This window comes from Erinaceus europaeus, chromosome 2 (assembly GCF_950295315.1).
Source record: "Erinaceus europaeus chromosome 2, mEriEur2.1, whole genome shotgun sequence".
NCBI classification, from domain to species: domain Eukaryota; kingdom Metazoa; phylum Chordata; class Mammalia; order Eulipotyphla; family Erinaceidae; genus Erinaceus; species Erinaceus europaeus.
The window spans coordinates 103,349,638-103,421,726 of NC_080163.1; the positions used below are offsets into that span (position 1 = coordinate 103,349,638).

General features: G+C 36.2%; 2 pseudogenes; both read left to right on the forward strand.

Annotated features, from left to right (window-relative positions):
- Positions 1-10,866: 10,866 nt before the first annotated feature.
- On the forward strand, positions 10,867-11,567 carry LOC103124412 (mediator of RNA polymerase II transcription subunit 7-like; annotated as a pseudogene).
- A 253-nt stretch (positions 11,568-11,820) lies between these two features.
- LOC103124413 (cytochrome b-c1 complex subunit 7-like) lies at positions 11,821-47,299 on the forward strand (annotated as a pseudogene).
- Positions 47,300-72,089: the final 24,790 nt, after the last annotated feature.

A 72,089-nucleotide genomic window follows, 5' to 3' on the forward strand; every position in this document is an offset into this window, starting at 1 on the left:
TAGAACATTTGATTGAATTTAATAAAATGATATCCTGCTGATGGAGACAGTCATTTCCTCAAGTTTTAATTTGGTTACAAAGACAAGAAGTCTTATGAGATATTTTGAATGGAAATTTTCTTTTTGTCTAGAGAGACAAAGAATATATTGAAAGTAGGAAAAGTAAGTATACCATTTTATATTTTAAATAAAGTAGTTGTTAAATTACAGTTACTTATGAAGTTTAGTGGAACTATTTCCTGAAACTGTGTCACTGGGTGCTAACTTATCACTAGTGTAACTATCTATGCAACAAAAAATTCCAGTAGAAAAGTTTTTCCCTTTTTTCCAATTTTGAATCACTTTATCTTGGTGAACACTCTTTCCAAATATATGCAATTATTTTTATTTATTTATTTTTATATTTATTTATTTGATAGAAACAGTCAGAAATCAAGAGGGAAGGAGGTGATAGAGAGAGACAGAGAAACACCTGCAGCACTGCTTCACCACTCTCAAAGCTTTCCCCCAGCAGGTAGAGACCAGAGGCTCGAAGCTGAGTCCTTGAGCATTGTAATACATGAGCTCAACCAGGTGCACCACCTATAAGCTTGACTGCCACTCCTTTTGACATAAATGAATCACTGTATGATAACTGAAATTTAAATGTTTGACTTATCCTCAAGTTTTTATATATGAAAACAAAGTAAAAGGGTTTTATTTTTCCTACTTTCTAACAAAAAAGATCTATGCAAACCAGCAATTATTTTAATAGCTTATTAATTTTGTTATAGTTAATTCTGCTATTTTGGTTAACACATTTTAAATTATTTTCTATTTCAATATGAGATAAATGTCATTTTACTAAAATTAAATATCTTCCTGGAAAATCTTACATATTAACTATTTCATTTGACTAATTTATCGAATATATTTTTAACACTTAACCATAGCAGAACTTTTATGAGATTACTGGGATATTTTCCCAAGAAATATTTGAAAGCTATAGGATAGGTTGGATTTATAATATGGCATTATTATAAATATTGAATGAATACTGAGAAATCCAGAGGCAGGCATGCTGTGGCATACCAAGTTAAAAGAACATGTTAGCATGACCAAGGACCCAGGTTCAAGCCCCTGGTCTCCACCTGCAAGGGGAAACTTCATGAATGATGAAACAGTGCTTCAGTGCTGCAGGTGTCCTATCTAATAAAGGAAAACAATTTTAAAAAAGATTCCATAGTTGCAGATATTGTGCTGACTGAGACTGATAATAAATGGTCTCAGAGCAATTTTTTTTTACCTGAAAGAGTACTTTGTGTTTGTATAGATATTTTCTTTCTCTTTTTAGTTTTTTATTTAGAAGAAGGAAACACTGACACAAACCATAAGATAAGAATGGTACAACTTCACACAATTCCCACCACCAGAACTCTGTATCCCATCCCCTCCCTTGATAGCTTTCCTATTCTTTAACCCTCTGGAAGTATGAACACAGGGTCATTATGGGGTGCAGAAGGTGGAAGGTCTGGCTTCTGTAATTACTTCCCCACTGAACATGGAACTGGCAGGTTGATCCATACTCCCATTCCCAACCTGTCTCTCTGTTCCCCTAATGGGGCAGGGCTCTGGAGTAGCAGGGCTCCAGGATGCATTGGTGGGGTTGTCTGCCCAGAGAATTTCAGTTGGCATCATGTTAGCATCTGGAACCTTCTGGCTGAAAAAAAAAGTTAACATACAAAGCCAAACAAATTGTTGACTAATCCTGCACCTAGAGGTTGTAATATTTCAGATGAAGATTTGGGGGTCTCCGATTTGTAGATAGCTGTTAGGCCTATTTTAGTTATATTCCAAAGGGTTCATGACTATATTAGTTTTATTTTTTACTTTATTTTTTTATAAGCCTGACTTCTGATGTACAGATGGACTCAAGTTATTGTCTGGGAAGATGATGTCATGGCTGTAAAAAGAGCTAGGAAACTGGATCAGGGCAGAGAGTAGCTCCCAAATATGGGAAAGGCTTATGAATATTGTTGACTGTAAACCCCATTGATCTGATTTGATCTGGGGCCCATATTCAACTTAGGACCTCTGAATCCCTGTAGATCTGAGCTTGCATTCTGTGGTCATGAATAGGAAAGCTTCAATTTGCCCCAATTTTAATACCCATCTTGCTCAGGTGTAGTTTCTTAAGTAGTTTCTTCAAAAAGTCTTCAGGGTAAATGCTCAATATGAGTATTACAGTTCCACTCAATTATTGAGGGCTGATTTCTCAGAACTTCTAAAAGCATAATTGAATAATTTATTTAAGGATATTATTTTAGAGAAAAAATATATTTTCATTGTTAATGGCTATGTATTGTTTTTAATGTTTTATAGAAAGTTGCATTAAGCAAAGAATAGATAATGGTTAGATAACAATCGGTGTGAAGATAAAAAATAAGAAAATGAAGTAGATTCAACTGATAGACTTACAGAAAATAAAAAGCAGTTTAGAAACAAAAAAGATGCAAGCAAAAAATAAGTAAGTGATGTAGTACTTGTGATTGGAACCCTCTGTTCTTATATTGAAAGCTATTTGAATGCAAAGATTATAAATACTATTTGAAAAAAGAGAAAATTTAACTTATAATGATAGTCTTATTCTTGAACTTAGATAAAAAGGAAAGCCTGTAATTAGAATAAAAGATTTAAAGACACCACTTCATTTGATGAATCAAATAAGTTTGGAAATGTGTTTTAACTAAGCTTCTAGAGGCGTTTTTATGATAGCCTTTGTGTTTTAAGAGAACCACAGATAAAGAAGGCTGAGAAAACGTTTCATAGTAAAGATACACTGAACACTCAGCAAAATATTTTATTTAGATAGTGCACCTGCTTTTTCAAGTGTGTGATCCAGGTTTGTGCCCAACTCTCACAACACTGGGGGGAGTTTAGTTGCAGTGGGTCTCTCTCTCTCTCTCTCCCTCTCTCTCTCTCTTCCCCCCTCTCTCTCTCTGTCCCTCTCCCTCTCTCCCTCTCCTCTCCATATCTCCCCCTCCCTTTCTCCCTCTCCCTCCCTTGCCTCCCTCTCCCTCACTCTCCCTCTCTCCCTTTCCCCACCCCCCTTTCCTTTTCCCTCTCCCTTTCTCTTCATATCTGAAAGAAATCAACTTAGATCAGTGATGTTTTGGAATAGATAAATGGAGAAACATGTTTATTATTTGGGATGTGAGTCTAGAAAAGATAAATAATCATGACACAACTAGAAACATGATTAGTAGTTAAAATTATTAAAACATGTGAAGTAGACCTTTTTACTTTGAAAGGCAAGTATCCCAGAGCTTCGTATATACTTTGTTAATTTTAAAGTCTGTAGAAAAAAATCTATAGTTGGTGTGTATAGGGTACAGTAAAATTATAATAATAGATCATATTTCACTTTTTAACTAATTAGCTATCCAGTAGTTGGGTATTCATGATTATCTAAACACTTTAGTAGTCTCATTTCATTAACTATTAGAAAGTCTGACAATAGAGAGGCAGGCTGGAAGTATGGATCGACTTGTCAATGCCCATGTTCAGTGGGGAAGCAATTACAGAAGCCAGACCTTCCACCTTCTGCACCCCACAATGACCTTGGGTCCATACTTCCAGAGGGTTAAAGAATAGGAAAGCCATCAGGGGAGGGGATGTGATATGGAGATCTGGTGGTGGGAATTGTGTGGAGTTGTACCCCTCTTATCCTATGGTTTTGTCAGTGTTTCCTTTTTATAAATTAAAAAAAAAAAAGAAGAAAACTTGTAACCGAGAAGCAAAAGATTTTCTGAGATTTTAATTTATAAAACTGAATAATGAAGATGAAAAAGAAACCAGTTATAAAGAAAGTTTGGGTTTCATTTAGTTTTTGAAACTGATTTATTCTGTTTTAATATTTCAGCTTCTGTTTTCTTCTTTTATCATTCAGTGACATTTTCAGTCTTCCTTCAGATAATCAGATTTGCAGGTCAATTTTGAACTTAATATCAATATGCTACTTCGTAACAGTGATACCTGATCATTTAATTTCCACACTAACGAAAAGTAAAGCTCGGGGGCCAGGTGGTAACGCAGTGAGTTAAGCACACATGGCACAAGGACCAGCATAAGAATCCTGGTTTGAGCTCCAGGCTCCCCACTTGCAGGGGGATTGCTTCACAAGCAGTGAAGCAGGTCTACAGGTGTTTATATTTCTCTCCCCCTCTGTCTTCCCCTCCTATCTCGATTTTTCTCTGTCCTATCCAAATAACAATGACAACAATAACCACAATAATAATAATAACAACAAACAACAAGGGCAACAAAAGGGGAAAAATAGCCACCAGGAGCAGTGGATTCATAGTGCAGGCACTGAGCCCCAGCAATAACCTTGGAAGCAAGAAAGAAAGAAAGAAAGAAAGAAAGAAAGAAAGAAAGAAAGAAAGAAAGAAAGAAAGAAAGAAGGGAAGAAAGAAGGGAAGAAAGAAAGACAGAGAGGCAGAAAGAAAGATGAAACTCATACTAGACATGAGATGAATTTTATGCCTAAAAATAATTTAAATGAGAAAAATATTTTTTCTCAAGTAATTTTTAGGTTTAACAGCCACTGTATAATGGATGTTGATCTTAAGGATACTGACAATTTCCTATCACAACTAGTGTTCCCACCACCAGATCTCCGTGTCCCATCCACTCCCCTGATAGCTTTCTTATTCTTTATCTCTCTGGAAGTATGGGACCCAAGGTCATTGTGAGATGCAGAAGGTGGAATTTTGGCTTCTGTAATTGCTTCCCCACTGAACATGGGAGTTGACAGGTCAGTCCATATTCCCATCCTGTCTCTCTCTTTCCCTAATAGGTTGGGGTCTCTGGGGAAGCAGAGCTCCAGGACACATTGGTGGGGTTGTCTGTCCGGGGAAGTCTGGTTGGCATCATGCCAACCTGGTGGCTGAAAAGAGAGTTAATATACAAGGCCAAACAAATTGTTGAACAATTATGGACCTAAAGACTGGAATAGTGCAGATGAAGAGTTGAGGGGTCCTCCATTTTATAGATAGCTGGTAGGCATATTTTAGTTATATTCCAAAGGGCCTGTGGCTATACTAGTTTTTCTTTTTTTCCCCTGAGCCTGAAATCTGATATGCAGGTGGATCCAAGTTATTGTCTGGGGAGATTTTGTCATGGCTGGAAAAGAAACAGAAAGCTGGATCACAGAAGCTCCCTAAAATTGGAGCTACTTATTTGTCTCTTATTTGTTTTATATGCTTCTTTGATCTTATTTGCTTCTTGTCTCCAGACATTCTATATCAGTAGCAAAAGGCCTCTCTCCTCTCCTAACATTTTATTCTAAAATCAGACAATCAAAAAGAAACCACCTTGTTTTATTTTCTTAACTTAAATTTAGTTTCTGCACAGAGGAGATAAAATGAAAAGTTATTAGTGTATTTAATTGTTATTTTTGTATTTTTTTTAAATTTTTTATTTAAGAAAGGATTAACGAACAAAACCATAAGGTAGGAGGGGGACAACTCCACACAATTCCCACCACCCAATCTCCTTAACCCACCCCCTCCCATGATAGCTTTCCCATTCTCTAGCCCTCTGGGAGCATGGACCCAGGGTCATTGAGGGTTGCAGAAGGTGGAAGATCTGGCTTCTGTAATTGCTTCCCCGCTGAACATGGGCGTTGACTGGTCGGTCCATACTCCCAGTCTGCCTCTCTCTTTCCCTAGTAAGGTGTGTCTCTGGGGAAGCAGAGCTCCAAGACACATTGGTAGGATCTTCAATCCAGGGAAGCCTGGCCAGCATCCTGGTGGCATCTGGAACCTGGTGATTGAAAAGAGAGTTAACATACGAAGCCAAACAAATTGTTGAGCAATCATGGATCCCAAGCTTGGAATAGTGGAGAGAAAGTGTTAGGGAGGTACTCACTGCAAACTCTAGTGTACTTCTGCTTTCAGGTATATATTTTGCAGTAGTTTATGGATACGTGTGAACATAAGCTCTCTCTCACAGAAACTGGTGTATATCTAGGTTATGGGACTTTGTTGGAAGGTGAACCACCTGAGATGAAATTAGAGTGTACTATAAAAGGAAAGGTCTCACCCGAGTAATGAAGCTGAAGGGTTGTCATTCCACACGTGAAGTCTCTGGACACAATCTGAGGTGAAGCATGTTGAGGTGGCAATTGTTGCGTTGGTTAGGTTGTGATCGGTGGATGCAATATTATTTGGTATGGATTGGGAGACGCATACGGGAAAGTGGGCCCTATCCAAGGGTTCCAGGACTGGGGGAAGTAGGGGCTCTATAGTGGAGATGTGAGGTTCCTGCTGTCTTAGGGTTCAAAAAGACTATCTCAAAGTTTCTCAAAACACAAACTGAATCTTTTTAATATATAATCTGTGTATTTGATATGCGAACTCTCTCAAAAGCCTAGACCAAGTTATTTTTGTATTTAATAACATAAGCAGTGAATGGCAATAATTCTGAAAACATGAAATACCTGTGTTTGTAGGAACTATATTACTAGTATTGGTGGAAGAAACAGTAATATAAAATATAGACTCAAGATATTTATGAAATAAGAAAAATTATAGCAAATCAAAATAATTTCAAAGAACAAGATCAGAAGAGAAAGCACAAGTAGAACCTGGACTGGAATTGGTGTATTGCACCAAAGTAAAAGACTCTGGGGTGGGTGAGGGGGAAAGTACAGGCCATGGAAAAGGATGACAAAGGACCTAGTAGGGGTTGTATTGTTATGTGGAAAACTGAGAAATGTTATGCATGTACAAACTATTGTATTTACTGTCAAATGTAAAATATTAAACCCCAAATAAAGAAATTAAAAATAATAATAAGAAGAATTTCAAAGACAATTTAGAAATAAAATGTTTGCATACATATTACACATGTAACTACTGTATTTTACTGTCTACTGTAGGATTAATCCTCCAGTAAAGAAAAAAAATTTAAATGTTTACATATTTGCAAATGTAAAGTAGCATTTGAAATAAAAATAATGATAAATCATTCCAAAATGTGGATATGCTTTTTATCCATGTATATACAAATATAGAAATACATTTCTAATTTTGTATTATACTTATTTATTCCCTTTTGTCACCTTTGTTATTTTATTGCAGTTATTATTGTTGTTATTGATGTTTTTGTTGTTGGATAGGACAGAGAGAAATGGAGAGAGGAGGAAAGGCAGAGAGTGTGAAAGAAATACAGACACCTGCAGACCTGCTTCACTGCCTGTGAAGTGACTCCCCTGCAGGTGGGGATCCGGGGGCTCAAACTGGGATCCTTATGCAGGTCCTTGTGCTTTGTGCCACCTGCACTTAACCCACTATTCTACTGCCTGACTCCCTAAATTTCTAATTTTTATATTAAACTTTAATTTTCATTGATTGAAATATGGATGTCGTCTTTCTGACATATACTCAGTCTCCTACCCCCCCAGTGGTTAATAAAAATATAGTGCTAATTATAAGTTTAAGTTTTTCTAGAAGTCATTTTTTTTTACTTTTTTTAAAAAGTCAGAAATATAGTAAGAAATTCCAGTTACAAAGTTTTAATATGAAAGTATTATTGCAAGTTATAAAACATGTTTTGTACATCTTACAAGTAAGTAAATTGAGAGATGAGGAGCTTCTAAGTGGCTTGTAGAAGGTCTGTTTTCAGCCAAAATATAATGATCTTTATTCCCAGTTGATGATTGAACAGTGTAACCATCCCTTTTAATGATTTAATCTCAAGATGTTTATATTTATGAACAGCAATATTCCTTATGTCAGTTTAGGCTGTTATTTTTGTATGGTCAGTTACATAGTGTTGCCATTACTGCTATTACAATCAACTCCCAATTTCATTTGAGTGAAATCAAATTGCATCATATCACAATTTTGGCTAATCAAAAGGATGTAATAGAATATGTAATAAAGGCTGCAGTGATGTTGCTTAACAAGACTTTAAAGTATCATCTGTTGCTTTACAGGAAGAATCATTTAAGATTAAAAGTTTTTGATTAAATGTAGAGGACAATAGTTATGTCTCTCCTTCTGTGGTAGTAGTGGGGAAAGACTAGAGAGTTGCCAAAATTCTGGGAACCACTGTGACTCACTCTAATTCAAAGAGGTAGGGTAGGAAATTGAGTAGTGGGAGTTGGGTGGTAGCACAGCGGGTTAAGCGCACATGGCGCGAAGCACAAGGAGTGGCATAAGGATCCCGGTTTGAGCCCCCGGCTCCCCTCCTGCAGGAAAGTCGCTTCATAGGGGGTGAAGCAGGTCTGCAGGTGTCTATGTTTTTCTCCCCCTCTCTGTCTTCCCCTCCTCTCTCTATTTCTCTCTGTCCTATCCAACAACAATGACATCAATATTAACTACAAAAATACAAACCAAGGGCAACAAAAGGGAATAAATAAATAAATATTAAAAAAAAAAGAAATTGAGTAGTGAGACAGACAGTAGTAGTGTTGAGAAAGCTGGGACATATCAGTCCTTATATATTCCTACAACAAATGGTTGTCCAGGGGAAAGATAGGAAGCATAAGCTAATTTGTAACCTTCCCAACATTGTTCTCAGCTGTGAGAGGAAGGCACCAGTAGTTAAATAATGTGATCTGTGATCTAGACAGAGAACAAAATCCTAGTGTCTTAACCACTATGACCATATCCAACAAGAAATCCCTTTTTGTCCCCTCACTTTCATGCACTCAGGCTATGGAAAATACTCTTTAATCGATCCTTTGGTAAAGCCCATCAGGAAAGGTGACAGTGACAACCAAGGAATGAACTAAATTAGAAAAGCTGCCCACATATAAATTCAGAGTCCAAAACCAAATTAGGGGCATTAAGAAAAATCTTAAACATTAAAATTACTGCAGCATTTAAGCCAATAAATCTAGCAATATATGCTTCAAAGAGAAATGGTGAAGAGAAAGAGTGTGCTATTGACACCTAATTTAGAGAAATGTGAAAATATACCCCTGTGACAAATATTATATGTCAGCATACCCTTAGTAGAATGTTATATGAATAACAGATTAAAAATTATTTATAAACAGTGAAACCATTCAGAGGTAAAATAAAGGAATTTGGAGTACCAGGTGATGGCTCAACTAGTTTAGTATATACTTTGTCATTTATAAGGACCTAGACTTGAGTCCTAGACCACCACATGGGGACATTATGCAAAGAGAAAGATTCATATGCAGAGGGGGGCAGCAGCTGCACACTGAGTTAAGTGCACATAGTACAAAGTGCACAAGGCTCCTAGTTCAAGCCCCTGGATCCTCACCTGCAGGGGTGCGGGGGTTCTCTTCAAAAGTGGTGAAGCAGGTCTGCAGGTGTCTCTCTCCCTCTTGTCTCCCCTCCCCCTCTCAATTTCTCCCTGTCATATATATACAGTAGAATCGTGCTGTGGAACCCATACCCTCCTTTCCCTCCCCCCATCTCAAAAGAAGTCTACAAGGCATGGTGGAATTTGTAGGAGAAAATCCCTGGTGGTAAAAAAAAAAGTCCCCCCTGTGTAATATCTAAAAATGTATTGACAGTTTTTACAGTTATATAATGCTAGAAACTGGAGAAGAAAGCCTAAGAATGAGAGCAAAAATTGACTGGGAGATGACACTCCTCTCCCCATACCCCCAAAAACTATAGATTGCTGTTTGTCAGGAAGGAGTATGGACCCCTGAACAATTACTTTTAAGAGTCTGGAGTGACAGATAAATGTAAAGTGTTTTTAGGACATTTTACTGTCCATCAGAAAATGGATTTTTTTCTGATGTCTCTTCAAGTAAAACCCTGAAACAGTGCATTATATTTTCATGTTTTATTTTGAGGCATCCCTTTTTAAACAAATAAGTTGAGTGAGGTCAAAACTTTACAGGTAACTAACTTCCAGCTTTCTGCTTGAATCTGGAACTTAAAATACACAGTTTAAATAAACTGCTATATAGAACTGACCCTCGCATATATTTTACCCTGACCACCTTTGTTACCATGGAAAAGAGCAGAGTGTTATCCAACAATCCAAGGTGAATCTTAAGATAGCTGTTATAATTAAGAAGGAAATTTGGAAATGGCATTGATATTCAAAGTATAATCTACTTGTTAATCAGTGTAGGATTTTATTTCAAATGGAGAATAAATATGAGAAATATTTCATTACTTATAAAATTGAAAACAGCTTTAAAAACTCCCTCATAATAGCACAGACTATAAAATATTACTTTTAATTCAAACTTCACAAAAACTTAATGTTTTAATAAATTGGACCAGTTTAAGGCATATACTCTCCTCAGTGACCTGATATCAAAACTCCTGAGAACTTTCCAATAATGTCACAAGAGATCAAGCTAACTATGAAATCTCAGATAAATATTAACTTCTAAGAAAAAAATGCAATGAACAAATTTTACAGGGACAGAAAACTGAGTTATTACGTAGCCCATAGGTATTTGACAAAAAGCTGAAAAATGCTGGAGACTGAGAGAATGATGAATCCAGAATTACACAATTTTTGACCAAAGTCATAATGACTTCTCTTTCTCTGGAAGAAGGCCTAATGATCCCAGAGTGCATAGTTGCTTAGAATTTTTCTCCATTTGTTTTTCTTTTTCTCTTCTAATTAAATTGAATGTGCACGTGCCTGCGTGCGTGCACACACACACATGCATGGCAATAGGTGGACTACACATGTAAGTGGTAATTTTTTTTTAGAGAAAGGGGCTTACTGTATTATATAAACAAACAAAATGTACTATAATGTCCTTTTCACTAGCATACTAGGTTATTATTCACCTCTGTTACTAACTTTAAAACGACTAAACTTTTGTGCGACCTGTGTGAACTGAGAGCTGAGTTTTTTGATCTTCCACTTATGGGTGAGCCACAGCAAGTGAGTGTTCTTCCATCACCTCTGATACAAGACATCAAGGAGTATACAGATGAAAATATTCAGGAAGGCTTCGATCCAAAGCCTCCACCTCCAATAAAAAAAACAATTATATGGTGGTTGGCAGCCAGTGTGATGACCTCCTCATTTGGCCTTTAGAAAAATCCGGGCACTGAAATGTTTCATCCTATGCAATTTGATCATAAGGAGGAACAGAAAACTCAGTGTGTCTAGCCTTATCAATTTCTTGGACCTCTTAGATATCTTGATAAGGAGACCTGGAAGTATAAATCAAGTCAATAACTCAGAGGATCTGAAGCTGCTTTTTGTATATATGCAACATCTCATAAATGAATGCTGACCCCACCAAGCAAGAGAGAACTTGAGAGTCATGATGGAGATACAGAAACGGCAACGCCTGGCAGCTAACTACCTGAGAGGTATCAGAAGCATCTAGAATGAGTCATTGAAATGATTCAGAATTGTTTGACGCCTTTGCCTGATGACTTGACCCATTCAGGATCAGGGATGAGAGTGAAAACTGAGCCATGGATGCTGATGAGAGCAACAATTTTACTGGACAGAATGAACAGCAAAGAGAAAATGCAAGCCAGAGAAGAGACTAGATTATAGAGAGAGATGGTGTCTTGTGTGTACTAATTGACAAAATGAATGAAAGACCATGAAGGATATATATACTTTTCTTTTTTTCCTTTCAGTAAACAGCATTATATATTAGTTAATTTGCACTCAGACACTTTTAAAAGAGATGTAGCTATAAGTGACTCAGTTCTTGAACTTTATCAGTTATGAGATGATTTTAGATACCAGTGTTGCTTTATGGCAGGCATAGGCAAAATGAGTATGCCTACTTTAGGAGTGAATCTTTAAAAAGCAAAGTGTGTGCTGCTGTTGTGTAGAATATTTCTGTTTTTGAAGATGCAAATAGACGTTGACAATATTCTCAGTAATAACAAACTTTCATCCTTTGAAAAGTAGATTTGTCATTTGCTTGCAGAATGATACAGTATCGTTATATAAGTATGAAAAAGCACAAATATTTTTAATTTAATTTCTTATTTATTTATTTTATTATTAGGACCACTTTTTAAAAAAATAAACTTTATTTATTATTGGATAGAGATATTTAGAAATCCAGAGGGGAGGGGAGATAGAGAAGGAGAGAGACAGAGAGATATCTGTAACACTGCTTCACCAGTTGCAAATCTTTCCCCTAGAGGTGGGGACCAAGGACTCAAAACTGGTCCTTGTACATTGTAATGTCCACTCAACCAGGTGCACCACTAGCTGGCCCCCAAACACTACAATTCTATAAGTCTCAATTCTACCTACCAAGTTGTATTATAATTATCACCTGGGCACCCAAACCTTAGCCACATTTTTCATTGGAGGAAACGTCTTCATGGCATTAAAAATGTAACTCGAGCATATTTAGTTATGAAAATATTCATATAAATGATTACAGGCTAAAATAACTAGTATTTTATAATACAGCAATAATATCACGTGTCTTTATGTATTGTATGTATTTTGTATCATTTGCTGAAATAATGAAAATAAAGTATTATGTAATTTAAGGTGTGCAGCATAATATCTTGATATATATATGTATATGTATATGTATATGTATATGTATATGTATATGTATATGTATATGTATATGTATACTTAACTACAACAATAAGTTAGTTTTCTTCATCTTACAGATACTAAGGAAAACGAAAGATTTTTTCCTTTTGATAACTACTTATATTTTAACTTTTATCACTTTTTTCTTTTTCAGATAATTTCATAGAGAATTAATGGTTTAAAGTTGACAAGCATACTTTCTAATCTCCCCATGATAATTGTTTGCAAAACACTCTCATCCTTTTCCACAGTCAAGCACCAGAGCCCCAAGTACCCCTCCATGCCCTTCATTCCCTCCTATAACAATTTTTAAATATGCCACACAGCAATATTAACACTATAATAAAAATTTGAGAGGGCCAGGTGGCAGAGAAAATGGTAAAGCACACTCTTTCGCAGGTTCAAAGACCCAAATTCAAGCCTCTGGTCCCTACCTGCAGGAGGGAAGCATCACAAGTACTGAAGCTATACTGTAGGTGTCTGTTTTTTTTTTTTTTTTCTCTTCCTTGCCTTCATAATCTCCCTTCTCAATTTTCTCTGTCCTAGCATATAAACTGAGGGAGGGGGTGGCTGCTTAGAGTATGAGGTTCTTTGTGAAGGTACCAAGCACAAGTGTCAATAAAAATTGTGAACTGCACCCCCAGTACATATTTATATTATAACTGGAATTCTGTACCTTTTGACTACATTCAGTTTCTTCTCCCCCAGTCTGATGTCTTTTAACTTGAGTATTGGGTTTGTTCTTCCGTTTATATTTATATTTGAAATATAAGTTATATTATACAGTATTTGTCTTTCTCTTATTTCAATTAGCATAATGCCATCAATATTCATCCATGCTGTGGTTAGTGAAAGAATTGCCTTCTTTTTGAGGGATGAATAGTCTCGGTTTATACACTACAGTTTCTTTATGTGTTTTCCACTGATAGAAACTTCGGTTTATTTCATTTCACATGATTCCTACAAGTTCCATTCAAGATGTATCAAAGGGGAGGATTTTCATTTTTACAAATGATAGTATTCTATTGTATGTATGTATCACAGTATTCTTATATACTCACCTGTAATTGGCATTTCTATTGTAATTTCACTTTGGAATGGTTACTAAAACTTCACATAGATTAGTTACTGCATAGTCAAAATGTTCAGGTACAGCTGTGATGCACCTGATTTGTTAGTATGTGCAAGAACCAGAGTTCAATTCCGTGGTCCCCACTAGCAAGGGTGAAACTTCATGAGTGGTAGTGCATTGCTGCAGGTTTCTTTCTTTCTCTCTGTCTCTCTATCTTGCCTTCTTTCTCAAATTCTGCCTCTATCGCCAAATTAAAAACATGAAAATGTTCAATATCATCATATCTTCTCCAATTATTTTTGCTTTCCTTACCCTCATTGTGTTGACTAATAATACTCTCCTCTACAGTATATTCAGTGGTAAATACTAGAGGAAAACCCATTTTGTGCTACAGAAATTTCATTGTCCATTTCAGGAATGAGAGTGGGATGCAGTTCCTGATATCACTTACCAGACTATAATAGAGAGCCATAAAGAGAAAAGTAAAATCATGCAACCAACATTAATTAACTAATTAATTAATTGGAGGTGTTAACATATTTATTGAAGGAGATATACATATGAAGAGGAACTATCAAATTACTCAAGTATTAGAAACCAAATTTTCTCATGAAACAATCGTGCCAGAAGCATACTTACAAAGCTGCATCTATCCAATATTTGCTTTGCAGGTACCATTACAGAATAGGGCATTGTCCTTCAAAGAATTTAGCTTTCATAACTTGTTTCCTGTCATTTTTGAGGGGATTTGAAAATGTTAGTGATATACACATATCATACAAAATTATATGATTCAGGAGTATTTTTCATACTATACATAGTGCCTATGGGTTACCATACCCTTACCAAAGTTTTGTGTGGCTGCTTCTCTGTTCATACTGTCCCCTCCCGCCCCCACCAACCACTTTCATTCTCGTGAAGTCCAAGAGATAGTTTGATTATTTTTTAAAATTATTTTGCAAGTTCTTATACTCTAGTTTCACCCATGTGGAATATGGATGTGAGTGGATTTTCAACAGTAATCCACTAATCCATCTTACATAATAGGTTGCAGGTTATGATAGAACACACTCATATCAAGCATAAGTGGTGCCTGGAAATGAATCTGTTTCCGTATATATGTATGTTCTATGCTCTGCCAAAACATTCATTTTAGATAGAAAAGAAAGGAGAGAGAAAAGTACAGACAATTTTCAGATAAAGAGAAACTAGTTTTTCTTGAAATTTATAAGATGAAATCACATGAAAGAGTAATTATGACTAGTAAGATAGCTGATAGGAAAAGTTGGAATGTTGTTTTTGTCTACTTAATATAAGAGACAGTCTTAACCTTAGGCGAACACTTCAGTGTTGTAAAGCATGCAATCAATGATCTCTTTTTAGGGAAGTGATTTCTACCTGAGAGGGCTAGAAATTAGAAAATGAAAAGATGAAAAAGAAAGCAATTTGTGAATATTGTGACAAAATGCATGTATTTAACTCTAATTTAGTAAATTTGACAGAGTTACCATCTGCTCTCTACCATAATGGAAGACTAGTATTATTTTCTAAGAATAAAATTTGGAAAAGAACATTCAAGTATGTAATGCACAATCTTTTTCTTGTTAGGAGGTTGTTTTGACTTAAGCAAATAAAAGAAGTATGTGATATTTTGTAATATGCAAGGTCAATCATGATTAAACCTGGCAGTGACGTAAAGTTGAATCCCTTAAAGACTATAATGTTATTTTACAATTAAGACTATGAATTTATAATATAAACGAAATATTGCACAAAGTTATATAATTGAACATAAATATTTAATCATGTAATAATTGTAAATGTATTTTTGCTTCCAGCTTACCATAATCCTATGACTAGGTAACTGAATTAAAAAAAAATAGCCAGGTGAAAGAAAGTTATGCCACTTAGTTCTCCAAACTTGACCAGAACACATAGGGCACTAAAGTTCTGAAATTGTAACAGTGAAAAGTATAAACTATTTATTTTTCTTTTTATTTAAGTAGATAGCATTTTTGAGGCATTTAAATTACTTTTATCTGATTTTAAGGGACTATTATTATTATTATTATGACACCAGGGTTATCTCTGGGGCTGGGTGTCAGCACTATGAATCTACTATTCCTATAACCTTTTTTTTTTCTTTAAAAGAAAATTTCTAATGTAATTATATAATAGTTTACAATCTTTGTGGATTTTCCTGTTATATTTTACCATTTATTCACATTCTATCATTGACCTCTTTCCATTTCAAGATTACACATAATTGCTTTCTAAGAAATTTTGTCTACTTGGGGAAGACAGATAGCTAGCCTAGGAGCAAACCTGTTTTTATCATGCATGCAACTTAAGTTCAATCTTCTGGCATACCACACATGAAGACTATGGCACTGGTGGGAGCTTCAGTACTGTGGTGACTCTCACTCTGCTTCATGCTATCTGAAAAAAAAAAAAAGAACTTAGGAAGTAAAAACCACCATACAAACAAAAACAGCTGTTACAGGAGACTTTGTTCTCAACAAAAATGTTTCTTTTTCTTTGCTTCTATTATAGACTTATGATGATCTCTTTCTCTTTTAACATTTTTAAAAAGTTTGCTTTTTCCCCCTTTTGTTGCCATTGTTGTCTTATTGTTGTAGTAGTTGCTGTTGTTGATGTCATCGTTGTTGGATAGGACAGAGAGAAATGGAGATAAGAAGGGAAGACAGAGATGGGGAGAGAAAGACACCTGCAGACCTGCTTCACCGCCTGTGAAGTGCCTCCCCTGCAGGTGGGGAGCGAGGCTAGAACTGGGGTCCTTACGCCGGTCCTTGCATCTCAATTTCTGGCTGTCCCTATCCCATAAATAAAAAAATAATAATAAATAGTTGGAGGGCTGGGCATTAGCGCAGCAGCTTAAGTGCACATGGTGCGAAGCTCAAGGACCTGCCTAAGGATTCCAGTTCGATTCCTGGCTCCCCACCTGCAGGAGGAGCTTCACAAGTGGTGAAGCTGGTCTGCAGGTGTCTTTTGCTTACCCTCTCTGTCTTCCCCTCCTCTTTCTATTTCTCTCTGTCCTGTCCAACAACAATAGCAATGGCAACAATAACAATAACAAGGGCAACAAAATGGGAAAAATGGCCTCCAGGAGGAGTGGATTTTTAGTGCAAGCACCGAACCCCAGCAATAACACTAGAGACAATAATAATAATAATAATAATAATAACAATAAGATATTCTTCTGTTTTCATCTTTCACTTTATCAATATATCTCCATGAATCCACTGCTCCGTGAGTGGATTCATTTTTTTCCCATTTTGTTGCCATTGTTGTTGCCCTTGTAGTTATTACAGTTGTTGTTGTTGTTGGATAGAACAGAGAGAAATGCAGAGAGGAGGAGAAGACAGAGAGGGGGAGAGAAAGACAAACACCTGCAGACCTGCTTAACCATTTGTGAAGCGACCCCTCTGCAGGTGGGGAGCTGGGGCCTTGAACCGGGATCCTTATGCTGGTCCTTGGACTTAACGCCATATGCATTTAACCCGCCACACTTCTGCCCAGCCCTCCACTTTTCCAATGTTTCAACAAAGAAGTGCTTGGGATATTCCAAAGAAATTCCAAATATTCTTTGCATTTATCATTTTTTAAAGATTTTTCTTTGCCTCCAGGGTAATCGTTGGGGCTACGTGTCTGCATTACAAATCCACTGCACCTGGAGGTATTTACTTCATTTTATTGGATAGGACACAACGAAATTGAGAGACTAGGGGAAGATTAGAGAGGTAGAGAGAAGGAAACCTGCGGACCTGCCTCACCACTTGTGAAACAACACCCCTGTAGGTAGGTGGGGAGCCAGAGACTTGAACCTGGTCCTTGCGCTTTGTACTGTGTTCACTACTGCCTGGCCCCATATATTTTTATAATTCATGGATAAAACCACTATAATATACCACTTTGAAGACCTTTCCAGAATCTTTACCTTTTCATTATTTTTTCATTATTTTTCATGAATCATTTAAAATGTTTTTTGTAGCTATTTTTTTCATTGTTGTTGTGGTTATTATTGTTGTTGTTACTGATGTCATCATTGTTGTTGGATATGACAGAGATAAATGGAGAGAAGAGGGGAAGACAGTAAGAGGGAGAGAAAGAGAGACACCTGCAGACTTGCTTCACCACCTGTGAAGTGCCTCCCCTGTAGGTGGGGAGCCAGGGGCTTGAACCGGCATCCTTACTCTGGTCCTTGCACTTCATGCCATGTGCGCTTTAGTGTTGCGCTACCGCCTGACTCCCTATTGTAGCTAATTTCACTTATAAAATGCTTTTTTTTGTGGCCTCCAGGATTATTGCTGGGGTTCAGTGTCTGCACTATGAATCCACTGCTCCTGGAGGCCATTTTTCCCATTTTGTTGCCCTTGTTGTTACCCTTATTGTCATTATTGTTGTTGTTGCTGCTGTTTCTGTTGGATAGGACAGAGAGAAATTACGAGAAAAGGGGAGACAGAGGGGGAGAAAAAGATAGACACCTGTAGGCCTACTTCACCACTTGTGAAGAGACTCCCTCTGCAGGTTGGGAGCTAGGGTGTCTAACTGGGGTTTTTATTATGGTCCTTGCACTTTGCGCCATGTGTGCTTAACCCATCTGCACTACCACCCTACTCCCAAAATGATTTTTATAAATAGTGATTATATATATATTCTTTGAGTTTTGTTGCTATTAGGATCCCTTCCTGCTTTTTCACACTGACATTTTACTGGATTTGGACAAAATAATGCCTAAAATCTAATGAAACGAAACCAGCTTTCTAATGAATTGATGCAGGAAATAATTTCAATTAACAATGAGAAGCAAAAGAAAAAATGACCAATTTAAAATAAAGAATTAAGACAAGCATATTCATCAGTTATCATTTGGGCACAGTGGAGAAATTGGCCTAAGGGCTATTCAATTTAAAATGTTCCATAGGTATGATTGAATCCCTGCAGCAAAATATAACAAGGGGTTTGTGTCCCAATTAAAGTATTGGAAATGTCAGCAAGCTGAAGGGAATGGCTTCATATGGGTTGAGAGACAAGTCTGCTGGTAAGGCAGTTTTGGCATGAGTTACTTGGAATATTTTGAGAATAATCATACTGCTTTGTTAATTCCTAAATTTGCTTTCTCTTTATTCCCCTGAAGGTATCTACCTGTCCACTATCCAGAAGCACTTCTTATGAATTGACAGTGGACTAGATCATAGTTAAATTGTACAAAAACTTAAATAAGTGTACATCCAAAGGAAGAGCTGGCTAGGAAGCCCTTTAGCAATTTAAACCCTGAGTTTTCTTTCAAGAGAGATGAAATTAGCATTGATTCATATTTGGAAATTCTTTCTGTACTCATAAAGAGTATAACTTGGCAGATTTTAGGGCTATAGTACATCTATAACCAAATGAATAAATCACAGGTTCCCATTTCATAATTTTATTTAAAATAATTAAAATTAAAGCAGTAGCACTTAAAATACAATAGTTGTAATCTTTATACATTATCTTTATTGTATAACTCAAAATATCCCATGTACTTTTATGTTTAGACACAAAATAGATAGTAAATAATAAATAGATAACAAATACACATATAGTCCAGTAGTTCTGTTGTCTCCAAAAAGGAACTTAAACTTTGTGCTTCAGCTCTCTTTTTTTATTCATGTATAATAACAGCACCCATTTCTTGGGAATTCTATGAGGATTTAATGTTAATACATTTAAGAGCTTACTACCCTATTAATTGTGCTGCTATAAACATAGGTATACACAAATATTTTTGGATGAGTGTATTTGGTTCCTTAAGATATAGCCACAGGAGATGGGTTGCAGGTTCATAGGGTAGGTATATTTATAGCCTTTTGAGAGTTCTCCAGACTGCTCTCCATAGCTTGGACCAATTTCCATTCCCAAGCAGTGCAGGAGGATTCCTTTGTTCCCACAATTTCTCCAGCATTTGTTGCTGCTATCCTTTCTGACATATGACATTCTCACAGGAGTGAAGTGGTGGAAGCAACCCAGATGTCCAACAACAGATAAGTGGCTAGGCAAGTTGTGATATATACACACAATGGAATGCTACTCAACTATAAAAATGGCGATTTCACCTTCTTCACCCCATATTGGATGGAGCTTGAAGAAATCATGATAAGTGAAGTAAGTCAGAAACAGAAAAATTAATATGGGATGATCTCACTCACAGGCAGAAGTTGAAAAACAAGGTCAGAAGAGAAAACACTAAGTAGAGCTTGCACTGGAGTTGATGTGCCCTGCGGGCTAGCTTTGCAGGCGTGAGAGAGATGACCATGGACTCATGGCTGAGTGGGATGCAGTTCAATCTTTATTGAGCGGGAATGCAGTGTGATCTAGCTATCTAGTCACAAACTTGTCCTATATATCTCCTGAGGTGGAAGTGTCAGGTCAGTCAAGAGGATGTAGATAGGATAGGGGGTGGGGAGAAGGAAAAAGAGTGTGAACCAGTGGGGATTAAACCAGTGCAGGCAAAACAGTGATTATATAAATAGACCACATAGGCAAGCAATGCAACAGAAGGGGTCTTAGAAGCAGAATTTAGAAGCAGACCAACATTGATGTATTGCATCAAAGTAAAAGAGTCTGGGTTAGGAGGGAGGGTTCAGGTCCTGGAACATGATGGCAGAGGAGGACCTAGTGGGGGTTGTATTGTTATGTGGAAAACTGGAAAATGTTATGTATGTATAAACAACTGTATTTGCTGTCAACTTGTAAAACAATCCCACAATAAAGAAATAAGAAATAAGAACTTACTACCCAAACTGGCATATGCTGTTCTTATTAGAAATTAAGTATTGAAAACATATACAGTTTTAAAGAGGGAAAGCTAACCAACCAGATAAAAATTATCCTTCGTTATAAATTATGGTAAGTTAACAGTAAAGGCAATCTTTTCAAAGTAAGGAAAAGAAGAAAAGATTCATGCTAGCACAGTTTTTACTTTTTTTTTTTTTTTACTAATGTAACATGGAAAAAGCAAGGAAACTACATTTCAAACAAAGCAAATAGAAAAAACATGAAATCATATTTTTTGCAGCTATCACAAGATATTTAAAACTAAAAATAAATGAAAATTTATTAAGCAAATTAATAATAGATTCTATTACTACTTGTGGCAAATAAGCAAAAACTTATTTTTCCCAAGTGGCACTAATATATATTCAGAAAACTGAAAGTTAAATCATTTATTGGCAAAAGAAGCATATGAAATACTTGAAAATGCTCACAACCTTGACTCTATGGTGTCCCATGGTGGCTAGTTCCTTCCACATACTCTGCTCCATAACTAACTGTGGCAGCCATTCCCTATGATCTCTGCAGGATGAAACAACTTAGAGGCTCCAAGCAGAGCAGTTTGAGCCCACCTATTACTTCCAGGAGTATGCAAAAGCCTGGCAACAATCCCTACACCAAATCTATTCCTCTCCTGCCTCTGTGGGGAAAATTCACATTTCCTTTCCCTGTCTATACTACAAGTTAGCTCCAGCTGATCTGCACCTTGAAGGAGATGTCTGGGATAACCTTGGTTATCTAATCCAATGTTATTAGTTAGATGCACACTGTCAGAAGCAAAACTACACAACTTAATCATCACTATTCCACTTCTACAGAGAGATTAGTAGATCCTCTTAGGCTTCCACCAATGTTTTACTCCAATATCCTGTTTCTGGCCCGAGTCATCACTCTGCTGAGAAAGCAGGTATAATATATAAATTCCATCCTGCTTTCATTGCAGCTTCACCTTTGTGGAGAAAACCTTCTGGTCATTCTTACACTTTTGCAAAAGTTTTGACCCTGATGAACTGCCCCAGCAGGAAAATCTGTAGTGGACAGCTACTCCAGGTATCAGCCATCAGGTCATAGTACCACCTTCTTCTCACTAACAAATGAAACTGAAAGAAAACACGAAGCAAAAAGATCAAGAAAAGGTCAATGAACATAAGCTGGTTCTTGGAAAGTATAAATGAAGTGACAAGCCCTTAGCCAGACTTACTGAGGTAAAAAGAAAGATAGCTCTAATATAGTATCGAAAATGAAAGAGAAATCACAACAGATATCCCAGAAATACTGAAGATGATGAGAGATTACCATGAATAGCTATAAGCCACAAGAATGGAGATTCTAGGAGAATGGATAAATTTTTAGAGGCATAAGCCTTCTGAGAATGAATTAAAGGGAAATAGACAATCTGATTGGAATAGTAGTCAAAAAACTACGAGATGGAAGTCTGGTGGTAGCTCAGTGGGTTAAGCGCACATGGCACAAAGCGCAAGGACTGGCATAAGGATCCCGGTTCAAGCCCCTGGCTCCCCACCTGCAGGGGAGTCTCTTCACAGACGGTGAAGCAGGTTTGCAGGTGTCTATCTTTCTCTCCCCCTCTCTGTCTTCCCCTCCTCTCTCCATTTCTCTCTGTCCTATCCAACAACAACAACATCAATAACAACAATAATAACTATAACAATAAAAAACCAAGGGCAACAAAAGGGAATAAATAAATAAGTAAATATTAAAAAATAAAATACAACTACCAGATAGATTTACTTTTGAGTATTATCCAACATTCATAGGTACCTTGCTATGTATCTGTTTCAAGCCTGTCAAATCAACTGAAGATAAGGGAATGTTATAGACACTTCCTATGAATGAAGCTAGCATTATCATGATATTATAATCTATCAGAAATACTACAAAAAAGGAAAATCTTGGGAAATCTGAAGAAACGTCATGAGTGTACATCATGACCAAGTGGGATATATACTGGGGATGCAAAGATGATTTAATGTATCTAAATTTATTGATGCAATTGAGCACAAAGGTTAAAACGTACACTTAAAACAAGTCACTGCTATGGTGGGAAAAAAAAAAAAGCAAGGAACAGTAAGCCATGATCTTAAACTGGATTAAATTAACCCTATCTAAAGTACCATCCTATCCAAAACCACATATAGATTCAGTGCAGTCCCTATCAAAATCCCAATGAATTTCTTTAAGACGTAGAACAGGCTCTACAGGAATTTGTCTGCCAAAACAATACTTAAAAAAAAAAAGATGGAGGGAATGTGATTCTTGACTTCAAACTTTATTATAAAACTATAATGGATAAAATAGTGTAGAGCTGGGATAAAAATAGCTTATTATCATTTATATATTTTTTCTGTATTTGGGAGCTTCTCTCTGCCCTGATCCAACTTTCTAGACACATACTCCACCCTGACACTATCTTCCCAGACAATATTCCTAGCCTACCTGCATGTTAGCTGTCGGGCTCAGGGAAAAAATAATAAAGCTATGGGCCCCTTTGAATATACCTAAAATAGACTTCCTAGCTTCTTCCAATATGAAGACCCCAAATTTCATCTGCTATATTCTTGCCTTTAGGTTCCTAATTATAAAACAAAATTTTCTGCTTTATAGCTTAATGCTTTTCAGCCATCAAGTTGCAGATGCTACTAGGACATCAACCTGACTTCCCTGGGCAGGACAACCTCACTAATGTGTCCTGGAACCCCACCTCTCCAGGGCTATGCCCCACTAGGGAAAGATAGAAACAGGCTGGGGTTATGGATCCACCTGTCAACGCCCATGTCCAAAGGAGAAGCAATTACAGAAGCCAGACTTTCTACCTTCTACTCCTCATAATGATCTTTGGTTCATTCTCCCAGCAGGATAAAGAATAAGGAAAGTTCCAATAGAGGGGATGGGATCTGGAACTCTAATGGTGGGGATTTTATGGAATTGTGCATTTCTTACACTACAATCTTATCAATCATTATTAAATCACTAACAGAAAAAATTTTAAAAATAGGTTACATGTCAAGGTAATCAACTGAGATCCCAGAAATAAAAAAAAAAAACTCACACATATGGACAGTTAAATATAGCTGAGTCCAAGAAAATAAATTGAAGAAAATATAATCTTCTCAATACACAGTGTTAGGGAAACTGTAAGACTGTATCTCAACCTGCACAAAAGTCAATGCTAAATGATTTTAATTTAGGTAGAAGATGAATTCAGTAGAATAATCTGTGATGCCTGATTTAGAGATGCCTTTGGAGATTCGAGTTCAATAGAAAAACACTGTATCTTCAGCTGGTACCATAGTTGAACTCTCTAAATTTTATTTCTTGAGCACATAAAAATAGAGTATTGGAATTTGGCTCCACAAATTCTAGATACCAGCCTTCTGTTATATATAAAGTAAAGCTCCAATTCCACTTTCCAGGAATTCATTCATATCAAAGTGGAAAATATGCCAAAGTGGGGAGCCAGGTGGTGGTGCATCAGGTTAAGCGCACATGGCATGAAGCGCAAGGCCTGAACTAAGGGGTTTGAGGATCCCAGTTCGAGCCCCTGGCTCCCCATCTGCAGGGGGATCACTTCACAAACAGTGAAGCAGGTCTTCTGGTGTCTGTCTCCCTCTCTCTTTCTTCCCCTCCTTTTTCCATTTCTCTCTGTCCTATCCAACAACAATGACAGTAATAACAACAACAATAATAACAACAACATCAATGATAACAAGGGCAACAAAAGGAAAATAATAAAAAAAAGTTAAGAAAAAAATATAGCAAAGTGGAAAGCAATCTCAAATCATTCATGTATCTAGTAGATAAGGCTGATGTCATTATACACATGTATAGTTACTGAAAGATCAACAGGTAGGACAACTGCTTTGCCATAAACTTAGCCTAAGTTTTTACTTCAGAATGACATGTGAGGAACTAATGGTCCACATACAGGAAAAGATATATGCCCTCATTTTTTACATTTCAGTTGTAACCATTCTTTTGAGATGTATATGATTTGCTTGAACCCAGCTCATTGCACACTGTAATGTGTGTGCTCAGTCAGGTGCACCACCACCTGGCTACCGCCAGCCCCAACCCCACAGGATATTTTTGTATTGAATAGCATTACTTTTATTTTGGTACCTCCGTATACCTTCAGATTTCTGGATCTTATTAAAACTGATTTGTAAACTTTAAGCTCTGTGAAAATGCTTAATCTTCCAAATTATTTGGGTTTTTATGATATATATATATATATATATTTATGAATGTATGTGTATGTAAACACAGATGTATCTCTATACTCAGTGAAAATTCTAAACATTTATCATATAGATTTTAAAGGGATGCATTAATTTAAAGATACTATCCTGTGAGTCGGGCGACAGCGCAGCGGGTTAAGCGCACGTGGCGCAAAGTGCAAGGACCGGCGGAAGGATCCCAGTTCAAGCCCCAGGCACCCCACCTGCAGGGGGTTCGCTTTGGTGAAGCAGGTCTGCAGGTGTTTATCTTTCTCTCTCTGCCTCTCTGTCTTCCCCTCCTCTCTCCGTTTCTCTCTGTCCTATCCAACAATAACAACATCAATAACAACAATAATAACTACAACAACAACAATAAAAAAACAAGGGCAACAAAAGGGAAAATAAATAAATATAAAACATTAAAAGAATAAAGACACTATCCTTTCAAATGTATATCTTTCTAGACTTTTAGATTTTATTTATGAATCTATAGCAGAAGTAGTAATACTATTATTCCTAATTATGTATGGTCTATTAAATACAATAACCAATGAGTACGCATCAATGAGCAGAGCCTTCACCACCTTCCTGAACATTCCTAGAGCCAGGTCACTTTGTTCTCATATCCAGATCAATAGCATAGAATTATAAGACAGTCCAGCTCAACAAATTCTATATGGCATTGACATGCATGCATAATGTCATAAATAAAATCCTATAAAGTCCACCTTATCCAGTGTGACATTGAGACCCTCAAAACCGTTATTCCCTTTCTTGCCTTGACTTTGAACATTCCTCAAAAATACTAGTTCACCTCTAGATAGAGAACATTCACTTCTATTTGCTAGGTAAATTGTATTTCCTCAGTTATTTGTACTTTTCTAAAATAATTTTGCATATAGGTTTGCTCATCCCAGAGGTACTCTGTTATTTTTCTGATAGAGACAGAAAGAAATAAGAGAGGGAGGTTATAGAAGGAGAGAGTAATGAGAGAGATCTACAGCAATACTCCACCATTCATGAAACTTCCTGTCCAGGAAGTGGGTAATGGGGCATTAGACCTGGGTCCCTGTATATGGTAACATGTATACCTAACCATTCATGTTTTAAGACATGGGAGTTGGATGTATAGGAAATTCTCTAAATCATCTAGAAGAAACTCTACTTTCTTCACTGCTCACTTTACATTTACTATCAGTCAGTAGAAATTCACTAGATTATGCCTTAAAATTTAGATCCCATGCATGCCTTTCCCCCAATATAACTAAGAGCTTTGAGGACGAAAGTCTTACAAATTGTGTCATTTATCAACTAAATGTTTCTGAAAGGAAGGCAAAGAAAAAACAAAATTTGTGCAATTAAATTATCAATTAAATGTTCTCTAAGAGTGTGTAGAACTGTCTGTAGTGAATCATGAGCATTTGATAAATTTGATAAAGCTATTTTTATTACATTGCAGCTAAAACCTACTTAGACACATTCTGAGAAACAGACAGTCCTATAATTCTGTTTTTCTTATTAGCTTTAAATTTGTAACTATGCCTGCAAAAGAAAGCATAAGTTTCAGATGTTGATCCACTTTTGCTTTAGCTAAATCATTGTCTAAAGACTGGGTAGAGTTCAAAAGATGCTATCACTATATATTTTTTCACACCATAGTGATTGTTTTCCAGTATATGATGGAAAAATACTAAATAGTGACACCTCACATTTATGTTACTGAACCCTAATTCTAAATGTTCCTTTAAACAGTGCCTTCTTATTTTCTCTTCTACACCAAGCATAAGGGGATTAGGACTTTATTGCCTCCTCAAAAGAGAAGATGTGACAGGTTTTCTATAAGGTATAGACTTTGAGTCAGTGGACACCATGCAAAAGAACTGTTCTGAATTAATTCTCTGGAGGTTAATTTTATTACTTCTGTTGAATTTTCCTGACAGCACTAGAATTTTTTTAGAATTGTTTTTTTCCCTGAATTATGCCAAGCAGTGGCAATGTAGAAGTAGGTATTGAGTATAATACAGTTCAGTGTTTTAAAAATAGTAGATTTTCTAAGCCCTTGAGAAAGTATCTTTAAATTACATTAGGAAAATTGAATAAAAATTTCATTGAAGTATAAAAATTGATTTTTCTAGGTCAGAATGAAGCCAAGTGGATATTATTTGAAAATGTTCCCTCAACCCAATTTTAATTTGCCTTATAGCATCCTCTCACTTCATGAATATGATTTTGCTCTAAGTTGTTATTATATACTGATTTAATAATACAAGTATTTCTGGGCCCTTCACAGACACCTACTAAGATGAAGTTACTGATAAATTTCACATAAGACTATTCTAGTATTGCAATCACAAATATTAAGACTATTAAATTCAATAATGTACTAATTAATTCTTAAACTGAAATAAATTCTTAAAAAAGAAATTGACTTAGATCAGTTCTCCTAGAAATTCTTTAACAGAAATTCCTCCAGAGGGAAAACAGAAACTAGAATGCAAGGCTATTAGAAGCAACAGTACAAGTGTAGTAGTAGGGAATCTCCTGTGCATTAGTCACTGGACTTTTTGGGCATCTCTTCCAAAAGTGGCTGAAAGCCATTCTTTGAAGATGTTTTCAGGCAAAACATCTTTATAGGCATGACTGTGTAAAAAAGAGTTGCACCAGATGTAAATATTTCACACCATCTGACTGAGCATAGCCTTGTTCCTTAGAGTATAAATAAATGAATTCAAGATTACTAGCAAATCTGGACTATCCAGATGGCCCCAGCAGACACTTAATTGATAAGACAAGGACGCAACTATTATTTAGTGTATTTTCATTTTGTTTCCTTTTATTATTTCAGATATATGGTTATTGAATGAGATACAGTTATTGAAAGTAAAGCAGGGAATCTTTTTTTTTTCTTCTACCAGTCTTTGATACACATAGGTAATACCAGGTCTGTCTTTTATGGCTCAACAATATTTGTGGTATATTATGTAGCCTTTATGACTTTTTAAAATATTGAAATCTATTATCTAGGTATTTTAAAATATTGAAATCTATTATCTATGTATTAAAAAGTTCAGTCTTGCTTAAATCAATATGTGAATCTTTCAGTTCATCACTTTTCCTCTCAACACTAAAGTGAACCTAACTCATGTCTAGAAAGTTCCATAAAGAAGGGATGCCTAATCACTTTTTTCTCTTTTCTTTTTCTGAGTTTTTTTCTTTATTAACAATTGTTCTTTCAAACTACTTCTGTAGTCTGATTCAGAGGGAATGTTAATTGAAGATAAAGACAAGTTTGTACCTGACTGGTGTATTTAAAATCTGTAATCAACTCATAATTGTGTCTCTGTATAAATTTTCTTTAAACTTCCCCATGGGTAACTACAATAGGCTTACATGTTAAACAACCAGTTCACCACCTTACCAAGCCTTCCTTTTCTGTTGCTGTCATCTAGAAAGGGCTCTGACAAGGAACTTCAGTAATATGTTGAATAGAAGTGACAAGAATGAATATCTTTATTTTGTTCTTAATTTTAGAGGAAAAACTGCTATTCCTAATTATGATATTAGCTGTGGAATTGTCAGATGGTCTGTATTATGTTCAAAACTCTATGAGGAAAAGTCTTGATAACATAGGGGTTTTGAGTCATGCTCAGCTTTAAAAAAAATAAATAACAAGAGTAGTTATCTACCCATCAAATTTTGTGAAAATAATTTAAATAATTGATGACACAAAATGTCTTGTATATGTTTGATAATTTTTTTATTTTTAATTTAATTTGATTTGTTTTTTTGCCCCCAGGGTTATTGCCGGGTCTCGGTGCCTGCACCATGAATCCACTGCTCCTGGAGACCATTTTTTCCCCTTTTGTTGCCCTGTTGTTCCATCATTGTTGTGGTTATTATTATTACTGTTGCTGCTGTCGTTGGGTAGGACAGAGAGAAATCGAGATAGGAGGGGAAGAAAGAGGGGAGGGGGAAAGAAAAATAGACACCTGCAGACCTGCTTCACAGCCTGTGAAGTGACTCCCTTGCAGGTGGGGAACTGGGGGCTGGAACCAGGATCCTTATGCAGGCCCTTTATTTTATTTATGAAACAGTAATGTCAATTTGTACCTCTCTGTGTAAATACTGAATAATATATTTATTTATTTTTACCTTTTTTCATTTTTATTGGTTATTTAACTTTTTTACATAATTATATGATTCTAAGTATAGATTTTCACACTTGTACTTGGCATGGGAAAGTCATTGCATCTTTTTTTGATTGAGGAGTAACATTCCTTTGAATATAGATTGCATAACTTCTTTATCCTGTCAACTCTTACTGGGTGTTAGGGTTGTGCCTATATTTTGTCCACTGTAAATAGTACAGCTATGAATATAGGTTTATATATATTGAATTGCAATTTGAATTGCAAGGTACAATAGTAGTTTGGTACTCATGATTTATTGGACCCAGGAGGCATGGAAAAAGATGAAAATGAGTATTGGATGAAATTTTCCCTTAAAGATCAATTAAAATTTAAATAATCCATTTTTGTATACCAGAGATTTTGTATTTTATTAAGCAATTTATAAATTCATGGGGTCATTTTGTATTATTTAAAAAACTACTAAACCTGGGAGTCGGGCTGTAGCGCAGCGGGTTAAGCTCAGGTGGCACAAAGCACAAGGACCAGCATAAGGATCCCGGTTCGAACCCCGGCTCCCCACCTGCAGGGGAGTCGCTTCACAGGCAGTGAAGCAAGTCTGCAGGTGTCTTATCTTTCTCTCCCCCTCTGTCTTCCCCTCCTCTCTCCGTTTCTCTCTGTCCTATCCAACAACGACAACAACAATAATAACTACAACAATAAAACAACAAGGGCAACAAAAGGGAATAAATAAATTAAATAAAATATTTTTAAAAAACTACTAAACCTTAACAGGCATAAATAACATAAAATATTTTAAGAAAATAAAATTTAAATTACCACTAAAACTAAGCAGGCATAAATATAGTATTTTAAGAAAATAAAGTTTAACTTAATTTACGTATACTAAGAGGAATCAGTGGGGTAAAGGATGATGGTAAGCTAGGGGGAGGAGAAGAGAGGTTATTGCTTGGAAGATGAGTCCTCTTCCAATAAAACATCAGGCACATACACATGAGTTCATTCTCATATCTGTCTTTTAACATCACTGAACCATGTTGAAGACTCAGATTTAGAGTTTCACTAAAATCCTCTCAAGAGAAACTTGCTTCTGCCTACCTTTCAAAATGCTTGATCACAATCAAGTTAGGGTGATAATTTCTTTATTGCCATCATGGTTATTGCTGGGGCTCAGTGACAGCATTATGAATCCACAGCTCCTGGTGACCGCTTTTTCTTTTCTTTTTTTTTCACCCTTTCTGCTTTGTTTGGTGGGACAGAAAGAAATTGAGGAAAAGCTAGAAAAAATGATAGAAAGACACTTATAGACCTGTTTCACTGCTTGTGAATTGATCCTTCAGCAGGTGGGGAGTAGGAGCTTGAACCCAGGGCCATGTGCTTGGTAATGTGTGCGCTCAACCAGGTACACCACAGCCCAGGCCCCTAGGGTGATGATTTTTTCAAAAATAAAAATGAACTGTACTCCTCTGTAACACATTTCTTTTAGTAGTATTAGAGGCCTTCTCCTTTCCATCCTCCTATTGAACCAAGTTCCTCAGCTACTGTGACTGCTTTCTTTGTAAAGTCTTAGCAGCACCTCCATGTTGAGCTCTTTTCTGTGATCCTCCTCTAACTCTTCAGTGTCTTCCTTGCTGAACTCCTAGTTCCATGCACTCACTCAGAGACACAATGGTCTCCACTACTGGGCTAGGTTTACCCTCAAATCCTTTAAAGTGCCTCAGAATACCAGCTTCTGGCCTCCTTTCCTCCAGGCATATATCATGGTCTTGTGAGAGATTGTATGCCAGACTTTACCTATCAGAATGCCACAGTGGACCACACTGAAATGGTCATTCAAGAACTCTCTCAGAGTTAACTTAGGAACTGAGGCCCTCAAAGTACTTCTCAGAGGAAGATGAGAAGTTGTTTTTATGTTCCACAACTGTACAATAAACCATTGACCCCCTCTCCCACAAAGTGATTTTATAAAACTACCTCTAGAAGATAGTGCTAGTATACAGATTTTTTAAAGTTTGAGATGACCTACTTATCCATGGGCAGGAGCAGAGGAAATGTATTTTGGAGGCAAGAACCTCACAGTTAAATGAAATCTACCAACAAGCAATTCTGCGAGTCTGGAGGTAAACAGGAACATTGCTCATTTTATTTATTTATTTACTTACTTACTTACTTTATTAGAGAGATTGAGGAAGGAGACTGTTGAATGAATTGGTATAGATATATGGAATAATTACTTTATAAATTATCAGAAAGAGAGGGTGACAGAGGAACCTGCAGCACTATTTTGCCACTCATGAAGCTTCCTCTCCTCTCACAGATGGTGAGGGTGGGGTGGGGTCTTAAACCTGAGTCCTTGCTCATGGTACTGAGTGCATTCCACCAGGTGTGCACCACCCAGTATTATCTATTATTAAGAAGACCTTTGGAGGAAGTTCTTTTCCAGCAGAACTGCCTTGTTATCCAGGCTTTGTTTCTGGTCCTCTAATTGAATACTTAACATGATCTTTATTTCATTTTCTTTAATCAAAACTTGGGACTTATCACAGTCATGGAATAGTAATAGCTTAAGTTGTAAATCACCCATAGCATTCCTACACAATGACAGAGTTATGCTGTTCATCATCCACTTGTTCCCCAGTACTGCCCTCTTGTTTTGAATGGTGTAAGTTGTATTGAACATTTTCTCCCAAAATAAGCCAATCTAGCCACAAATGAAGACTTTGTGTGTGTGGGGGGGGAATTACCCCCTGTCTCTACATAGGGTGTACACTCACTGACGAAGGTTTCAGTAACTTGTTTTTTAGTACAGATAGTCACTCCATACTTCCCTATAATATGAATGCCAGTTAACTTTTTAAGTTGACCAAACTATCCATGACTGACTTAAACACTTCACTGTTTTCACCACTTGTTCCAGACTTATTTTATTTGTTTGTTTATTTTTTATTTTCCCTTTTGTTGCCCTTGTTTTTTATTATTGTAGTTGTTATTGATGGCATCGTTGTTAGACAGGACTGAGAGAAATGGAGAGAGGAAGACAGAGAGGGGGAGAGAAAGATTGACACCTGCAGACCTGCTTCACCGCCTGTGAAGTGACTCCACCACAGGTGGGGAGCCAGGGGCTTGAACCAGGATCCTTAAGCTGGCCCTTGTGCTTCATACCACATGCGCTTAACCTGCTGTGCTACCACCTGACTCCCTTCTGGTTTATTTATTTTTTTAACATAATAGGCCTTCAGTTGTTTTTTTGCTTTTTCACAAATCATTGCCTCAGAAATGCTATTACCTGCTGTTTTTCATTAATCCAAATGTATAACAATTCCTCACTTCTTCTAAAGTTTGTGACCTTTGCTTAGTCACAACCTTCACACCTCTCCTCAAGCAGCTCTGGCTTCTTTAAGAACTTCCTTATTTTCACTGTCACAGAAATCATTGTTCTTAGCATTTTGTACTCCTCAGCAAGATCAGATGAGTTACTGTCGATCTTATGCTAAGATAGCTCTTTTCATCTCTTCGGTCACAGTTATCATTAATTTTCTCTTAAAATTTATTTACTAATATATCTGGCAGTGTTTTACAAAGTTACAATATTTCAGGTGTGTGATTTTAAACATACACCAGGTGTGTATAAGTCTCTGCACCTTCTATCACAAATTGTCTTTTTTATTTATTGCAGTTATTGATATCTGAGTACAATTTCATTATGTACCAGGACCCCATAATTCTCTTGCACCCCTCCCTCCTCTTCCTACTCCAAAGTCCCTTGCTTTGATGCAATATACAATGCCCAGTTTGTTTTACATTCTGTGTTCTCCCGCCCTGTCCCTGTTTATTATGTCCAGCTTATAAATTAGATCATTTGGTATTTGTAATATCTAATGTGACAAAAAAGGAGATGAATTCATCTTTTTAATAACTGAGTAGTATTCCACACTGTCGATAAGACACAATTTTTTGCAGCTCATCTGTCTTTGGATATCTAAGTTGTCCAAGTTTGGTCTATAAAAAATTGCTGCTATGAACACAATATAAATAGATCTCTTCTGATAGGTGCTTATTTTTTCTTTTGGGTAAATCCCTAGGTGAGAAATTGTTGGTCACAGGGTAGACCCATATCTAGTGTTCTGAGAAATCTCCAGATTGTTTTTCACAAAGGTTGAACCAATGTACATTTCCACAAGCAGTGCAGAAGTACCCCTATTTTCTCGCATTCTCTCCAACATTTGTTGTTACTGTCTTTACTAATGAATAACATTCTCATAGGTATAAAGTGGTTTTTCATTGTTGTCTTTCTTTGCATTTTTCTGATGATGTGTGTTGTATAAAGATCTTCTCCCACACTGTATGGTGTATTTCTATCATAATGGTGGTATCCTTTGCTGTGCAGAAGCTTTTCAGTTTGATCGAGTCTCGATTTATTTTTTAATTTGTTTTCTTTGCTTTTGGATTTGAATCCCTGAAGGTTTTTTGAATCCTGTTTTCTTCTATGTATTTGATAGTTTCATGTCTACTATCCATGTTTTTGATCCACTTGGAGTTGACTTTTTTTGTATGGTGACATCTGATGATTCAATTTCACTCATTTGCATGTTTCAACCCATTTTTTCCTGACACCAATTGTTGAAAAGAATCTCCTTTCTTCATTTAATGATTTTAGCCCCCTTGTCAAAAATCAGTTGTCTAGATGAGTGGGAGCTTATTTCTGGGATTTTAATTCTGTTCCAATAATCTATGTGTCTATTCTGATTTCAGTACAAGGCAGTTTTGATTACCATAGTTCTGTATTGTAGTTTTAGGTCAGAATGTGTGATGTGTCCAGTCTTGTTCTTTTATTACAAGATTGGTTTGGCAATCCTAGGGACATTTTGTTTCTGCATAAATTTATGTAGCTTTTTGTTCACTTCCTTTTTAAACTTTATTTATTTGTTTTATTTGATAGAACACTGAAAAATGAGAGGGAGGGGAAGTAGAGAGACAGACAGACAGACAGAGAGAGTCATAGATAAATTTGCAGTACTGATTCACTTGTGAAGCTTTCTTCCTATAGATGAGGACTGGGGGCTTGAGCCTGCATCCTTATTCATAGCAATAATAGCAATATGTGCACCTGGCCCTTTTTTTTTTTTTTTTACATCCAGGGTTCTCTCTAGGGCTCAGTGCCTACATTAGGAATCCACTGCTTTGCTCCTGGAGGGCATTTTTCCCCATTGTTGTTCTTATTTGATATTGTTGTTGGATAGGGCAGAGAGAAATCAAGAGAGGAGGGGAAGACAGAGTGGGGGAGAGAAAAATAGACAACTGCAGACCTGCTTCACTGCTTGTGAGGTGACCCCTCCCCCCTGCAGGTGGGGAGTCTGGGACTAGAACTAGACCCTTAATGCCAGTCCTTGCTCTTCGCACCATGTGCTCTTAACCAGGTGCCACCAGCCAGCCCTCATGTTCTATTCTTTTAAAGAAATTTAGTGGTATTTTGATGGTGATGCATTAAATATGTATATGGCTCTGGGTCAGATGATATTTTTTCTCTTTTATAAATGTTTTGCAACTCATCATAATTTATAAAAAAACAACAAAAAGTTTGAAGTTAAAAAGATAAGAAATTAATTACATGGTGAAATATATGGGATTGATGGCAAGTTACATAGTCCTTGCTTCATCAGGGAGATGTAGTTTGGGTACCAGACACTGTTCTAATAACTTTACTAATCAGGATCACTAAAAGTTAATAATTATACTATAAGTCAAGTTTCCTTAGCATCTCATTTTTAGAAATGGCTACAGTTTTAAATAGAAAATTTATATATTACTGAATTTTCAGAGAAGAGTCAGATATATAAACCAGTAACTAGAAAAATGAAATAAAAATGAAATGGGTTTGCTTATTCACATTATACTCTAAAATATTTGCAAGTATAATCACCTTACTTTTTCAAGTACTTATACTAATGGCATACTTTATTTTGAAATTATGTCATAATCCTACCAATAGTTTAAAAAATGGAATCTATTCCTTTAACTTCAACATATATGCTTTTTACTTCCTTTGGGTAAATTCCCAGGGAAGAAAATGTTAGGTCATATAGTAAGTCCATTTCTAGTCCAACCATTGTTCTTACAGTGGTTTTATCTGTGAATGTGAAATAGCAGATTGAAATAATTCTGCATGTAAGTGGAACACTTGCACTTTTTTTTTAACTCACGTTATTTTCAGGTCAAATGTTGAATTTTCAGTGTGAATGAGAGTTTATTATATATATTGTATATATAGTGTATAGTCATTAAGTGAACAAGTGTTAATGCCACTAAGAACATTCATATGTTTATTATTCATTTGACTAGGTTAAATGTAACTTTCCAACTAATATCATCATTGTTGATGTACTTTATAAATAGCTATTTATAAGAAATTAGACAATTGAAAAATAGTAGATCAGAAACATGACAATCTAAATACTAAACCTGATACTTTATCAAGTACTAGGCAAGTGCATATTCATATCCCATATAATATCTAAAGAAACAGTAGTGCTTCTGTCTTCCTCATTATTGAGACCTGAACTTGCTGAAAAGTAGCAGATACTCAATGACTATTTGTTGAATGATTTGCTATATATAAATTGGATACTTACTTACTTCTCATGATCAGAAAATGGAAATAATGTCATCTATTCAGTGTTCATCTTATTAAGTGGCAACTATAAAGTAATATAAATATCATTACCAGTAGGAGGTCAGTGTTTTGGCTATCATTCAAATAGCACTGTAATTCATTTTTAAAATTTAAAGTGGTTTTATCTACCATAATTTTTTTTATCTCTACAGATTAGACTCACTCTATTATAGGGATTATCTTAGAATGTTTTTATTATAAAATACAAACATGCCATTTAGATAAAATTACTATTTAAATATGCTTTTCTGGATTATAGATTGTATTTCTCAAATTATATCACTCTAATATTTTTTTTAAATGTAATCTTCTATTTTGCAAAAACATAGAGTCCAGGATTTGTGTCCCTGTTATTGTACTAGTTCTTTCAGGAAATTCATTGTTATAGGCACATTGTTATTCTTAAAAAATTCCCACTTTTCATTGTCTTGAATTAAGTAGGTTTGTTAAGAGATTGTTAATCATGTTTAAAATCATAATGCAGTTTCTCATCCACTGAATTGTCAGTCTCCAAAGTATTTTTAAATATCACTATTTCAAACAAATGCATTATCTACTAGTGCATTATCTGTTTCTTTTCTGAATAAAGAACACATTTATATATACACTATTAAATTCACTTTTTATATTAAAGAGGAATAATATTCTCAATATCCTATAAATGACATCATCATTTATATTTGTATTTAACTTTCAAGCAAATTGTTACACCCATAAGCCTAGTCCTACAAAGAAATTAACTTAGTGCCAAAGAAAAGATGCCTTGATTAAGTAAAAGAAAAAAGTGTTACTTTTATAGTATTTATCTATATAAATACATTTAATCCGATTTTTCCTGGTAATGAAAGGTAGAAAATTTTAATAAAACTTTCTGTTTATGAGTATTTTAACATTTTATCAACCTTTAGTTATAGTCCTTGGAGTCAGTTATGAACAGTTGCATCCTCTTAAGTATTGTTTTCTAATCTTACAGTCCTATCTTCCCTTTCCTTTCAAAGATTTCTATCCTGCTACACTGAATATTGATTGCAATTATCATAAGCAGACAAATTATAACTTTTTTATCTCCTGAGCTTCACTGCACTGGTATGATTTTTTTTCTAGACAGAAAGGCAGAGATGGCAGGTGAAAGGGGTGAGAACAACAGGCAAGAAGCACAGCACCAGAGCTTCCCACAGTGCCTAGTGGGGAAGGAAGTAATTGGCTCAAACTTGGATCCCAAGCATGATAATGCAGGCACAGTATTAAGGTACACTATTTTGCTGGCCAATTATAACTTTTAAAGTAATGAAACTATCCCAGATAAGTAAATGTGTAAATAAGTGTGTGCAAAATATAAACAGAGTCCATCAGGAGTTGTGAAGATCACTATTGTCAAGGAGCTTCTTTCTTTTTTAAAAAAAATTTTTTAACATTTTACTAGTGACAGTATTGATTTACAAATTATAAGATAACAGGATTGTTCTGCACCATTCCCACTTCCAGAGTTCTGTGTCCCCATTCCCTCCATGGAAGCTGCAGTAGTTTTCCCAAGGTTGAAGATATTGGTTGATTATTTTTGTGCAAATATATTCTCCCAGTTGCTAGGTTTTTCAAGGAATTTCCTTCTATTGTGGAATAGTTTATTGTCCCTCAGATCTTTGATACTGACAATTCATGCATGCAGGTATTGACTATATCACAAATGGAAATATACTACATAGGAAACCATGTAAGAAAATAAATATTAGCAATTAATCTTAATTAAGATATCTTTAAAAATCTAGAAGCATCATCTGAAGACTTGTGTCTGCTGGTTGAATGCAGGCCTTCCATGACTGAGGCGACCCTGTCAAAATAGATACTGGAGTAGTGTTCTGGTTTCTCTCTCTATCTCACTTATATGAGACTTCCTCTAGTATGAAGTGAATAAAGTAAACCTTAAACAATAAAAAAGCAGTGTTATAATCATAATGTCTTATTTCTTACATAAAGCTATACAATTTAGGGGTCATTTCCCCAAGATTATAAAGTTATGTATAACTTTATCTAAAATATGAAAGTAATGTGTACATTTTTCTTTTTTAAAATTTTTAAAATATTTATTTTCCTTTTTGTTGTCCTTATTTTTTTATTGTTGTTGCAGTTATTATTGTAGTTATTGATGTTGTCGTTGTTGAGTAGGACAGAGAGAAATGGAGAGAGGAAGGGAAGACAGAGAGGGGGAGAGAAAGATAGTCACCTGAAGACCTGCTTCACCACTTGTGAAGCGACTCCCCTGCAGGTGGGGAGCCGGGGGCTCGAACCAGGATCCTTATGCAGGTCCTTACACTTTGTGCCATCTGCGTTTAACCCACTACGCTACTGCCCACCTCCCTGTACATTTTTCTTATATAGAAAGAGTTTCAGAGCTAACACACACAAGAACTAGATTCTAAATCCCTTAACCAAAAAAATCGTTAGAGACAATAACTGCTTATTTTTTGTAGTTATTGTTTAAAAGATATTAAGCAACAAGTAAGCCCACCATGTCTACATATGAGATTTTTTTACCTCTATGAACAAAAATTTTACTTCTATGAGCAAATAATTTCAAATTTCCAAAATATAGGATATATTAATTGATTATTGAGTTTGCATTTTATACAAGTTTAGTTATTCACTGATACTGTAAGACATTTTTTCTACTTTAGTGTTACTTCAGATTTACTATTCTTAATGTGAAAAATAATTGTCTTTGTGTTGATATCTAGAGAATCGGATAAAGAAACTAACTGAAAACAGGTGCCAAGATAAGGCCCGGGAAAGAAAAATAAGAAAAGATAAAAGAAATAGAAGACACTCACTAATAGTTTGAAAATTAGACTGTAGCTCTATAGTTTATAAAAAGGATACCATATGGAGATACAACATTTAAAACCATGAGCTATTTTGCATATTCTGTGAAAGAAGTACTCCATTAAACTACTATCATTTTTTTTTCTTTTTTATTTAAGAAAGGATTAATTAACAAAACCATAGGGTAGGAGGGGTACAACTCCACACAATTCCCACCGTCCAATCTCCATATCCCACCCCCTCCCCCGATAGCTTTCCCATTCTCTATCCCTCTGGGAGCATGGACCCAGGGTCATTGAGGGTTGCAGAAGGTAGAAGGTCTGGCTTCTGTAATTGCTTCCTCGCTTTTAACCTATGCATTCATGATATGAAACTTAATACGTTAAGGTAAGGTTTTCACCAAATATCCAAATAGAGTTATCAAAAAATTTGCTAGCCTCTGCCAAAAAATATATCAAAGTAAAACATGAAATATGTGAGGTCCTTGAGTGATAGATTATGAAAATTTTCTTTTTTTAAGTTACTACTGAAGTGAGTTTTCCAGCCCAGGGTCCAAGGATACACCTTTCTTGAAATGGTTTTGATATTACTATCATAAGTGTGAGAGACATGCATAAGATATGTGCTGTGACTCTTATTTTAAAATATATTTAATCAGAAAACTGGATTTAATCAGATGACTGCAATACTATATGCTATGTTCTTTGATGGTGGTTGCCATGGAGTGTCTCTCTCTCTCTCTCTCTCTTTCTTTCTCTCTCCTCTCTCTCTCTCTCTCTCTCTGTGATGTATGTGTGGGGAAATGGTGGTCAGCAAATAATTCTTGATTCAGATGACTTTTGAGAAAATGGTAGGAGGGAGTAATTGGGTCACAAGCATAATGAAGCAGTCTGTGTATATGTGTGAAAGTGAGAGAATATGTGAGTTTCCCAAGTAGAATTAAGTGGTATGGGGAGAAAAGTGAAATATGAAGGCAAAAATATCCCTTAGCTAAGTAACAGTGAATTTTTCTTCAGGGCTATAGATTGTCACAGGGTTGTTTTAAGAAGGTTACAAGTGAACTTTTGATATAACAGAGGGTCAGAGTATAAATAAATAAAAAAATAATTATTGGCTTGGTTGCTTTACTGGATGGTGAGGAGCACTGGAAAGAATTGCATTGTCATGATTAATTAAGGTATCGATTTAAAAGTAGAGTGAAGATTTATAATAGAAAGTTGTATGTCACGGAAGTGGAATATTTCTCACTATTACTACATTCTGTAGCCTACAAAGATCTCACTAGTTCAAGGTTTTTTGTCATTTTCAGTTTGTTATTAACCAAATATTAACTCTTAAGCTCAAATTTTCTTGTCAGTGAATGAGAGATGAATGGTAGGCTACATGTTATATAAATGTGATCTTTCAGTTGTAAATATTGAACATTATTTGTTACTGCTTATAAAATAATTATTAACATTTCCTTGTTAACGTTTGTAAACAATTGTTTCTGTCTGTGTTAAATTAAAGTATATAAAATTTTTGAGACTAAGGATAGGATGAAAGATTCACTGGAAGAAAGATAATTTATTAGAGTGGGTATTATGAATATACCTGTGTGTTGATATGCTTCTGGATTCTGCTTGTGAAGCCTTCTGATTTTATCATCACATTGGGTTCGCTTGTGTTGCTTGCTATGTGTTCTGTTTGCAGGTCCACTATTGGCTGGGCACCCCCTGCCCCCAGATATTGGTTTGGTGCCCCCCCACCCCACCCCCCGCCTCTGGGACATTTGGTTTAGTCATTGCTTTAGTCATTGCTGGTTTGCACTTCTTCCTTCTCCCCACCCCCTATTGTACCTATTTCCTTTGTTCCTGACTCTTCTGCAGGAGGAGAGAGATGCAAGACAGAATTGGGTTGTGATTAGATTAGATTAGTTTGTTGAACCACATCCCTGCTCGTCAATAAAGATCGAACTGTGTTGTGTTCAGCTCAGCCATGATTCTCTGGTCTTCTCTGTCTCCCGCCCGTGAAGCCAGTCCGTGAAAACGACACGTGTGTGTGTGTGTGTGTGTGTGTGTGTGTGTGTGTGTGTGTGTGTGTGTGTGTGTGTGTGTGTGAAAAAGGTGCCAGGCAGTGGTGCACCTGGTTGAGTGCACACATTACAGTGTGCAAGGACCCCTGGTCCCCGTCTGCAGGGGGAAGCTTCACAGTGTTGAAGCAGGGCTGCAGGTCTCTCTCTCTCTCTTTCTCTCTCTCTCTTTCCCCTTCCACTCTCATAATTTCTCTCTGTCTCTGTTGAATAGTAAATAAATAAGTAGAAGTATTTGGAATTCCTATGAGAAAAGGTCTAACTTTCCCTCGTAACAAGAAATGATTAAGGACAGAGAGAGAGGTTGATTTTAATTAAATAAATGTTGATATCATTTGAAGACAGAATCATAACACAACTCCATGGAGTGATGATTCCAGATACATATTGCTGTTCATCAATAATTCCCTAATAATATATGTGCTTATTTTAAATCATACCACTAAGCTATTATAAGCTGAGACTGTGTATCCATGTTGTTACATCATGTCTATTTGGACTTTCTGTGAGGGATTGTTACACAAAAACTTCTTAGTCTTATTTTTTTTCTTTTGCCTCCAGGGTTATTATTGGGCCTCAGTGCCTGCACTAAGAATCCACTACTCCTGGAGTCCATTTTCCCAATTTATTGCCCTTATTGTCATTGCTGTAGTTTTTGGATAGGACAGAGATAAATTGAGGGAGGAGGAAAAGACAGAGAGGAAAAAGAAAAGAAAAATAGATACCTACAGACCTGCTTCACTGCCTGTGAGGCAACCCCCCTTCAGGTGGGGAGCCAGGAGCTAGAACTGGGATCCTTGCACTGGTCAGTCCTTGCGCTTGGCGCCATGTGTGCTTTTAACCCACTGCGCTACCACCTGAACCCCATTACTGTTAAATTTAAGTTTCCATATATCCATTCATTCAAATAGAGGGGATCACTTGAAACTTAATATATTTTCCTGTGAGTGCTGGTTTGTATTAGTATTTAACACTAACGTGAATTTTTCATATTTACAGAAATGTATGTAGATATAACTATGATTGGATATATCAACATATTTGTTTTTAACATTGACATGTGTAAAGATTCATAGAATTTATTTATTTGAAATTATTTCTGGATAAAATAGAAATTATCATTCACTAAAATACATTGTCAGAGACAGTATAAATCACAAATCATATTGTGGAAACAGCATTAAAATATATTAATGCCCATGTATAACCCAAAAACATGTTTACTTTATGACTTAATTAAGATACACATTTGAACTACTGATTTATAGACTAAATGTGCTTTAGAAAGAACAAATTGTATTTTATTTTCTACTTACACAATGAAATAAGCAACTAAGAGCATAATTTAAAATATTTAAATGAAGTTAAAAGTATTGCTTAATAAATGATCACACTGATACATCACACTGATACTTTTCCGTACCAGAAAATCATAATATCCATGTTTTATAAAATCATGCATATTATATATATATATATGAAATATAACACAATTTCCTAAAAGTAGCTTGAACTATCATAATAGCTATTTTCACAGGTGATACTATCATAATAGCTATCATGTATTAAACATTGACTTTTACATTAGCCTTAGGAAGTAATTACTATAATTGCCCTTATTTGAGGAAACATGTCACAGGTAGATAGAATAATTTAGTTAGCAATCCAAATAAAAAATCAAAGCTTGGGAGTCGGGCTGTAGTACAGCGGGCTAAGCGCAGGTGGTACAAAGCACAAAGAACGGCATAAGGATCCCGGTTCGAACCCTGGCTCCCCACCTGCAGGGGAGTCGCTTCACAGGCGGTGAAGCAGGTCTGCAGGTGGTGTCTATCTTTCTCTCCCCCTCTCTGTCTTCCCCTCCCTCTCTCCATTTCTCTCTGTCCTATCCAACAACAACAACAACAATAATAACTACAACAATAAAACAACAAGGGCAACGAAAGGGAAAAAATAAGTAAAATAAATATTTTAAAAAATTATAAAAAAAATCAAAGCTAGTATTACTTGATATATTGCTTTTATATACAGTTAAATAATCTCCCTTCAAATAACCAGAGCATTAGTGTAAACTGAGTTAACATATTTTCTTAGAGGAAATAAATAGGAGGTATAGAATAATAGACATGTCTACCTTTTAGAATATAGTTGAGTGTTTAAATATTTTCATGAAGTCTCTAAAGGAAAAATGCATATCTTGAATGTTATTTTGCTATTAGATTTACATAAGTAGGAGAAAATGACTATAAGGCTAGGGAGAGAGCATGATGGTTATATAAAAGGCTTTTATGCTTGAAACTCTGATGCTCCAGGTTCAATCTCCAAAATCACCATAAGCCCTAGCTGAGCTGTGCTCAAATATGGAGGAGAAGAAGGATGAGGAGGAAATAATGTGATATCATAAATGTTTGAAAAAGCAAACATTTTTACAAAGCATTACACAATCACCAAATAATACAAAAATTATATAGGAAATATTGTATTTTATGAATATGAAGTTATTTAAATGCAGAAAACTGGTGCCTAAGAAAGTAACATTAATATCTAATATTTACTATTATTAATTATAATCTGGAAATTATGCTTATTTCCTTGTTTGAAACAAAAATATAGTGGTATACTGAAGAATTGCTAGGAACCTGATATTGAAAATTCCCATATAATGTACTTGTCTATATCACAGTTTAGCAAAGATAGCTTTGGTTATATTGAATGAGCTGATAATTTAATTTTTATATAAATTGATTTGAATAAGGCTTAAATAATTTAAAATACAGATTTCAGAGTAAAACCCTTTGTGGTAGATATTTGATGCCAATACAACAGTTTTTTTTTTTTCATAAATTCTTCACTCACAGATTATATCAGTTGTTATTTTATGACTTTTTAAAAACATGTGCATTTGTTTTCCTGTTTTGTGTTACACTGTTTTGTGCAACATTTTACCATGCATCCAAGATTTTCAGAGAGAAATGTGGGTATCATTTTGAATTTATGGATCAATTGCTAGTCATAAGCCAAGTGAAAGAAAATTGAGTCATAGATAATTATAGAGTGATTTATGTTATGATTATTAAGAAAAACAGAATGTGTTTCTAATTATTTGAAAAAATGTCTCATGTAAAATCAAGTCATGTCAGTTTGGAAAATATTTTGGTTCAAAAAAAGATGTTATTAGTATTATCTTAGTTACAAATTTGCCTCGTTTCCTAGGCAACTCTGAATGTCTTGAATCAATAGAAAAAGGTTTGCTAACATGAGTTCTATGTAGTCATGATGGGAGGCTCCATGGAAGAAGGGATGGACCAAACCAGTGGAGGCTCTGGAATTTCCAGCAAGCTTTAAAGAAAAACCACCCTTAGTCATCTTTGCTAATAAAACCTGGCTATTTTTCCCCCCTAGTTTGAAAATTCTCAAAAGACTTTCAGCTCTAAAGCCTATTTCACTTTCTTTAACCCAGTGTTTTCCAGATATATATGTTGCTGGAAATATCTTTCAAATTAATAGATATTTTGGAAAGAGTTGTAGTTACTAGCTCTGCAACAGATAGTCCAAATTAACTCACCATACTAGTTATTTTCTCTCATATTACAAGTCATTAATTTCCAAATTTAACTTTATTTTTGTTTTAAGAGATACTCATTTACTGACTTTGCTAGATCTTCAACAGATTGAGTTATGTTAGTTTTCTGAATACCACTTTTTTTTTTCTTTTCTTTTCTTTCTTTTTTTTGCCTCCAGGGTTATCACTGGGGCTGGTTGTCTGCACTAGGAAGCCATTCCTCCTAAAGGCTTTTTTTTTTCTCTTTCGCTCTTTTGTTGCCCTTGTTTATCATTGTTGTTACTGTTGTTGTTGGCTAAGACAGAAAGAAATCAAGAGAGAATGGGAAGACAGAGAGGGAGAGAGACAGATAGCCACCTGCAGACCTGCTTCACCGCTTGTGAAGCGACCCCCCTGCAGGTGGGGAGCCTAGAGCTGGAACCAGAATCCTTATGCTGGTCCTTCATCTTTGCTTTGCGCCATGTACTCTTAACCCGCTGCACTACTGCCCAGCTCCCGACCACTACTTTTAATGCTGTTCATTTTCTGTATAATCAGAGAAGGAACCCAGGTCCTTTTGCATAGACAATACTATCCATTGATTTCTCAGCTCTGGTCTTTCCATGATATATTTTAGGGTGAGAGAGATATCAAAGCACAGCTCCCCTGTATTCCCTGGGATCTGACCAAGGGTCTCACATGTGGAAGTGATGTGCTAGCTCTGTCTGCCGTCATTTACTAGACTCCCTGACCACCTTTACCTGCATTGAGAGTGTGATTTCTATGACAAAGTTTAGAGCCTTCACTCAAATATCATTTAAGTCCTTTTTTATTGAATGACACTTTCTAGTGCTCATTTTTAATTTTTTCCTTTTCAATTTGGTATTGCTTATCCTCTACTATGTGCGCATATTGCAAATGTTGCCCTGTCAATCCCCATATAAACCCAAGGTATCATTTTACCTCAGCCTAAAATAAGACGAGTATCTTAAAACAATCTTATAAATCTGTGATCACTGACAGACACATTCAGGATACAATCTCAAGTGTTTTCCATACAACCATGACTTGCTTTTTACAAATCCCCTTCATACAGCAGGATAGGCTAGAGGAATCTTGCAGCACAAACTATGCTTTTCATTTCATGGTTTTCTACTGAACTTCCCAGCAACCAACTGCTCAGAGGCAGTGAAACATTAATATGACTATATAGGATGGTTCTAAGTGTGACTATATAGTGTGACTTCATAGGAGATGCTTGATAATCCTTGAATCAAATTTATAACTTTGATTTGTGTGTGCTTAGTGGAAAATTACAGTATTGTTTTAATGGAAATGTGGTTAAGTTCAGCACACACAGCATAAAAATGTATGTAGGCTGAAAATTAACTCTTCTATATCATACTGATTTATGATTTTAACACTTTACTATCATTTATAGAAGAAATTGATGTAGGGTATTGTGAATAAGTTTATAAGCTGAGGCGGCATGCTGATAAATCTGGAAACATGTCAGAAATCACAATATGATGACTATAAAATAAGTTTTGTATTAAGATACTTAAAATAGATGAAGTTCATGACTTAAAAGGAAATTCTTATTTATATATTTACACATATATTCGATCTAGTATGTGTAAGAGAATTGAACCCCAAAATATGTACTATTTATATATATGTAAGGAATTTGAAAAAAAAAAAAACATAGGTAGTTTTTCCTCTCTCGAAAAGTTGATGATTGAATAGATTTACTGCCCTTTTGCATGGTATACCTAATGAAATTGTCACATAATCTGTGAGGAATATTTGTTCAATGAGAAACTAATATTCTCATGGAAACAGAATGGAAGTCATACAATAACTCATAATATAGTTGTATTTTATTTTATTTGGACTGAATCCTGGAAGATAATATTATTTGAATTGAATTGACTTATGAAAAAAACCTGCCTAGGAAGCAGAAGAGACCTCCCCTAAGTTGAGCTAGCACTTTACCGTGTGGGAGGACATGAATTTAAGCCCATATACAACTCAATATTATCACGCACATCATCAGGGTAGCTTCATGAATAGCAGAACAGTCCTGCTGAGGGTACATGGGATGGGAGGGGGGAGTAGATTCTTGAGCTTGAAACAATGCTGCAGATCTCTCTGTCCTCCCCTGCTATCTCAGTTTCACTGCTCTGTAACCAATAAATAAATATTCAAGAGAAATAGGGGAGGAAGGAAGGAAGGAAGGAAGGAAGGAAGGAAGGAAGGAAGGAAGGAAGGAAGGGAGGGAAAGAAAAAAAAGAAAGAAAAATTAAAGTTTATTCTAAGAAAAAAGTATATACTTGTTTGTCTGGGATTAGTGAGAACAAATATTCTAGAATTAAGTATGGAGAATATAGAGATTTATATATCAGAATCTTGCCATTGCTACAACAAAATATTACATGAAATTTTCCTTTACTTCTGTAGGAATGTCATACTGGATTAAGTTCATAATGAATTAATCTTAGCTACAGCTGCAAAAAGTCTATTTCCACCTAAGTTCAAATGCATAGGCATTTGGTGGTAGAAGTACAGTATATCTTTTTGTAGCTGCAAAATCAACCCGTAAAGTGCCTATATACTAAAAACCATAAAGTTTACACACACACACACAATCACACACACACACACACACACACACACACATACACACACACACAGACACTCACATGATTAAACAGGGAAAGATGGGATCTATCATCTTATTCAAGAGGTTAAGGGGGTATGTTGGTTAAGTTTGGTGCTGATATGTTTAGATATCAATACATCTGCTATTCAAAGTGTGCATTTTGGAGTTTCTCTTTTTAAGACGGTGTAATAATAAAATAAAATGGGATTTTTCTTACCAAATCCAAAATCGTAAGTCACAATATTACTACTATATAAATACAAATTTTCTGAAAGCATTTGTTACCATTTTGTATCATTTTGCAATATCCTTCATAATAGAACACAATTCTAACAACTTTTTCATCAAGACTAAATGTAGGCTTCTGTCTTGAGACAACTTGGTGGACAGGCCAACTGTTACAGCATCAAGCCAATGGTTGCAGCATATTTGAAAAGGGTTATTATAGTAGCTATAGTATTATTATAGATTCAGGGTTCAACAAACTGAAGTTAATGAGAAATAATATGATATTGGTAGATAAAGATGTAGAGGGAGTCATTAAAAGACTTCCTGAGAAACTATAATGACAGGATGTTCTGCAGTAAGAGAGCACTGGACCTAACTGTGAGACAGAGGTCTTGCTAAAGAGTAATGGACAAAATATGAAGAAGATAAATTATACCTTGAACCATATCTGGAAATTATTCAGGAAAGAAAAGAAAGAGAATGGGCAAAGAAGTAATCATGCAGTTAAAATCTGTGTATATAGCCCCCTTTTTTTTTTCTTGATCTCCAGGGTTATTGCTAGGGCTTGGTGCCTGTACCATAAACCCACTTCTCCTGGAGGCTATTTGTTTTCCCTTTTTTGTTGCCCTTGTTATTATTATTTTTATCGTTGTGCTTATTTTTATTATTGTTGTTATTGATGTCTTTGTTGTTGGACAGGAGAGAGAGAAATGGAGAGAGGAGGTGAAGACAGAGAGAGCGAGAGAAAGATAGACACCTGCAGACCTGCTTCACCGCCTGTGAAGTGACTCCCCTGCAGGTGGGGAGCTAGGACCTTGAACCAGGATCCTTATGCCAGATCCTTGCACTTAGTGCCACATGCACTTAACCAGCTGCGCTACTGCCTGACCCCCTGAATATAGCCATATTATAATTATTCTTATGAAGTTAGGTGAACCTGAAATGTACATTTAGAACTTACCTGACCTGCAAGAGTATTATTTTAAAATAAATATTATAATTGATATTATAAAATAGAAGACTGAATTTAAGATAATTTTTACTCCAAAAAAGAGTTAGTGTTCTGTTAAAAGAGGGAAATGAGAGGTATGCATCTTCTGTGAACTAAGTAGTAGTACTACTCAATACTGTGTCATAATGTTTCGATAATTAAGTAATTGCAGCTGATTTTGTAAGAATATAATGCATTACAGCTGTAAACTAACTGTCTGTATAAGACTAACAAAGCAGATTGCTTTACATCACCACAGTGTAAGCAACATACATTGTTGATAAAGCTCTACAGTGTGCAGTTCATTTTTAAAAATTATATCCTACATTGCATCTTTATAAAATTTATATACACCTTTCTCCTAATCCATACTCACTCCAACTGCTACTCTTTACCTGTATAATTCTATAGAATGCTTTATCTTTCTTCATGTTTTTCTGAAATATATTTCACTGAATATTTCATGTGAACCCTACACCTTTTTTTATCCCACACTTATTTAAGAAACAAATGTCCATAAATTCAAATTCAAGTAAGTCACCCTTAATGTCACATAACACAATGGCAATTATCACAGGACACCACAGGAGATGAGCTGCAAAAAATAAATAGAAAAGCAAAACCCTCTTGTATATCAAATGGACAAACCTGATTCTCTCCATTTCTCAGAATCTGATTCACACAGCTTCTCATTTCCTCTGTGTCTCTCTATCTTTTCTCTAATTTTATTTGTGCTAATTTTTCAGTCCTAATTAGCATCCCATTGCATGTCACAGGTTAGCTATATACTCTCTGTAGAGAACTTGAAGAATTTAAGATGTAGGAGTATATTAGTCATCACCCATTTGTTCTCATCTCCAATCTGTCAGTATTGGCTTCTTGACCTCCACCTACAAGCATACTATTTCTCTAAACTAAAGGAATAAAAATATTAAAAGGTTTCCATAACTTCTGTTGATTCCACAGACATTCCTGTCTGTTACTGCCAAATTATCCAATTTCATTCACTATCTATATTTCCTTACCTTATTCTTTTTTAAATTTTCAGTAGTTACCTTCTCTTCTTTTTCTCTCCCACTCCATATTTCTTTTCTTTTTCCCTCCCTCTGTCCCTTCCTTCTTTTACTCACTCCTTTCCTTCCTACCTCCCTTCTTTCCTTCCTCCCTTCCTTCCTTCCTTCCTCCCTCCCTCCCTTCCTCCCTGCCTTCCTTCCTTCCTTTCTTTTTCACTTCCTTCTTTCTTTCTTTCTTTCTTTCTTTCTTTCTTTCTTTCTTTCTTTCTTTCTTTCTTTCTTTCTTTCTTTCACTTTGATGCAGTACATCCTACCTAGTCCAAATATAATTTTTTTGTGTTTTGTTTTCTTGTCATATCTCTTAAGCTTCATATATAAGTGAAGTCATCTTTATTTGTCCTCTTTTCAACTTAACTCACTTAGCCTTTTGCCTTCATGCACAGTGACCCCAGTTCAAGTCCCTGGTCTCTATCTGCAAGAGAGAAACTTCACAAGTGGTGAAGCAATGATGCAGACTGTCTCTCTCCCTTCTCATCTCCCTCTATTTTTTCTCAGTCTCTCTCATAATTCAAATAAAGCAATTAATTAATAAAACATAATGCCTTTAAGTTCCATCCAAGTTAAAGCATTCAAATCATCTGTCCTTGGACATCTGGTTTGCTTCCAAGGGATATTACTCATGCTGCTGTGAACATAGGTGTACACAGATTTCTGCAACTGGATATCTTTCTTTCCTTTGGGTATATCCTCAGGAGTAGAATTTCCAGGTGATAGGGTAGACCCATTTCTAGGTTTCTGAGTAGTTTCCATGTTGTTTTCCACAAGGATTCAATGAATTTGCATTCCCACCAGTAGTATAGAAGGGTTCTGTTGTCTCCACATTTTCTGCAACATATTCTGTTACTGTCTTTTCTGATATATAACATTCTTCTAAGGGTAAAATGGTATCTCAGTATTGCTTTTAATTTGAATTTCTCTGATAGTCAGTGACTGAGTATTTTTCCATATGTATGTTGAGTCTTTAGATCTCTTTAGGTGAAAATTCTGTCTATATTGTTGTCCTATTTTTGGATTAAAAAAAATAATTTTATTAGCTTTTTGTCTGGTGTGAGGCATATGAAGATCTTCTCACATTCTGTAAGTGTCTCCCTGTTTTGGTAATGACTCCATTTATGAGGTAGAAACTTTCAGCTTGTCTCTCTGACATTCAACTTTTAGGAACAGTAGAGTCAGATAGACAACATTTATGTTTTAGTTTTACTATTCCTCTATTGCCTTTAGCCACTTTGATTGAATAAAAAATTGGGTTAATAATGGCCTTATCTTAGAATATGTAAGAAATTAAATTGGGAATATAAAGGTGATCTGGTTTTGATATCTGTCACACCACTGATTATTTGGGCCATCTGACTGGCTAGGTAACTCTCTTCCTCCTCCTTCACTGCTCCATGTATGTCCCTCCCAAAGCTTCACATTCAGTGGATGACCTTCACCAACTACAGACAGGCCTGTCTTTAGTTGAGGGACTATGAATAGCTGATAGCTGTGCTCCCCTGCTGGAACCTCCAAACAAGCTCCTAAGTCCATTTGTAGAACTTAGGGTGGTCAAGCTTCTAAGACTCCAAACATATCCAAGTGAGGCACTGCATATGTCAGTATGCATTTAAAAGAAAGGAAGAGAAAGGAAGTAGAAAGGAATCAAATTGAGATTTTTTTCTAATGAATCATATGATTTATTTTAAAATTTAAATTTTTTTTAAAAAATTTTATTTTAAAATTTATTTTAAATCATATGATTTATTCATTTTAGATTAACTATTCATTATTGCTTCTGCCAAGTCATGTACCCCATAAAACACTGAGTAAAATACCAAATAATATAAGATGTAGGAACATCTAGAGGGTATAAAAGAAACTATCAATAGAAAGGGCATTGTTATTTTTCAAGGGAAAATTTTTGTGGATTATAGATGACTATTTTTATTTAATATAATATATGTGTGAATACATTTAGGGAGTGTGTATACATACCAGCAAATGAAATCATAATTACTAAGTTAAACAGTACTAGTAAAGGTATACTTGTACCTTTAATGTCATTCTATAACAAAATAAGTTTGTTCTATAGTGATCAGAATTTCCACTTCTATTTTAAATAATAATTTTCTCTACTTTTGATCTATTCTATCCATTTACAATTGATACTTTCATATTTTTCAAAGTACTTAAAGTTTTATTTTTCAGACACTTTTTTGCATACCTTTAGTCAGAAATAAACATTTTCCCCTCTTCATTGCTATTGCATCCTGCTTATACTAATATAGTATACTATATTATTACTAATATTAATCTAAATTAGCATTGAAATCATCCCAGGTATCTTCTCAGACCACAGTGGAGCTAACATTTAACATTCACATTTAGACTCCTAGTCCCCAAATGCAGGGGTCAGATCACAGGCAGTGAAGCAGGGCTGCTGCAGGTATCTCCCTATCTCTCTCTCCTTCTTTCTCTCTCTCTCTATTTTTCTTTGTTTTAATTTTTTATGTTTATTTTCCCTTTTGTTGCCATTGTTTTTTTTATTGTTGTAGTTATTATTGTTATTGTTAGATAAGATAGAGAGAAATAGCGAGAGGAGGGAAGACGGGGGGGGGGAGAAAGAGAGACACCTGCAGACCTGCTTCACTACCTGTGAAGCAACATCCCTGCAGGTGGGGAGGCAGGGGCTCCAACTGGGATCCTTATGAGGTCCTTGGCGTTTCGCGCCATGTGCACTTAACGCGCTGCACTACTACCCGACTCCCTGTCTTTCTCATTCCATCTATATTTCCCTCTCTCAATTTCTATATTTATTCAATAAATAAACAAAAGTACATTTTCAAAGAAGAAAGAAAAAACCTCGTGGCAAATGAATAAATATATAACAAAAGAAAGGAAGAGTTAGAAAGACTAAGAGATCTGGGCTGTGGTAGTCATATGTATATTTGTCATAACAAAGCTAGAAGTCAAAGCTAAATTTTCAGAATTCGGAGGAGAACAGCTTGAAGCACTAGTACCCAAGTCTGGACAACTGGACATCTTTGATGAAATAAACACAATTGTAAGGAAAACTAAAGCAAAAACAAACCAATGGGACTACATCAAATTGAAAAGCTACTGCACAGCCAAAGAAACTATTAAACAAACAAAGACACCCCTCACAGAATGGGAGAAGATCTTCACATGCAATCCATTAGACAAGAAACTAATCACCAAAATATACAAAGAGCTCAGCAAACTTAGCATCAAAAAAGCAAATGATTCCATTCAAAAATGGGCAGAGGATATGTACAAAGCATTCACTTCAGAGGAGATCCAAAAGGCTAACAAACATATGAAAAACTGCTATAAGACACTGATTGTCAGAGAAATGCAAATTTAGACAACACTAAGATACCACCTCACTCCTGTAAGAATGGCATACGTTAAAAAGGACAGCAGCAACAAATGCTGGAGAGGTTGTGGGGACAGAGGAACCCTTTTGCATTGCTGGTGGGAATGTAAATGGGTACAGCCTCTGGGGAGAACAGTCTGGAGAACTCTCACAAGGCTAGACATGAACCTTCCATATGATCCAGTAATTCCTCTGCTGGGGTTATACCCCAAGGACTCCATAACACCCAACAAAAAAGAGGTGTGTACTCCTATGTTCATAGCAGCACAATTCATAAGAGCTAAAACCTGGAAGCAACCCAGGTGCCCAACAACAGATGAGTGGCTGAGAAAGCTGTGGTATATATACACAAAGGAATACTATACAGCTATCAAGAACAATGAACCCACCTTCTCTGACCCATCTTGGACAGAGCTAGAAGGAATTATGTTAAGTGAGCTAAGTCACAAAGATAAAGATGAGTATGGGATGATCCTACTCATCAATAGAAGTTGAGAAAGAATATCTGAAAAGGAAACTAAAATCAGGATCTGACTAAATTGAAAGTAGAGCACCAAAGTAAAAACCCTGTGGTGAGGGGTAGACATGCAGCTTCCTGGGCCAGTGGGGGGTGGGGGTGGGTGGGTGAAATGGGACACAGTCTTTTGGTGGTGGGAATAGTGCTTATGTACACCGCTAGTAAAGTGTAGTCATATAAATCCCTAGTTAATTAGTATGAGAGGGGGAATATTAATTGTATGTCTCAAAGTTTTTAAAATAGACTTTAGTCTTTTTAATATATAGGCTGTGTATTTGATATGCGGATTCTTTCAAAAGCCTAGACTAAGTAGATCAGAAGCAACCGGTGGCACCTCTATATACAAGATGCTGGGTACTATACAGCAAACCCTAACAAAAGGACTTTTCAAAGTTAACCCAATTACCAAATAATGTGATGACAACAATAACTATCCATTGTATTTTTGAACCCTAAGACAACAGGAACCTCACATCTCCACTATAGAGCCTATATTTCCCCCAGTCGTGGAACCCTCTCCCTTTTTTAATGCGCTATCTTCTCTTCCTTTCCAAGTTACGCATAAACATGCAATTGTCCCTCTGCTTTTCTTCTTCTGTCTCAGTGATGATGGAGTTGGAGCCCTCTGGTCATCTTTTCCCTATCATTTCTCTCCCCCACTGGGAATATGGACCAAAATTATTTTGGGGATAGAGAATGTGGGAGTTACGGCTTCTGTACTTATTTTAGTGTTTTTACTTTATACAGAATTAAAATAAAAACTTTGTGCATGTGAAATATAGAGTGACCCCACTGGCCTAAAGTTCCCTAGTATTGCTACTGACAGAGAGGTGGCTGAATGGGGAGAGCTTATATTTTGCATGCATGGGTTCGATCTTCAATGTCACATATGCCAGAATTATATTTTAATTTCTCCTTGTGAAATAAAATAATTAAAATATTTAAGTCCAATATTGTCTTTCCTTTTTAATTTGTGGGGAAGACATTATAAACAATTCTCATGAAACCCTGCTTAGTCTACTTAAATATACTAAATGAGATAATTATGAATATGTAATCAGAGGGACTAAAGAAAAAAAATAAATATTTTTTGCTTTAAACATATATGTGTGTCATCTCTTTGGGAAGGCAAGACCATGGAGATTAAAAAGTCCTATATACCAATATGCTACATTTGAAAATTCTAATAGAAATAACTACAAAAGAGCATTCTACTTATTTTTGACTATTAGTAGTTATCAGCACAAAAGTAATAAAAGGTTATAAAATAAAAATAGTTGGAAAATAATATTTCATTGATCATCTTGAATTCTAAATCATCAGGAACACTTCTAATTTTAAGTAATCATGGTGCCACATAGACAAATTTTGTGTTTTATTGTTTCTTTTCAGTGAAAATTAGATTTATAAAATGAAGCAAAGATGCTTTAATTTCCCCTCTTAAATTATTTCGCACATAGAAAAATATGGGAGTAGTGCATGTACCTGCAATTGTGGAGAAAAACATTGTTCACATCAGATTTTAAAAGATTAAAGTTGCTCATTGTCTGAAAGGTTATGCCACTGACTCTAAATCTGAGAAATTCTTTTTTTTTTTGTATGCACAGTGTGTTAAGAGTATGATAATAAAATATCATAGTGGTTAATGCTTAGTAGAAAAAATTAAACTGTAGCATACAATGCACAGATATGTATTTGTTTATGTTTATATATCTGACATCATTTATATGGATACGGTGACAAAAAATGGCCTTTCTTCCAAAGAAGCAGTAGAAATATTAATCTTAACCTGCTGGCCTTAACTGAACCGTTACCTTCAAACATAGACCTTTCTGGAGTCGCAAGCTCTGAACTTCACCAAATTAAGACAGACTTTTCCTAGAATTTTATTATCCTGTTGCAATCTCTCTCTGTGTCACAATAATGTGTGAGTTTCACTTTACAAGCCCATTCTGCAATATTAAGCCATACGCCAGTACTACAGGAATGATTTGGTTCTGTCTCTCAGTTTATAAGCAAAGTGATCCTTGCTTTATGCCCTCCTTTGCAAGAGGGGAGTTAAAGCCATCTCAGAAATTTCCTTCATCATCACCCACTTTGATGTCTTCCCAGTCGTCCTCTAACTCTTCCTTTCCTTTGCATTATTAAAATCATCCCCTCAGGAAGGCCTAGCAGACATTTGGGTTCTGTTGATGATTACAGGAATAATTTATTTTCAAATGGATGTTAATCTGATAGAAGTAGTCAAATTTTCCCTGAGCTCAGGCAGAAACAAACTTCTTCATGGCAAGTGTTCTGATTCCATCCACCATTATTATGATGAGGAAGACAAATTATCCAATTACTAGACACACTGCTCAAGGCAATACAAAATAACATCCTGATTAATCTAACTATATAGGAGAGAGATACTTCTGTTTAGAACAAGTCCTCTAAAGCAAACAATATTGGATTAGGAATAAAGATGAGTCATTACTTGTTTAAGATACTTACAGATATTTAAATTCTGAATATGGAGCCTATTTAAGGAATCTTTATATATATGTTCTTAACATACAGTGGAAATTGCCTTGAAGATTAAAAGCACAAACCCCTTTATTAGGTAATTGGTAAAATAAAACAGTCAATAATATTTTTGTATTTTCTCTCTTTATTTCCTCCTTTCTTTCTTTCTCCCTTTCTTCCCTTCCTTCTTCCTTTCCTTCCTTCCCTCCCTCCCTCCCTCCCTCCCTCCTTCCTTCCTTCCTTCCTTCCTTCCTTCCTTCCTTCCTTCCTTCCTTCCTTCCTTCTTTCCTTCATTACCATACAGATGTCATCACTTCTTGCTGACTCTTTCAGATGGAAAGAGGGACAGATCATACTACTGAATCTTCCTTCAGAAAACACTGAATATTTCATTTTAGCTTTTTAGTGCTAAAATATAAAAAATTTTACTTGAATTTTTTGTCATAATATGAATAGATATTTGGGGGGGGTTAATGGTCTATAGTAAATACAATCAGTTGTTAATACATGGATGGAATTTCTCAATTTTCTGCAAAATATTATCACCCCCAGCCCAGGTCCTCCTCTACCATCATGCATCAGGATCTGATAGCTTCCTTCATCACCACCACCACCCACCGCCCCACCCTCCCCAGACACATACCAGAGTCTTTTGCTTTGGTGAAGTATGCTAGACCTAGTTCAAGTTCTACTTTGTGTTTCCACTTCTGTTCTTATTTCTCAATTTCTGTTCATTAGTGAGATCATCCCATATTTATCATTTTGCTTCTGACTTATCTCACTTGACATGATTCTTCAAGCTCCATCCAAGATGAGGTTAAAAAGGTGGATTCACCATTCTTAATAGCTTAGTAATATTCCATTGTGTATATACCACAACTTTCTCAGCCACTCATTTGTTGTTGGACACCTGGGTTGCTTCCAGATTTTGGCTATTACAAATTGTGCTGCTGTAAATATAGGTATATACACAGATCTCTTTGGATGGGTGGGCTTGATAACTTAGGATATTTCCCTAGGAGAAGAATTTCAGGGTCATAGAGCAGGTCCATTTATAGCCTCTGGGAGTTCTCCAGACTGTTCTCCATAGGGGTTGGACTGATGTATATTCTCACTGGAGTGTTCCCTTATCCCCACAACCTGTCCAGCATTTGTGATTGCTATTCTGTCTGATGCATGAGGTTCTCTGAGGAGTGAGATGTACCTCATTATTGTCTTTATTTGCATTTCTCTGATAATGAATTATTTGGAAGAGAGGTTATGAAACTAATAATCACCAAAATAAATTTCCAAAGGCCAATAAATACATGAAAAATTTCTCTAAATCATTATCAGAGAAATAAAAGTTTTACTTTAATTTTAAAATGACATGTTGTAACTCTGTAAGGAAGTGTTTCAGTTAATAAATCATCAATATGTGATTTTATGTAAATTATATGACATAAATTGATATTCCATATAACTTATTTTCATCAAAAATGTTAAATGGCATAATAAATTCTCCCCAAACACAACAAAAAATCAATAAAATGTTGGCAGTAGTATTAACATTTAAATGTTAACAATACAATTAGTAAAGCATTATTTTAGGTTCAATAGTAATTTTAGGAAATGTTTGGCCCTGTTAGAACAGTGAAAAGAACTAAGAATAATGGAATAATGTGTACTTATATCTGTGCAAAAATATCAGATTTAGTCATGTCAGCTAGTTGTCTAACTCTGAACTTTTTTTCCCTTTTCTCCTTTTTATTGTCACTGATGTTATTACTTGTACTCAGCACTTTTACACTCCACCATCCCCAGCTACTCTTCTACTTTCCTCTACATAGAAGATGAGGTGTGCCAGCAGCCCCAGAGGTCACAGATCCCTTTCCTAGAATAGCATGCCTGAGTTGAGCTGTATCCTGCTCTCTCTTTTTCTTCTCTTTCATAATACTAAATATATTTAAAATATTTTTTTGAACTTCCCGGAAGATGGCAGACTGAGAAGCTGCTAGTGTCTTGAGCTCTGACCACATCTTCTGCAAACGGTAGGATTTTCTGCCTTTAGTAGGCCAGTCAATAAGGGGTCCTAGCAGTAACACCAAGGAGATGACTATAACTTAATTTGGGTTAAGAAATAGAGTAGAAAAAAAGGGGAAAATTTTTTTTCCTTTTAATTATTAAGCACACCCCCCCCCCCATAACCAGTTCCTGGGGACCAGCTCCTAATAGGCTCCCCTGCTGAGCTTCTGTCTTTACCAAATTCCTATCCCACCAGGGAGTATCATTCATTCTAAGTCTATACCCTTCTTAAACCTCTGGCCTTTTTTCTTTCTAAGTAGCCAACCCCCCCCCCCACCTCACCCCGCATAGCTAATTAAATAATTAAAAATAAATAAATAAATAAATAAATAAATAACTCTTTCCTTTCACCGCTCTTTTATAACTGTTCTTTTTCTTATCTTTTTCTTTTTTTCTCTCTTTCTTTTTTTTCTTTTTCTCATTCTTGTCATCCTTTCTTCCTTAATCCTACAGCTTCCAAAGCCACAGGCCCCAGCCCCCACACCACCAAACAGTGTGCTTTTTTGAATTCACTGATACACATTTGGGAATTATTTTGGGGAAGAATTCTGACTCAGTGTGGACTCTCACTGCCAGTGTCTCTTCCTTCCTCCTTTAGCCACCCCTAGAATATACAGTGGATAGTAGCTTTGCATAACTGTCTATTTCAGCTATCCTTGTCTAGTCCTGAGGTTTTTTTTTTTTTTTTTTTTCTCATTCTTAGCAATCAGCTGCCTCTGATCACGATGCTTGAGGTAATCTGGGACAGGGTTTCTTTTTTTTATCCTACTCTATTTAATTATTAATATTATATAAAGGCATATATCTTCCCCTTTTAGGTTGTTCAGAATTAACTCTTAGGGTATCTTTCATTGCTAGGGTAGTGGGCATCTTATCCATTGTGGGAGGAACTTGTCTCCTTACTCCTACCTCCTCTATAGACTCTCCCCCCATCCTTCTCCTAGCTAATTAAAAAAATTAAATTAAAAATAATTAAAAAAAAAACTTTCCTTTCACCGCTTTTTAAATACAGCTCTTTTTCTTATCTTTTCCCTTTTCTCTCACTTGTCTCTTTTTCTTTTTTTTTCTTTTTTTTTTTATCTTGTTATACACTTCTTCCTTCTTCTTTGCCTTTCTGAATTTGTGAATTATTTTGGGGAAGAAATCTGACTCAGAGTGGACTCTCTATGTGTGTATCTCTGCTCTACTTCCCTTTCCCCTCTTGTTACCCCTAGAATATACAGTGGAGAGTAGATTTGCATAACTGTCTATTCTTGCTATCCTTTCTTTTTTCTTTCTTCTCTGGGATTTGGTTACTATATTTTCACGGACTGGAAAAATTGTTTGGCTAACTGGTAACGATAAAACTACTTCAATACTTGCTTCAGTTGCTACTGTATTTCCTGAGGTTGTTGAGTGCAATTGTCATAAAGGTATTTATTACAGTGTTACTTGTACTCAAGACACAACAACTGAGGAACAACAGAGCATAAAAAAAGAAACACATAAATAAAAAAAATGGGTAGATCAAAAACAAATAAAACTGCTACTCCAATGAATGAAGACAAGAGCCCATAAGAAACTACAAATCAGCCAGAAGTAACCATAGATAAGAAAAGTATGCAAGCAATGATAAACTTATTAATCACAGAAATGAAAACAACATTGGAGGAAAGGAATGGCAGTATTAGGGAAACAACAGTTGAGACCCCCAAGGAAAATACTGATTATCTTGAGGCAATTAGAGAACTGAAAGCTGAAATAGCTGTAATGAAGAAAGAAGCTGAGGCAAGGGAAAGCAGACTAACAGAAGCAGAAAACAGAATTAGTCAGACAGAAGATGAGTTAGAGAAAACGAATAAAGAGGTGAAAGAGCTTAAAAAGAGATTGAGAGACACTGAAAACAACAACAGAGACATATGGGATGATCTCAAAAGAAGTAACATTCATATAATTGGCCTGCCAGAGGAAGAAAGAGAGGAAGGGGAAGCAAACATTCTAGAGGAAATAATAGAAGAAAACTTCCCAGACCTGAATAACAGAAAGGACATCAAGATTCAAGAGGCCCAGAGAGTACCAAACAGAATCAACCCAAACCTGAAGACACCAAGACACATCATAGTCACAATGAGAAGAAGTAAGGATAAAGAAAGGATCCTAAAGGCTGCAAGAGAGAAACAAAAAGTCACATACAAGGGAAAACCCATAAGATTATCTGCAGACTTCTCCACTCAAACTCTAAAAGCCAGAAGAGAATGGCAAGTTATCTATTGAGCCCTGAATGAAAAAGGGTTTCAACCGAGGATAATATATCCTGCTAGACTTTAATTCAAACTAGATGGAGGGATCAAAACCTTCTTAGACAAACAACAGTTAAAGGAGGCAACCATCACCAAACCGGCCCTGAAAGAGGTTCTAAAAGACCTCTTATAAACAAGAACATCACTATAATACTGGCAATATATCAGAGCAAACAAAAAAAAAATTTTTTTGAACAATGGCACTAGAGTACATTAAATCCATAATATCAATAAACGTCAATGGCTTAAACTCACCCATCAAAAGGCACAGATTGGGGGGATGGATCAGAAAACATAATACAACCATATGCTGCTTGCAAGAATCCCATCTGTCACAACAAGATAAACACAGACTTAAAGTGAAAGGATAGAAAACTATCATACAGGCTAAAGGACCACAAAAAAGGGCAGAGACAGCCATTCTCATCTCAGACACGATAGATTTTAAATTAAATAAAGTAATAAAAGATAGGCAAGGACATTACATAATGATTAGAGGATCAATCTGCCAAGAAGACGTAACAATCATTAACATCTATGCACCCAATGAGGGACCATCTAAATATGTCAAGCACTTACTGAAATAATTTCAAAAATACATCAGTTGTAATGCAATAATAGTGGGAGACTTCAATACCCCACTCTCACACTTAGACAGATCAACAAAGCAGAGAACCAACAAAGCTACAAGAGAATTGAATGAAGAGATTGACAGACTAGACCTCTTGGACATTTTTAGAGTCGTTCACACAAAAAAACTGGAATACACCTTCTTTTCAAATCCACATAACACATACTCAGTATAGAACACATGTTAGGCCACAAAGACAGCATCAATAAATTCAAGAGCATGGAAATCATCCCAAGCATCTTCTCAGACCACAGTGGAGTAAAACTAACATTTAACAACAAACAGACAATTATTAAAAGTCACAGAATTTGGAAACTAAACAACATACTCCTTAAGAACCACTGGGTCAGAGATTCAGTCAAGCAGGAAATTCAAATGTTCCTGGAAACAAATGAAAATGAAGACACAACCTATCAAAATATTTGAAGATCTGAAAGGGAAACTAAAAGCAGGACCTGACCAAATTGGAAGTAGGGCACCAAAGTAAAAACCCTGTGGTGAGGGGTAGACATGCAGCTTCCTGTGACAGTGGGGGGTGGGAGTGGGTGGGAGGGATAGGTCACAGTCTTTTGGTGGTGGAATTGGTGTTTATGTACACTCCTAGTAAAATGTAGTCATATAAATCACTAGTTAATTAATATGAGAGGGGGAAAATTAATTGTATGTCTCGAAGTTTTTCAAAACACAAACTGAATCATTTCAATATATAGGCTGTGTAATTGATATGCAGACTCTCTCAAAATCCTAGACCAAGTAGATCAGAAGCAACCAATAGCAGAGCTATATACAAGATACTGGCTACTGTACAGCAAACCCTAACAAAAGGATTTTTCAAAGTTAACCCAATTACCAAATAATGTGATGATAACATTAACTATCGATTGTCTTTTAGAGCCCTAAGACAGCAGGAACCTCACATCTCCACTATAGAGCCTCTACTTCCCCCAGTCCTGGAACCCTTGGATAGAGCCCACTTTCCCGTATGCCTCTCCCAATCCATATCAAATAATATTCCATCTGCGGATCACAACCTAACCAACGCAATGATTGCCACCTCAGCATGCTTCACTTCAGACTGTGTCCAGAGACTTCACATGTGGAATGTCAACCCTTCAGCTTCATTACTCGGGTGAGACCTTTCCTTTCATAGTATACTCTAATTTCATCTCAGGTGTTTCACTTTCTAACAAAGTCACAAATCCTAGATATACACTAGTTTCTGTGAGAGAGAGCATATGTTCACACGTATCCGTAAACTACTGCAAAATATATACCTGAAAGCAGAAGTACACTAGAGTTTGCAGTGAGTACCCCCCAACACTTCATCTCCACTATTCCAAGCTTTGGGTCCATGATTGCTCAACAATTTGTTTGGCTTCGTATGTTAACTCTCTTTTCAGTCACCAGGTTCCATATGTCATCAGGATGCTGGCTAGGCTTCCCTAGACTGAAGACTCCACCAATGTGTCCTGGAGCTCCGCTTCCCCAGAGACCCACCCTACTAGGGAGAGAGAGAGGCAGACTGGGAGTATTGACCGACCAGTCAACGCCCTTGTTCAGCAGGGAAGCAATTACAGAAGCCAGACCTACCTTCTGCAACCCACAATGACCCTGGGTCCATGCTCCCAGAAGGATAGAGAATGGGAAAGCTATCAGGGGAGGGGGTGGGATATGGAGATTGGATGGTGGGAATTGTGTGGAATTGTACCCCTCCTACTCTATGGTTTTGTTAATTAATCCTTTCTTAAATAAAAAATAAAATAAAATAAAGATGAGAGACAGAAATACAGAGAGAGCTTGAGCCAAAGAAAGGAGAGACACTGCATTGCCACTCCACCACTTATGACGTTTCCCCTCTACAGCCTCTCCTATCTAGTGACCTAGGGCTTAGAATGAAGTCCTGGAAAGCAGTCCTGTTTTCTACCAGGTAAGCCACTTGCCAACCCCTAGCACTAATCATTTAAAGTCGTATTTCTTGCTCTATCTTTCCTCTCTCTCTCTCTCTCTCGCTCTCGCTCTCCTCTTTTCTTTTAATTGCTGAGGCTTGTACATGTTCCATGTAATTGCTTCAGGATAACATATATATATGTCAGCCTGAAGCAATTACATGGAACATGTACATATGAGAGAGGGAGAGAGATAGATAGATATAGATAGATATAGATAGACATATATATATATATATATATATATATATATATATATATATATATATATATATGGAGAGAGTGAGAGAGACAGAGAGGAGGTGATTGATACCTGATACCACAGCACCAGAGCTTCCTCTGGGACCATGTCACTCTCATGTGGTGCCAGGGTCACACTCTTAGCAAGGTCTACTCCCTATTAGGTGAGCTATCTACTTAGCCCATACTTGTTCTTGAATAGAGGTGACACTGTTGACTAAACTACTTTGCAATTCTAAATGCAGATTGGCCACACTGTTCAACAGTCCCTTTATTCTAACTTCATTGCCTGTTTCCTGCTGCTCTCTCACCTTGCATCTTGATCTTCGTGTTTTACCAGTCACATCCTAAACAAATGGCCCTATTTCTGTTCACCATTCTTACTAACCTGTTCAGCTTAGAGATGCTTAACCCATGTGTAGCAAATTAGACTGTGATCTAGTTATGCTGAGAGGAGCTTAATTCATTTACAAAACAATCTTACATTTTTTTTGAATGACGGCAAGGGCATGTATAATCACATAAAAATTACTCAAAGGGCAAGTGAAACATAACAGTGGAACCTGAGGAGGGGAATGTGGAACTCTTTTGGATTGAAGCTTTTAGGGCTAGTGTGTGGCTCTTAGAAGACATAGGTGGGACTGTCAGAGAATAAGGAGTCATCCAGGTGAATTCAGTCACTATAGGCTAGTTGGTATTGCACAGGTCAAAGGCAGAACATTATATCCAAAAGCTAGCAGACTTTTTATTTTAATTATTTTACTTGTTCCTTCATGACAGTTTACAGAATTATCAGATTTTATGAGTATTTTCATATCAACACTTGGTGGCTATGAGCTTTCATGTCCCCTCCCAGAAAAGTTGTGTGCCTCTCCCAACCTGTTCCTCTTCCCTGTAACCAACTTAATTCTCACACTGTGCAAGAGGCAATTCGGTGGTGGTTTCTGTGAGTGTAGGTCTTTAGGAATGAATGATTCTTAATTAAAACAAACAAAAAAATCTTTCAAATAACTATGTATAATTCAATTTTAGAAGAAATACTTCCCCAATCTTCCTTCAAATAGTGGTTCTTTCATTTTTCTACTTATGTGACAATGATAAGTTAATAAACTTGCTTTGGCCCAATTTCCTCAAATGTAAAAAGAGGAAAAGGTATCTGTGTTACAAAGTTGATGATAAAGTGGAATAATTTCGGTCATGTGAAATCACCTAGTACATTGCTCAGCATACAGCAAGATTAAAGTAAGTTCATAAACAGCAAAACTAAAATAAGGAATTCTAATTCATGTACTAGTCATTTCCAAAATGAAACATTAAGTTTCATTTTTAGGGGATTTATTTTGTTCAGAAATATTTGTATGGAAAAAATAGGCATGTACTCAAAATAGAAAAAAGAGGTGTATTTGATTCAGGCAGATATCTTAGCTTGTTAGGGGACATAACTTGGATATTTGAGGCCCCACAGGCCACAGATTTCATCTCTGGTGCCACCTGCCATAGCTGAGTGATGCTCTGTCCTGTTTTATCTGCTCTCATTCTTTCTCCCTGTCCCCGACCCTCTCCCTGTCCCTCTCCCTGTCCCTCATACGTTTTATTTATGTATTTATTTATATTATTGGAAAGAGACAGAAACTGAGAGGGGTGGGGGAGAGAGAGACAGAGAGACACGGCAGCTCTGTTTCAGCACTTATGAATCTTTCCCCCTGCAGGTGAGCATCAGGGGCTTGAACCTGGGTCTTTGCGCACTATATTGTGAGTGTTTAACTGGGTGCTCCACCTCCTGCCCCCTCATACTTTCTTATTCTTTAGTTTCTGGAACTTCATCATGACAAACTGATATTATTATTATTATTATTATTATTATTATTATTATTATTATTAATAGAGAGGGAGTCTGCAAGAAAAGGAAAACAAAACACTGAAGCTCCCTCCAGTGTGGTGGAAAACACACATGAATCCGGGTTATATGCTTGACAAAGCAGGCACACTATGTAAGCAATTTTGCTGGCCCTCATTGTCTAACTCATAAAAATAAAGTAAAAATTTTAAATGCCAAATACAGAATGATCTCACTCATATGTGAGGTATAAAGAAACACAAGAAAGGTTAAAAAATACATCCAGCTCTGGCAGTAGAATCAAGATTTAGGTAGGAGGAGACTGGGTGGATTGAAAGCCTACAAGGGACACTGTTAAAAGGAGAGCGCTATTTTGTGATTTTGGAAGATGGCAGAGTGTTGTATGACAAATATTGAAGAGAAATGAAATTGTACAGTTATAAAATATACAATCATACATAATTATATTACTTCAACAAAATAGAATGAGTCTAATGGAGTTAGATTCTTGTCTGTTTCCTTGCCTATACCCCTTGCAAGTTATGAGACTATTTTCCCTGTGACAACAAAAAGGAAAGTATAGTAATACAGTGTCAAAAGAGGCAGAGCCTTTTATGACATGCAAACAAAATTTAGTACTGACTATTTAAAATGTTTCATGGCAAATGCTAGAAGAAGAAGAAAATGTTTCATTTATCTCGTGTAAATTTTAACATGGTGTCCCTTTCAGTGAACCATAAACCCATAGCTTCATGTTCTTGTATAGATTTTTAAGTTTATTTTTATTATTTCCTTTTGTTGCTCATGTTGCTTTATTGTAGTTATTATTGTTGTTCTTATTGATTTCATCGTTGTTGGATAGGACAGAGAGAAATGGAAAGAGGAGGGGAAGACAGGAGGAGAGAAAGATAAACACATGCAGACCTGCTTCATGTATAGTTTTTAACATTGATTCTGGACTTGACCTTGTTGTTTGTGTTGACCAACAGGTACTAACAAGAATAATACAAGTAGAGGCTTTAGAAGGTTTCTTGAAATATCTCAGGGAATGACTAGATTGTGAATAAAGTGTAAGCTTTCCTTTAAGAGAGAAAAACAACTTGGAGAGATATTATATTAGAAAGCTGTATGTGGAGAAAATGTCCATATGTAGGAGAATCACCTAGTTGACTGTGGTTGCATGAATGACCTTGCTAGCATCTTGGTGTAGGAGAGAAAACACTAACCAGTTGAGACACAACATTAATAGAAGTAATATAAGGCTGATGATTTCAGCTGTTAAGGTGTGTGTGGGGGGGATTCAAAGGAATAGATAAGTTGAACTGGAGACTGTGTTTTAGATAATATGATGGGATATCATGGACAGCTCCTCTTTTACCCTTCCTCTATTCTCAAAATGCACAATCTCATCACCATGGCAACTTGCACAGGAGACTAAATTTATAAATAACTGGTACTCAGGAGAAGAGTAAATTAGACACAAAGGTGAGGTTAAGAACAAAAGGAGTACCCAAAGAAACATATTTTTTTTCATTTCATTTATTTTTTATTAATGATTTAATATTGATTTGCAAACTTCTAAGGTAACAGTGGTATAATTCCACAGCTTTCCCACTCCATTCATTCCCTCCATTGGAAACTGCAGTGGTTCTCCCAAGGTCTCAGATATGCGTTGGCTATTATTTCTGTATCTATCTAAATTTACATATATCTGTCTACTTTTCCCCTATGGTTTTCCCTTATTTTTATTTCCTTTTTTTAATTTATAAAATTCCTACTGCCAGAACTCCATATCCCTTCCCCTCCCCTGATAGCTTTCCTATACTTTAACCCTCTTGGAGTATGGACCCAGCGTCATTATGGGGTGCAGAAGGTGGAAGGTCTGGCTTCTGTAATTGCTTCCCTGCTAAACATGGGCGTTGAGTGGTCAATCCATATTCTCAGCCTGTCTCTAGTTTTCACTAGTGGGCAGGGCTCTGGAGAAGCAGAGCTCCAGGACTCATTGGTAGAGCAGTCTGCCCAGGGAAGTCTGATTGTCATCATGGTAGCATCTGGAACCTCGTGGCTGAAAAAAAAGTTAAGATATAAAGCAGAACAAATTGTTTAACTAATTATTAACCTAAAGGCTGGAATATTAAGGATGAAGGTTTGAGATCTCTGTTTTGAAAATAGCTAGTAGGTCTATATTAGATATATTCCAAGGGGCCCATGACCCTAAGAAACATATTTCTAATAAAACTGAAGTGCAAGGTACATGCTATCACTTTGCATATTTTGGAAGGGACAGAACAACTCATCTAACAGCATCATAGGCAGAAGAGATTAATTATCCTCTGTAATAGAAAATTCTGAAGTAGGGGAGACAAGTGAAATCTCTATTATTTCTTTCTAGTAATTTTCATTCTGTTATTCTCCAAGTGGGCTCATTTTCAGGTGTCTCTCCCCACAGATTAAGATGACTTCTAACAGCAGATTTTTCCCCTATTAAACTCAGATAAAACTCTCTGTTTTCTCTTAAATTGGTCTATCACAGAATCACTGTGGCAGGAATAAATGCATTCATTCAGTGCCGTTGATGTGGTCTAGATTCATTCCTAAAATAATAATTGATACAAGAAGGAAGTCATTTTCCTAATTGGATTCTAGTCACTAATTGTCATTATATAACAAGGATTACCAGATATATACCCAGAAATGTAAAGGCTTTCAGAGCCCTATATTCTTCTTTTTTTGCTCAACCAAATAAGCCTGGCAATATATAAACATTATATGGACATGTGCATACATACATATAACACACACACACACACACAAACACACACATATTTTTGTCACTAATGGAGTGGGTAGGATGCTTTAGAAATAGCTAACTCAGAATGGTTGACAAGGAATAAGATTTATTTTTCCCCTTTTTTATTTTTTTGTTGAATTAGCATTGCATTATAACATTGTGTAAGTTTCAGGTTTGTATAATTTAAAATCAATGTACATATGTTGTAGTGTTCTAAATACCAAAATGTTCAGAATTGGAACAAACTTTAAGCACTGGTCAACTAGGATTCAACTTCAACTTAATTTTGATATTTATCAGCTTGCTTCTTCTGGTAAGATTATTATTTTCATGATTTTCACAAGAGAAAATGGTTGACAATAGAGTGGACATCTCAGACTGTCTATGTTTATAGTAATTACACATGTGACATGTAAGCACTTAGTTTAATTTGATGTACTTCATAGAAATTTTGAGTAAATTCTGAATCTGTCTCATAGAAATATCATGATAATGAAGATAATTTCTACAATATGCTTATTATTCAGTGTACCTGTCATATAATCAGCCTCAGCCCGTCATACATTTTTACTGTTATCATCACTGTCTTTTATCACATTCAAGGAAGGGAACAGAGGTAATTTTCATAGCCATCAAATACAAATTATAAATAGGCATGCCATGAAACCTTCTAAAATTGAAACCCATGAGAAAAAGGAATAAACTTATTCTTGTTGATTCAGACCAGTCAAAGCCCATGTCTTCCAAGCAACCTTCACAATTTGGAGGACTGAAATGGTGTGGGTCTAATGTGTGTTTGAGCATGGATGGTTGACCCCTGCAAGCTCGTCTATCAGTCTCCCCTTGGCATGCCAGCCTTGTGGTCAAGGGAGATGTGGCCAGAGTATGAGGGGGAATTTCAACCTTCCTATCAGCCTCACAGCATCACCCTTCTCGGTCTGGTGGGCTTCGCCTTCTTTAAATTTCTGTTTCCCAGTTCCTGCATCACCATCCATACTTTCTCATTGCCTTGCTCTCTTTTCCCTTATAAGGAGATATTGGTCTCATTGGCCAGCTTGGCTCCTTCCCCTGCACAGCTACCCCTTTACAAACTTGTAACTAAGACTATAAAGCATTCTGTCCTCTGCCATGGTACCCTGAGGAGGTTTGTTATATCATCCGCTGCCATGGTACACTGGGAGGACTCCTCAGCAAATTCATCCCTGCTGCTGCTGGCTGAGATTCCCCACTCTCTGTTTAGGCTCCGGTGGTCAACAAGCCAGATAGTGAAGTGGGAGCCGGGCTGGCTTGTTCCCCTGAGGAACCTGACAAAATGGTCTTGAGAAGATAATCATGATGGTCACTAGATACCCTCAGTAGTAAGAGTGAGATGAGGTTTGGCAAAATAGCTCACTTAGATTGTGCAGCTGCTTTGCCATGTTAATGACTGAGGTTGGAACCTGACCCCATTGCACTGAGGGAAGTTTTGGTGCTGCAGTTAGTTTCACTCTTTCTACCTCTCTGTCTTCATTGTCTCTATCTAAGGAAGAAAAGGAAAAAGAGGAGGGAGGGGGAGCAGGTAATGGCACACTTAATTAAGTGCATACATTACAGTTCAAGTACTTGGTCCCCTCCTGCAAGTGGAAAGCTTCACAAGTGGTGAACCAGGGCTGCAGGTGTCTCTCTTTCTCCCCTCTACTTCCCTCTCAATTTCTGACTGTCTCTATCCAATAAAGATCTTAAAAGATAGATAGAGAGAGAGAGAGGGAGAGAGAGAGAGAGAGAGAGAGAGAGAAGAAAGGAAAGGGGAAGGGGAAGGGAAAAGAGGGGAAGGGAAAGGAAAGGGAAGGGAAGGGAAGGGAAGGGAAGGGAAGGGAAGGGAAAGGAAGTGAGACTATTCCATATCAGTTTTAAATTTTGGATAAGATGCTGATTTAAAAAGTTAAAAAACAACTTTTATCACTGTCATTCTGTGTGGACTGTTTGATATGGAATATACAACCCCAATAAAATAATGTCTGTACATGCTGTGGGTTTTTTATGTGAGTCAAAGGAAGACCAATTGTTTCTACATTGTATTACTGTTACTCTGCATAATTGTAAGGTTAGGGCTTTGCTTGCAAGTGGGATAAAACTGTCCAGGGTTATTGAACTTTAACAATATGTGGGGGGGGGGGAAGGCTTCAATTAACAGAGCAAAGAGCATTACCAGTGTATTTAACTGTGAACTTAATAGTTCCAAAGAGTGAAAGTGGAATCAGTAAGAGTGCCAATGACTTTCAGAATACCCTCTCAGGGGATGAGGGATTTAGGACACTGTAATCTCAATACTGTAGCTGATGGATGAGTGTAATTCCTGAAAACGAACTTTTCAATCAAGGCCAAGAAAAGGCCAGACTCTGTGAGCTTATTATCAGTTCCAGTCATTCACAGTATCTCTAAGATTAGTTGAGATGGAGGAGGAATAAGAAATATGCTGACTGCTGAAATACACAGTAAACAATCTCAGAGAACTTAAGGAAAATAAAAAAGTAAAATAATAATAATAAGGATATGAAGAACTAGAACTCTAAAGATAGATGTTGAGTTTTTGTCATTGACTATCATAGCAGTCACTGAGACTGTGTTTCTCTGTGTTGACAAGCATCACATCAGTGTTAACAGAAAAGATGTAAGTAGTGCTACTAGACTTTTCTGTGGTATCATTCTCTGATATTACAAAGAAATTGAACTGTTTCTCTGTGTTAGTGACTAGTGTTGGCTACCATATTGGTATTGAGCTAGTGGATCCTGTAGTTTATCCTACTGCAAATATTATCAATATTGTATGATGACATCCTTAGAAATCCACTTCCTTTTTTATTTCTTTTTTCTTTTTCCCCTTATCTTTCTTTCCATATTTCATATTTAGTGAAACTTTTATAACTCTATCTTCTATGATGTATTCTGAAGATTGTTTTCATAACATCTGAAATAGGACTAATGTGAACACAAATCTGTGAATATAATAAAAATTATCTACTTGATATTCATATCAAACACTTTTAAGTACCAGCTGAACTGCCCCTGCGGCTACAGACAGACTATGACCCACATAGTCAACGACTGCCACCTCTCCAGATTCAAAGGAGGTCTTGAAACTTTACATCAGGCTCAACCTGATGCTGTTGACTGGCTACGGAAGAAGGGCAAACGCTAGAAGAAGAAAAGTACCAGCCTTCATATATATTACATTGTTTTAACAAAAGCAAATGATTAAAATCAAAATTATCCAACTTGACCATTGTGTCTCCTGTAAGATAATAGTGACCTTCCCCAGTGTCCATGTATGACATGCAGTGATAGCCCACTCTGAGACCTAGAGGGTAAATCTAATTGCTATTCCTGTCTCTCCATATAGTTCACCAGCTTTACCATTACATAGTAGGCATGAAATTCTTTATAAAAATATTTTATTTAAGAGGGCCAGGCAGTGGTGCAGCAGGTTAAGTGCACATGACATGAAGCACAAAGACCAACACAAGGATCCCAGTTAGAGCCCCAGGCTCCCCATCTGCAGAGGAGTCACGTCACAAGAAGTGAAGGAAGCAGGTCTGCAGGTGTCTACCTTTCTCTCCCTCTCTCTGTCTTTCCCTCCTTTCTCAATTTCTCTCCTATCCAACAACAATAACAGCAATAACAACAGTAACAACAACAAGGACAACAAAAATGGAAAAAATGTCCTCCAGGAGCAGAGTGGATTCAGTGTAGACACCAAGCCTCAGCAATAATCCTGGAGGCAAAAAATACACATATATTTAATTAATTAATTAATTAATTAATTTGTTTATTTATTATTGGATAGAGACAGAAAAATTGAGAGGGATCAGGTAGAGAGGGAAGGAGACAGTGGAATGCCTGTAGCCCTGCTTCATCACTTGTGAAATTTTCCCCCTGCAGGTGTAGACCAGTGACTTGAGTTCAAGTCCTTGCACACTGTGTTGTGTGCACTTAACTAGGTGTGCCATCACCACCTGAACCTAACATGAAATTCTTAAAATAAACATAGTTTTATGCATTTGTCTATGGAATTTTAATCCCATAGTCCTATTAATTCATACTTTACAAAAGAGGGTTGTATAAATAAATATGATTATTAATATTTCAGGTAGAGAGAGAAAGAGAAGAATACTGTAGTTTCCTTTAATGGAAGGTTTGGGCCAGAAACTTTACTAGGTTTCCCATGGGAAAGTGAAGATAAGGAAAAGTAAACAGTTTAGAATTACCTAGGTAGAAAACTACCAGCAGGTCATGGACTATTAGAGCTTATAAATTATTGCCTGGAACCTGATTCCAGGATTATTTTGAACAGAAGAAATATTGGCTTCTATGTTAATTTGAAGAGGAGGTATTTGATGGTATAAGACTAGACTGGTGGAGTTACATATGAACTCTGAGACAGTCTGATATTCCTTTGAGGGGTTGCCTTACTCCAACCAGAAAGGCTTTAAAAAGATGTTTTATCTCTTTTGTATATTCATCTGTTTATTGAGAAAAGAGAATAATAATGAGAACTAAAGAATAATTCTGGTATATGTGGTAATGAAGGGAGGGAGGGAGGAAGATGATACACACAGGGCCAGCAAGACAGGCCACTTGGGAAGGTACTCAGTTTGTGAGGAACTCAGGTTCAAGTTCTCTGCACTTATATCCCTGATTCTTCCTTTCTGTTTGAAAGTTTTGTTCTGTAGCTTTGAAATTGTTGTGATAACTAAAAAAAAGAAAAGAAAAACACATGAAAAGTAAGGGAACAAAACATACATCATTTCATTTTTAAATTGTTATTTATTTATTGGATAGAGAGTTAAAAGGAAGGGGCTAGATAGAGCAGAAGAGAGAGAGAGAGAGAGAGAGAGAGAGAGAGAGAGAGACTCCTGCTGCACTACTTCACTGCTATTGAAGTTTCCCCTCTGCAGCTGGGGACAGCACATCGGAATCCAGGTCCTTGCACACAATAATATATGCCCAACAGATATATACTACTGTTTGGTCAAGATACACAGAAAAAATTAATGAGAATT